We start from the raw sequence: 72,089 nt of genomic DNA, 5'->3' as shown, positions 1-72,089 counted from the left end.
AATTTAATAAAAATAACATATTAAATGAATAAAAACAACATAGATGTGGGGATGTAAGTAAACTGGAAGTTGAAGAAAGAAAAAATGTTGAGGAAAATGGACAAGCAGATTCATAAACAGAATTTTCATACACCGCTGTGACAAAAAACTAACAATAACTGATTTCAAGAAACAAAGAAAGATCTAGTAACTGATGCTGACATCAAACAACAATCATCTCTGAGGAACAAATTACAAAGAATAGCAAGTTTTCAGGATAAAACAAAATATCGATCCAGACAAACTGGACTGAAGAGAGGGGAAAGAGAAACACAGGAAGATTATGATAGAAATGTCAAATAACAAAAAACTTTCCAAAATGATTTAATTGAATCTGATGGTCCAAAGAGGCCTATTCAAATCAAAAAAAAAAAAAAAAAAATAAAAAAATACAAGATAGATCAAATATAACCAAAAAAAAAGAAGATGAATCAAACTTATTATTTGACTATTGTACTCATCAAGTTTTCCAATTGATTCAAAATAGGTATCATTAATAAATAAATCTTTTATTTTTACTGGCACATAATGACAATTTGATAATTGTATAGATCATGCATGATAGATAGATAAAGGGTAGATATGTTGCTTCATAGATAAATAAAGAAGCTCTCCAAATATTCACTTGGATAGATCAAGGGAAACTGTAGTAAAATCTTGATCAGAGCAACATAAAAACCATAATTAATTATAAAATGAAAAATAGATGTAGTTGATGTCCACATTAATTTTATGAAATATTACAGTAAATACATGAAGATAAAAATAACTGCAAAATAATTCACAATTCAGAAGATGTTATGAAAATTATTTAAGCACATATTTATACACATTGAACAGGATGAAAAAGAATTTGAGTTTTGAAACAGTTTTAAGAGTTGAGAATACTATAAATTTGTGGGGAACTTGCTCCAAGAATTATGTCTGTGATATGCAACATTCTACAAAAGCTTTTTGTGAATATTACCATCTGATTTCAACTATCCACAAAAATGATGCTCAGAGAATAGCGTTGGGAAATTGAATATTTGATTGCATAACATACCATTGTTGGCATAAATTTCATAGATATTTATGTTTTTGTATAGACAATTAAAGAAAAATAAATTTACAAAAAAATTTGTTTTAGTTCATGAACTTTATTTAATCAATAGTTATTGAATAGGATATTGTAAAAAAACTGCCTCCCAACAGTGCACATGGATAAATATCAGTGGTCAACATAAAAATTGGAACTGAAAAGGAAATAGGTGTTCTATATAGTATTTTATATGCTGAATTGGAATATGTATTCTGAAACAACCCATCACATAACGTTCTTTGGTTACAACCTCTTAAATTTATTTGTTCTATCATTTGTGGAACAAACAATACAAATAAGTTAGTACGTCTGTATGTTTGCTTATTCACATCTGATTTATATTGTGATTCATGCTGTAGACCTATATTTGATACATAACAGTCAAATGATGTCATTTAATGTTAAGCTAGACATGTATAGACAATATGATGAAATTTTCTTCAGTATGAGTTCAGCTCTTGGTGTGACTTGCTGTGTTCTTTAGTTGTGGTAATGGTTTTATCATAAAGATTTATTAAAGATTGTTTAAATAATTATTAGATTGTTTTATAAGTGATACCATAAATTTAATGAAAGACTTTTCTGACAGAACAACTTTTGGTATTATTATTATTATATTGAATATTAAGCGCGTGTAGGTGTGTTTCACGCTGTGTTTTATTGTACTCAATGGTGAAACAATTTTATGAAGTATTTTAAGTAATTAAGAATTTATAAATTAAAACTTCATAATTAAGTATTTCTGTGATATTTCAGTTTACTTTCATTCATTGAAACATTTAGAATTTTAAAATGAATAAAAATTGGTCTTGTAAAAATTCTCCAAATATTTTTTAACTTTTTTGGAGAATTCACCATGAAAAGTTGTTGAAAATCAGTATCAAATTTGCTGAAAACTGCTAACATTATTTTTCCCTTGTGAGACCAAGATAAATCCTGGGCTCCACATGTAGCTTATATCAAGTGCTATGTTAAACTAATTCAATGATTAAAAGGAAAAAAGAGCATTTGCCTTTTTGTGTACCTATGATTTGGAGAGAGCCTACTAACCATTGTGATCTGCTATTTTTGCTTAACAAATGTTACTGGTTTTGATTCAAACAATAAAAGCATTGTATACCCAAATGTTCGTTCAGCTAAACCAGTATTTCATGGTGTTAATTTACTGATTCTGATTGTTTGAACTTCTTGGAAAGAAATCTCTGATTACCCAGAAGGCTCAACCAATGAATCCTCAACTTCAATAGATATTAATTACATTCCAGAAGAATCAAATTTATTAAGTATTATGAACACTCGTGGCAAATCATTGCTGACCTGAAAGTGATAGGGCTTTTTCTTGGTCTCCAGAAAGGCTCTGCAAAATATATGTGTTTCTTGTGTTTGAGGGATAGTTGGGCTACAAATAAAAGCTAAGAGGTTAAAGACAGGCCAAAAAGAAATCGGTTTACCCCAGGAAATGAAAATGTTGTCAATATTCCCCTTCTTGAAGCAGATCGTATTATTTTACCACCTCTACACATAAAACTAAGCCTGATGATGAATTTTGTAAAAGCATCAGATAAAGATGGAAACAGCTTTAAATATTCAGCAGAGGTTTCTTCATGATTAAGTGAAGCCATATTAAAAGAAGGAATATTCATCGGGCCACATATAAGAAAATTAATCTGTGAAAATATATTTGATAGCAAACTGAATCCTAAAGAACTAGCAGCATGGAAGTCATTCAAAGATGTCATTACTGGCTTTCTTGAAAACAAAACTGAAAACCATAATAGTTTTATAAATGACCTCTTAATGAACTACAAAAATTTAGGCTGCAGAATGTCATTGAAAATTCATTTTTTACATTCTCATTTGGACTTTTTCCCTTTAAACTTGGGTGACATCAGGGATGAACAAGGAAAAAGGTTCGTAAGATATATTGCAGAGGAATAATTATATCGCAGTAGATGGGATGAATCTATAATGAGACACTTCACTTGCAGTAACATAGGACAAATTGCAGAGAGTATATGTGATTGCCCTCCACTTTACAAAAAAATGATTTGCAAGCACAGTGTGGATTGGGAATAAGATCAAAATTACTGTGTAGCCACCAGAGGTGAATAAATCAAATTAGGTAAAAAAAATACAGGGTCACCCATCCAAAGTCAAAAAATTAATGCTTCTACAATGAAGTAATTAAAGTTGAAAATAAATTAATTTTATGTTTGGTTTTTTAATGAAATAATTTCAGTTTTTAAGAATATTGTTAGAAGTGTAAATAAAGTAATTTATAAAATTCCAGTTTCTTTATTAACCCCCCCCTCCAATTAGTTCTAGTAGACCATTTCAAATCTCTGTTTATATATATATAATTAAATGTATTAGAATACATAATTTCATTGTATCATTAGATCAAATATTGGGTGTATGATTATCACAGTGCATCCATTACTTTACTATGCATTTATTTTGTCTGTTTTATGTCCAGTATTTTTATGTAGTAATTGATTATTTAATTGTCATCATTAAGACTGAATTTTCAGTTTTTATACTCATGTATTTTACTGCATAATATATTAGGAATATAAAATATTTAAAAAATGAGGAAATTATAATTAATACTGTGCAGTTTATTACAAGTATTTGTTAAAAGATTCCATAATCATATCAATGTACAATTCTGTAGCAATATGTTTCTGTTGGCAGTTTCAAAAACTCTTATGTTGTCAATAAAGACTGCCAAAATAATTTTATTTTTATTCTTACTTATTTCCAATTGTTGACGATGACTGAATTACAGTCTTGCAGCTGCGAGTCGTGATTTTCTCAAAACCCTGACTGATTCATCTTTAGGATATCTTCTTCCTGAAAAAACTGTCTTAAATTACATGTTACAGTGGTTTTTCAGTATATAGTAAGTTAGTTATTGGTTTCAGTTGATTTGCCTCTTTCGCATCTTAGAAATAGGTCATGTTTGGCACTTTAGGAGTAGGTTTAACCCATGTTAGTTGTAACGCTTCACATATTTCACTGTGTTTTAAACTGTTATTTACAATATTAAACAAGAATGAGTCAAATGGCATTATGGCTTTCATAAAGGGGGTGACTGTAATGAAGCCATTGTTCAAGTAACTGATTATATTTACAGTAAACTAGATGATTGTAAGCCGGTAAATATGACTTTCATTGACTTGCCCAGGGCTTTTGATACTGTAAATACCGTAGGATTTTGTCGGCAAAGTTATTATACATATATGGGGTGAGAGGTTTAGCTTAAATTTACTAGAAAGTTATTTAACTGGTAGATCTCAAGTTGTCAAAATTAATAAAATGAAAAAAGTGATTCTAGAAGTATGAATATTGGCAGTACAATATTTGGGCCATTGTTATTTTTAATATTTATTAATGATCTATTGATTTTCCTTGTAAAGGTGTTATTGTTTCTTATGTAGGTGATATTGTTGCTTTATGTTCTAAAAATAATCAGAATAATACAGATTTTTGTATAAAAAGGGTAAAAAAAACATTTGTGTAATGCTCTATTTTTCTGTTTAGCCTCCAGAACCACCATAAGGTATCACTTCAGAGGATGATATGTATGAATGTAAATGAAGTGTAGTCTTGTATATTCTCAGGTTGATCATTCCTGAGATATGTGGTTAATTGAAACCCAACCACCAAAGAACACCAGCATCTCTACGTTGTAGTATTCAAATCTGTGTAAAAGTAACTGCCTTTACTAGGATTTGAACCTTAGAACTCAACTTTAAAATAGCTGACTTGATAGTTGGACCACTAGACCAACTCAGTGGGTACTTGCATAAGGCTACAAAAATTTTTAATATCTTAACCAAACAACTTGAAATTATTAAATACAAGTAAAAATATACTTAAATCTAAACTGCAAAGGTGGCTATAAAGTAAGTAGAATAATACAAGACAGAATTTATTTTTTATTTGTAACAAATTTTATAAGAAGTATTTTTATTAGATTAAGTTGAAGTTATATAAACTTCTGACATAAACTGAAGTATAATTAATTTTTTTAGGGTAAGATCTTTATGTTTTCTTTTGTTATTTTTAATTCTATATCTGGGTTTGTGAACAGATTTTATAAACCTCGTACATGTTCCACTGTAGTTTATGTTTGTGTAAAAGAAGTTTTTTATAAGATGTATATTTAAATATTGTTATTATGTATATGTAATAGAAGATAGTTATAAGTGTGTATTTTTTTTTACCTCCAGGACCATCATTAGGTATTGCTTCAGAGGATGAGATGAATGATTTGTAGTGAATGATTTGTAAATACTCTACAGATTTGAATACTAAATTGTGGATACCGGTGTTCTTTGGTGGTTGGGTTTCTATTAACCCGACATCTCAGAAATGGTCGACCTGAACTCAGAAGTGGTAGACATCTCAGAAGTGGTCTAAACTTGACCACAAATGGTCAAGTGTAGTCTTGTACCTGTCGACTGTACAAGACTACACTTCACTTACTCTCATACATATCCTCTGAAATAATGTAAGTGTATATTGGAATATTGTAATAGTACTTTGTAAATAAATAAATATCTGCTCTTATTTCCTGCTTAACGATTGTAGAAAAATTAGTATCTTTCCATATATTAAATTATGTTCATCATAGTATCTCCTTTTTCCAAGATTTCATGAGGGGCCACTCTGCCAATCATTCTTCCAATCTTACTTCTTTTTAGAGTGTCAAAGGGAGGATATTTTTTTGGTGTGGAGAATCGGGGTCAGGTCGATGTAGTCTTTTTCAATGCTTCTAGAAGTTGAAGAGATGCCTCATTTGAAGAGATGCCTCATCACCTGCTTGTACATACGCTGCAGAATTTTGATTTTTGTAAAATCATCTCATAAGATGGATTTCTACTTCCCTTTGCAACAGACTTTTTTTTGTTTGCTTTTCTGGTATACTACATTTAACTGTGAGTTTCTTGCAACATCTGAAGTTTTGTAGGGTCCAATTTTGACCCCTTGCTCTTCCTTCTATTCATTAATGATATTGTTTATGTAATTTCTGTTGATTTCATCATGTATGGGGATGATTTAAAGTTAGTAGAATTAAGTTTACTTCTTTTTCAAGAAAAAGAGATTTTATATCTCTCGGGTGGGCTGATACTCTTAGGGTGGCACACTACACAGAGAGAATATGCTGTAATGGATTTGGATGTCTTGGATTCCAAGCTTTATTTATCTGATCATATTGATCGAATTGTTGGTATATAAAGATGTAACATTTTTGGTTTTGTATAAGGCTTCGGTGTGGAGCCTTTTTAGAACACCATGTGTATTTTGAACAGAGGCGAGTTTATACATCTGAAAAAATAAAAGGGTTTCAGGATAATTTACTCTCCTTACTGCAGTTTAAATTCAACCTTTTTTATGTCAGTATAACGGAAATTTGTCATCTGTTCAGTCTTCCTACATTTGAAAAGAACTTCTTTGATCTCCTTTTCTTTTATAAATATCTTTATAGACATCTTCCTTCACCTATTACCGTCTCTGTGCATGTTCCTCATTTGAATTTTCACAACACATGTCTCTGCATCTTGCGAAACCATTCAATCTCACATTATGATAGATGTGTCAAACTTGTTTGTGATTTCTTTCAGCCTTTTATAGAATTTTCTAGAAATAAAAAAGTAATCTATTTTACTTAATATCTTATGAAAGTTCTATCCAGCACTAACTTCTTTCAACTTCCTAGGGTTCTTTCAGTTCTTATAAAATCATTTTGAGTATTTGTATAATAATGTTTCTATTTGTTATTTCACGGTATATAAAGTCATTTTTGCTATTCTGTTGTGATTTCCCTTTTCCCCATTCTCTTCTGGTTTCTAGCTCTTCTGCCCATTTGGAAAGGTTAGGAGCCACAGAGGGAAGGAGGTAATGATCAATAAAAAAATTTCTTGCGCAGTTCTATGTAAGAAGATTGCCGCTCGTTATTTTATTAATATTTTTTTCTTTTATAATTATTCTGTATAATTTTTTGTGGAAGAAATGAAACATAAACAATAAAACTATATAATTTTTTATCTAATATAATTTTTTTTTAGGTAGATATAATTATTTGTTTTTTTACTATTTAAAGATACTTTTTGTTTTTAAGAAAATTAAATTATTATAACTGTAATTTGATGAAATAATTAAAAATAAGTAGATCCTATGCACAAACATCAAGTTTAAACTCATTGTGTCTCACTTAAGAAATATCAATAGAAAGTCAACATAACTTCAATTTGAGGTTAATTTTGTAGTTTTGGAGATTTTTGAGACAAATTTTATACATAAACTATAAGGAAATCACACATTAAGTAGATGGTATTTTTATACCCCTCATACATTAAAACAATAAGAAATTAAATTTCACCTCCCAATCTTATCATACGACCGAAAGTATACCCGTACTTTTCCTCGAGAAGTCAGTAAAAAATTATTATTAAAATTGACTATTAAAAACTTGGATAAGTAATGAGGAGATTATTCATATCAATCCAGTAAAAATAATGTCAGTTTTGTATTTCTATAACAACGATTAAAATACTGTATCAAAGAAAATAGGTCAGCCTTATTTTATTTAAAGAATCAGTGACTTCATACTGGTAGTTATAAGGGTTGGAAGGGGAAAGATGCATTTTTGTTGTATACGTAGAGACATATCTAAATAATTCTATTAAGATGTCAATATGTCTTTCTGATTCTTTTGTAATAGTAATTTTAATATTCCATTTTAACAATACATTTTATAACAAAAATTTTATTCTAATTAATTGCTTATAATAAAAGTAATTATTTGACTTTTTGGATTATTTGATATAGTAAAGAAAGTATTGTGATTGCAAAAAATTTCGGTTTTCAGATTTCAACGGAAATATCCATTTTGACCATCCCTGAATCTATTTTGACTAGTTTCGACGTGATGTCTGTACGTACGTATGTATGCATGTAAGTAATTTTTGCATAACTTAAAAACGATTAGCCGTAGGATATTAAAATTTTGGATTTAGGACTGCTGTAACATCTAGTTGTGCACCTCCTCTCTTCATTGCAATCGACTGAACCAAAAGTGCCCAAAATCCCATATAAATGTCGATTTTTGACTTTTTCTTAACTGCAGTAATATGTCCTCATTGAGAGAGCTTTTAAATGATATAAATAATACTTATTTTCATTGGTTCTAGATTTATATCCAAATAAAATTTTAATTAATGAAATATTTGGATCTTAGAAGGGGAAGGCACATCGGTTTGAATCCGACTTTTTTTTTAATTTGTTTTTATTTAAATATACTGATTTATTAATGATTATTAACCTCTGACTGTAAAAAAATTTACAATAAGTAATAATTCAGTAATAACAATAAAAAGAAAAAAAAATATGAAGAAATATCAAAAAAAAATATATATATATAAAAAATATTAATGAAATAAAATTTCAACTACTTTTCATTCTAAAAAAATATGTACAATAGGGGTACAAGTATTAATATAAATACTTGTTAATTGTATAGATAAGTATATTGTATAAATATTTGATGTTAATAAAAACTAATATTTCAGCAATTGTATAATTGTCCACTTTATTAAAGAATTGAATCCTTGTTTACTTCCATGTACGAAGTAAAGAAAGTATTGTGATGGCGAAAAAATTCGGTTTCCAGATTTCAACGGAAATATCAATTTTGACTAATTTCGATGTGACGTTTGTGCATACGTATGTACCTCACATAACTCAAAAAAGATTAGCCGTAGGATGTTGAAATTTTGGATTTAGGACTGCTGCAACATCTAGTTGTGTACCTCCCCTCTTCATTGCAATCGACTTTGTCCAAAAAAAGCCCAAAATCCCAAAAAGTGTGGATTTTGGACTTTTTCTTAACTGCAGTAATAAGTCCTCATTGAGAGCTTTTCAACGATATATCATAAGTGGTACTAATTTTCGTTGGTTCCATAGTTAAATAACCTTTTAATTAATGAAATATTTTTTTATTACAAGGGGAAGACACATCGGTTCGAATCCCGACTTATTTTATTTTTTTATTTAAATATATTGATTTATGAATAATTATTAACCTCTCATTGTAAAAATAATTTTACGATGAATAATAATTCAATAATAAAAAAATGAATGAAAAAATATCATAAGTTTTTAATGAAATAAAATGTTTATGTACTTTCATTTAAAAAAAAAAAAGTTAAATATAATTTAATATGCGTTCAAGGAAGTCATGAGTTGTCCACATCAGACTTTTTGTTACTAAATATTAACTAATAATTCCGTTCTTTTATCAATAGAATTAAATAAATAATAATAAGTAAATAAAAATACAATATTGTAAATTAATCTTCACGGACTGCTTCTAGGGGGAGTGAATCGACGTGCGCAGCCGTCTGGCGCACCACCTTTCGTCCGCTCTGCGCCAATAGCAGCTAAAATAAAATGCACATCCAACAAAAAAAAACATGCACCATCTTTTTTTTTTGAGAAAGATTAATTGTTTATTTGTGATTATGCTCTGATCAATGTTTTACTATATTTTTCCTTGATGGAATAGGCAAAATCTGGGCATCATTCCTTTTTTATCCTTGGAGGAGTCTATCTAGCCGTTCCTGATGCGGTCTATATAATGTACTGATCAGAATAAACGACTTATTTATTTAAGAAATTTGATAATCATGACTGAATCGGAGAAATGTTTTTTTTTTTTAATTATTAAAATAAACCTGTTAATTAGTTTGATACTATTCTCCTTTTCATTCTGTTCTACACTGATCTTTCAACGTTAACATAGGTATTAGATTTTACATTCTCAGTTATTTATTTTATATGCTTTAAAACCTTGTCTCGCTATAGATTTTCCTTTCTACACGTCCCTCTATCACCAAATTAACTAAATTTAGAAACCCTAATACAGTGCCCATCGATGTCTTTTATAAGACATCGATGGTTGTCAAGACTTCAAGTTTGTCTTTTTATAAGATTTATCTATAAACTTCTCATATCTTCTATTCTCTTAAGACTTATTTTTGCCGACCTTCGTGGCTGAGTAGTAAACGTCTCGTACAGTGGTCCTAGATTCGAATGTTGGTCAGGCATGGCAACTCTTCGTACGCTACCAAGTTCCACTGGCTAATGACCGTAGCTGTTGATGCATGCTCTTTCATAAAAAAGAACTTCATTTCAAAGTTGATACTATTTTTTGTCAAAGCCCTCCTGTAACATTATATTTCAAAGGTCTATTCTTTCCCTTTTGTTCAAGAATTTTCAAGTAGATTTTCAAGAATTTCATTATATTTTTATTAACAAACTTCACTGTTGCACGATAACTCTCCTTGTATATAAGTCGATCTGCTTTTGAAATTTCTTCATCCATCCTTGTAATTTTACTATCTAAAAAAAAAATTAATAGTTAATTTACTGCTAGAATGGATTAGTATAGATTATAGAAATGAACTATCATTCAAAAGTTCAACTGAAAAATTCTATTTCGCATTTTCAAAAATTCATTCATTCCATCATTATAGACTTTATATTTGTGGGTGATAATGATGGAATTTCATAACTTTACTTGTATTACATTATTTCTTGTCTGTATTACTGTACGGCAACCGTTCGTACTCCAATACTTCTTTGAAGTCCAAGCTAGCATTCGATTCCAGGAAATGCAATTTCTCCATGAAATTTGATCCTATAGGGGGTTATACTCAAATGTGTAATTAAATATTGTTTTGAAATCACCCTAAATAAAAAAAATAATTATTACACTGATTTTGATTAACTTAATTTAATTAAAATTTACCTTAGAAAAAATAATTTAAACTTATACTTTTGAAATTATTTTAGGCAACAGGATTAAATAAGCGGTCTTTAAATTATACATTTAGAGCGCTGAATAATTTTTTTATTGAAAGTCAGCGTATACCAAAGTCACCAAATTGAAATAATATTTAATTCTATAAAAGACAAATTCAGTCTCTTCAAACTCATCACAAAGTACGTTTAAAAAATTTTATTTTACAGAAAAAATGTTACGCCTTCAATGAATTTACAATAATACTAAATGAAAAACAAAAAGATACTTGTAACAATTTTACAATTTTAAAATCAGTTTTCAGATTATTTTAATTTACGCCTACTAAATTATGATTTATTTTATAGTTATGTTATTATTACTATCTACAGAGCGTGCCGTCAGCTAGGTCCTCCGGGCAGGTTGCCCTGGCGGGCGGCGTCTCGGAATGGGATTATTAGGTATCCAAAATTATTACCTCTTGTGTAAAAATATTTTTTTTTTGAATGATGAAAACTGATATAACGAAAGTTAAATTAGAAATTTAACTCTAGAAATTGATACTAACGAATCGGGATTTTCCGCTAGTGATCGGTACAATTCGGTGCCTACTTTTTGGTTATAGTTCATTATTTTATGAAGAAAAACAATCGCATAAATAAATAAAAAATATTAAAAAAAAATTTAAAACACTACTCTTAAATTAAACGCACTGAAATGTAAAAAATAATTCTAGTGCGTTTAATCTAAGAGTGGTTTTTAAAAAGGTTTTTTATGTATTTTTGTAATTGTTACTTTTCAGTTTTCATAAGTTTATACTTTACAGTTGCGCTAGCGCACAGGTTTGAGCGTATTTAGCGAAAAATCGTATCTGTACGTTTTACGGTGGGTGAGTGTAATCAAAACATAGGGCTAAACGATTTAATTTCTGGATAACCAAGTTCCGGTCAAGCAAGAGTATACTCGATAGGTAAACAGTTTGAGCTCGACCTACTGATACATACGCCGTTTGAATCGTGAAAATCCGACGAGCGGTTGCCGAGATATTACGGTGACCCCCATCGACCCCCTCCCCAATTTCCGAACGGCGCCCGGGGGGCACTTGAAAATATTATCATTCAACGGGTACCATTGGAAGGGGATGCATATGATCGAGGGAGGTCGAAAAATTTTTTGAGAGCATTATGACCGACCGTTTTTGAGATATTTGCGATTTTCGTCCGAAAATTCGGATCTGGTTAAAATGTACTAAATTTAACCAAAACTTCGATATATATATTTCGTATATATATATATATATATATATATATATATATATATATATATATATATATATATACATACATATATACCGTGTATATATATATACGGTATAATCGATATATAATAATATAAAAAGTTTACACATGTCCACTACGAGACATGTACTAACGAATCGGGATTTTCCGCTAGTGATCGGTCAATTCCGATGCTAAGCTAAGGTGGACGCACTCATAGACATACGTATAAATGCCGTTTAGTACAGTAGGATAACATGAAATACCTTTATAATAGAGTACAGAATAAATAATATTTTGCGATTCAGTTGTTATTTAAAAATTAATTTTTCATTACGTGTAACAGATCGAATATTAATAATACGTAGCCTATATTCTCATATAGCTAATGTTTTTAATCGAGTAACGCGAGTAGCAGGATTAAGAAATTGGTTACGTCATATAAGGAAATCGACAACGGCCACGTAGCCAGAGAAAAGAGGGGTAAGAGTTCTTATTTCTAGCTTCTCATTTATTCTAAAGCAATTCACACTGAAGGAAACGTTCAGGTTAGGATTATGGATAAAATAGTAAAGCAGATTTTTAAAGAAAGTTTTTACATTTTATATAATTTTACACTGTACATTAATTTCTTAACAATAGAAAATAATACAGCAAGAAAAATACGATATAATTATTTTCTATTACGATTTTTTAAATTAAATTTCATTACAAAAATGTCTTCTTTTTGGTTTTATGAGTTCGTTTGGTCGAACTTTTTGTTGTATGTTTGGTCGAGTGACGTGTAGTAGTTACCTCCGTAGTAGAAGGTGTGGTCGAAGGTATATAAACCGTTACGTAAGTACTGGGTGTTACAGTCGAAGTAGTCGTCTGTCTTGCTGTACAATCCACAAGAAATGACCACCTGCATTTTAAAAGAAGCGGATCGAAATTATGAAGATATGAACATTTTTTAACCGATAATATCCCTTCAACACAATGATAATAGAGATGGCAATTCGACGGAAATACGTCATCGCGCATACCTTGCGGCGGGCATACATACGTATCGATGTTCTCATCAACTTCTATCGTTAACCGTTCTTCATAGAAATTTGATCGCGGTTGTTTAACGAGGTTATCGATTTCTTTATCGTATTCTCGAATAGCTTCTGTTGTTTCAGTAGAACTAATTTCAGTAGAACTAGCAGTTGACGGTGTTGTAATTCCTGTCGCGGTTGAAGCCAGCGTACTCGATAAAATCGTGCTTTGAGAGGTAGTAGATTCACCGGTTAAACTGTATCCTGCGGTGGTAGTAGTAGTTGTTACAACTGCTGTCGATGCAGAAACAGTTGGCTCTTTTGTCGTTATCGGCACAGCTTTACAGTTAACTTTCCAGAACCATTTACATTTTAAATCAACCGGATCAAAGTTAAATATAAAAAAACATCTGTAGACATTTATTTTTCCAAAATCACATTCGTAAAATTTATTACATACTCCTGGGTACGGTCTCTTAAAATTATCATTCGGTCCGCATTCTTCTTTCCCTATATCTGATATCGATCTATCCTCGACGTATCTTTTTTCGTTTCGTAATAAAAATGAATTAATTTCTTTATTTCTATTACTATCGATAGGATTATATTTTATTTCATTACCGGTATAAGTATTCGATTTTAAATCTACTGAACAATTTACAATAAAAAAAATACGACATTTTAATTCGGTCCGGTCGAAAAGATATAAAAAGCCGCATTTTCTTACTTCCCTAATCCCGTTCTCGCAGTGGTAGTATCTTTGGCAACTGTTAGGATACGGATAATCGATTGTCTGATCCGGCGGGCAAGTAGGTGGAACTGGTGTTGTTGTAGTAACAGGAGGTAAAGTTGTCGTTTTGACGTAACACATTGCCAACCAAAATAATACACATTTAGATGTTGATGTATCGAATAAAAAGAATTTGGGACAAGTAACGAGTAACGATACATGATTTTCGCAATGGTAGAATTTATGACAATCTTTTTCATGAGGATAATTCTTTTCTTCGCTTCCAGGACAAGCGAAAGGAGAAACGGTTGTCATTTCTGTACCTTCAGCAGTAGAAGCATGCGATTCTATCGGTATCGACGATGTCGCTTTTAATGTAAAAATAAATTCTGAAACGATACAATCATGTTTTTCCGAATCGAAAATGTAACCGTTCTTGCACTGTTTAGAAATTAAAGAGCCGTTTTCACAAGTGAAATAATTTTTATTGTTCTTCGCATCTGGAAATTTAGTAATCCCATTAGGTATATCGTATTCTGAACAGCGTTGTAAACCTTGAGAATATGTTACACCAGCTAATAAAATAATTATGGCTACGCCTGAAACAAAAAAAAAAAAAATAAATAAAAAAAAATAAATAAATAAATAAAAATAAAAACTTTAACAATTATTAAATAATGCGGGTCAAATATTTCTTCATTATGGTGATTATAAATTTTCCCTTACAACCAACCGAGTGAAGCGAATTTTTCGATATTTATGAAATCTTACCGGGAAATTTTTCTATTTGGCTAAAACAACCGGTGTGGAAAAACTTTTCATAAAATATTCAGTTCTAACACGGCAGCTGCTGTCTTTCTTATTTAGGGGTAACCGACGGTAACCAAAATTCCGGTGTTAATAGACTGAACAGTAATTTTCTATCTGCTCCTGACGTCATTCATTATTCTAGTCTGCTTTTCACTATCCTTCCTTTTCCTTTTTTCCTGTTTAGCTTCCGGAAATTACAGTCAGGTATTACTTCATATGTATGAGTGTAAGTGTAGTCTTGTACAGCCTCAGTTCGACGATTTCTGAGACGTGTGGTTAATTGAAACCCAACCACCAAAGTGCACCGGTATCCACGATCTAGTATTCAAATCCGAATAAAAATGACTGCCTTTACTAGCACTTGAACGCTGGAACTCTCGACTTTCAAATCAACTGATTTGCGAAGATGCGTTCACCACTAGACCAACTCGGTGGGTTTGTTTCTCAGTATAAACGCGTGAAATATCTTACTCTTTCAGATTTTACTTCGTTTTTAAACGTAAATCTACGAGACAAGTTCTTTTATTACTCTTCTACATCGTAAATTATTTCTCAGTACATTATTATTAAAAAGTTTTAGCCGCTTTATTTAACAGAAAAATTATAACGTGTTCTACAGATATAAATAAACAGAAAAGTCGTATAAACATGGAACTGAACGCTTTATTTTCGAGTTACAGTCGGGGAAGTATTTCGCTCCAAGAATAAAATGGAACCGTACTGAAATTTTTGGAAATTAAATTAAGAGGTTAATTTGATGGTTTCGCATAAATTTTAACCTGAAAAATTGAATAAAATAGGTCCCACAACTCTGTATCTTTGGTAATTTCTCAGAAATTTACTGTAAAAAAAAAAACTTGTGCACAATTCTTTAGGTTTGACTTTAACTTCGTTAAATTGCTGGTAAATAAATAACATTTTTTAACACGAATTGTACAGAATTTAATTCTGTGAAAATCTATGTAAGTAATATCAACCAAACACGAAAAAGAGTTTAAAAAATTTGACTTCTATTAAAAACAAAATGGACCGAAAAGGCCAGAAAATTACCCGAAATTATAAATTTAAGGGTTTTATAATTTTATACGGAAAAAAAAATTTCCAAATTGGAAAATATATAGGCATAAAAATGACTATTAAAATTAAAAATTAAACAGGCGATAGTTTAATAGCATTGTGTTATGTTAAAAATATATATCATGATTTTTAAAAAATAATTTCAAATTTTTGAGGTGAAAAACGAATTTAAAATTAATTTAGTTTTTTTTTTTGCGCTGGGTTACTAAATTGAAGAAAATTACTGGCTAATAATTAAAAAAAAAAAATAAATTTTAATTTTCAAGCAAAGAATACGAGCTATAAATTCTTGTTTAAAATTCATATATGCTAGAAACACATGAAGAATATAAAAAAAATATTCCCTAATAAAAGGATTCCAAATCTGAAAATCATTCCTTCAGCATTTCAGTGTTCGGTGGAGCTCACTTCGTAATTCGGTAAGTTCAATGTAGTTGAACTTATCCGGGTTTCAGTGCTAAATTAATTTCTAATCGTACCGGTTTTTCATGCAATGAACAGTACTGCCAATACTTGAAAAAAAAAAAATACGAGGTATGTGAGAAAAGTAATGAGATAAGTAACACTGCAAGCGATCTGGCAACGCTGAGTCTACCGGTCTGTGCTAGACCGGTTTGTTCATCCCTTCCACATGCTCAGTATGAGTTTCAACTCCATTCAGCCAACACATTATTTTTGACAGCGCCCATTAGTGAAGTTGTGTTTTTGTTGTGTGTTACGAAAATGGAGCATCGGAATTTAGAACAACGTTGTGCAATCAAGTTTTGTGTTAAACTTGGGGAATCTGCGAGTATGACCTTTGAAAAATTGAAACAGGCGTATGGGGAACATTGCTTATCAAGACCACAAGTTTTCCGTTGGAACAAATCATTTCTGAAAGGCCGAGAACACGTCTGGAAGATCGACCTCGCTCAGGGAGACCTTCAACTTCAAAATCTGAGGGTTCTTGTGAGATCAGACCATCGTTTAACAATAAGGATGATGAGTGAACAGTTAAATTTAAACACTTTCATCGTACATCAAATTTTGACAGACGATTTGGACATGCGAAAGGTTTGTGCGAAATTGGTGCCGAAAATCTCACAACGGAACAGAAGGACAATCGAAGAAATGTGTTGAAATTGTTGATCTTCTTGAGAGGATTGACAATGACCAAGAATTCTTCAATCGTGTGATCACAGGTGATGAATCCTGTATATTTGTGTACGATCCTGAAACAAAGCGGCAAAGCGAAGCGTGGCACACTCCGTCATCTCCTCGACCGAAAAAATGTCGAATGAGCAAAATCAAAGATCAAAATCACGCCGATTTGCTTTTTTTACAGTAAGGGTATCGTGTATAAAGCATTTGTTCCTTCAGGTCGAACTGTCAACCAAGTGTTTTACAAAGATGTCCTTGAATGGCTCAGGAAAAGAATGATTCGTGTGAGATTAGACATTGCAGACAAGTGGATGATTCATCATGACAATGCCCCGTGTTACACGGCCATTTCCATCAGAAAATGTTTGACCTCAAAACGCATTCCTACGGCTCCTCAACCTCCCCTATTCATCTGATTTGAGTCCTTGTGAATTTTTCCTTTTCCCTAAATCGAAACATATCTTAAAAGGACGTCATTTTGGAACTCTGGAGAACATTCAAAAGACTGTGACCGACCAGTTAGTTTAAAAGCTGTACCAGTTGAAGCCTTCCAGCGCTGCTACCAGGAGTGGGAACAACGACTCCGCCGGTGTATAACTGCGCAAGGGAACTACTTTGAAGGGGATAATATTGTTGTTTGAAAAAAAGAAAACTTTGGTAAGTAAAAAGTCAGTCTCATTATTTTTCTCACACACCTCGTATATACATATTTCTTGCAGGAGATTCAAAATTTATCACCTGCGTCTTTTGTGATCTCTTTGGGAAGGACAGTATTTTTAAAAATTATTGTATAAAGTTTTATTTTAACAGTTGATTTTATTTGTAGATATTTTCCTGTACTGAAATGATCTTTATTTCGGTTATAAAATTATAATACAGTAATCTTCTACTCGTTTGGGTCTGTTTAAGAAATAATGAAATAAGGAAAGTCAAATTTCTTATATTGAAGTTCCCCCGAGCTACAGATCGACCAACTTATCTGAAGAGTTAAATGGGAGAGCCACCATCGTATTTTTTTTTTTAACAAAACTGAAAAGTCTCCAATGGAAAATACTAGTTCCTTCATTTGGCCAACTCTACAGATAAATTGGTAGATCTGTATGTCAGCGAATCGCGTTTAGTTTATCGGATTGAAATAAAAACGAGACATCGACTGCGTACTAAAATTTAATTTTAGCATAAAACAGATACTACATGGTACCCGATTTGTATTTCGACTAATATTCGACGATAATTTTGTTCGACATCGGTCTGTGATACGACAATTAAGAGACACAAGGCATAATAAGCAGCGGTAGAGGTGCTCGCGCCGTCGGCGTCGTTCATTGAGTGCGCCGTACCGGCTTTGCGACGCTCTCGCTGGCACCGGGCGTTAGGATACCTGTGCGCGGCCCATACCCTCCCCTTTCCAACGATATGCGTAATTTATATTTCTGTCTGGCTTTTGCGCGGGCTGAGGCTGACATATTGAATTTTTATACTTTTTAAACTTTTACTTCAATTTTTTACACGAAAAAATTGTCCAAAATACGTTTTTTATTACTTAAATCGATTTATTTCGACAAACTGTAAATACAAACACACCAATCACTGCGTTATCACATCTAAGTCGTGAGCTACGCTGAATGAAAATTTGGTCGATCTGCGCTGTGCTTCTCCCCGCCAATCCGGTCGCCAGTGACGCAAACTCAAAGTCGTATCGGCGAGCTAACCGTGTACGTTATAAAATGACACCGGATTTACGTCTGTGAGACTAATAGTTATTTATGCAGGATGATATAGACCTTTTCGTTACGCTACAAATTTCTGTTCTGGTATTTCGGTGTGATTTTAAAGACGTTTCACATCAAAACCGTGTAAATTTAGTGGAAGCACTTCTTTGACAGTCATCAGTAGGCGGTGTTTCTTCTTGCAGTAGTTGTTACGGTATTTCTAATCAATACGATTATTTTTGGGACTGGGCAAGTCAATTACGACCGACCGACATATCCGTTTCGTAAATAATATTATTTTTATTTAATTAATCTGCTTTAAAGCTGTAAAGCGCAATCGATAACTCGGCTCGTTTACAATGATTCGATCGATTATTATTTTTACATTTTATATAATTGACTTGTAAGTTTATTTTTTACTGTAGGTGATTTTAACGCAGATGGTAAGTTTTAACTGAGACATAGGTGAACTTCTCGGCACCGTACATCGAACGATTCTAGAGATGGGTAAAAGAAAGAAGAAGAAGAAAGGCCCTTGAAAAGCAGTGTCTCAGGAAAATGATGAAAATTAAGCAGACCGATAAAATTCAAAATGAAAAATCTTGTAAAGGTAATAACTAGGTCGACGCGGGGTAAGTAATAAGACATCCAGGTTTGGTAAATTTGACGAGTTTGTGAAAAGCTGTAGGAAAAGACAAGATCGGAAAGTACGGCAGATAATTGAAGGTTTGCTGAGGATATGGCTCTGACTGACCTTGCTAGGCTAACTGAACTACGTAAGCGGTATCATTTCTATTTGCAGGCTGAGAGTTACACATTTCACGCGTGATCGGTGATAATTTAATAAAATTATTTCCTTATTGCTATCACATTATTTTAAACATTATTATATTGAAATTTTCGTATTCACAACTTGTGAAATGAATGTTTGTTTGTTTGTCCTGTATACGTTCATATACCTTTCATCCTATTGCGATGAATTTTCGTGAGTTGCGTGCACGCCCGTGAAGGTTTCTGAATTAGTTTGGACCCGCTAGGTGGCGCGGGGGTCGAGATATTTCAAAAAATTGTATTTATGGTCCGATTTGGCTCATCTTCAGAATATGTATTAGTTACGTGAAAAGAATTATTTTTGCGGGAAAGATAAGAAGGGAAAAAGGAAAGAGGAGAAGAAGTGAAGATTGGAAGAGGGAAAGAGGGAAAAAAGGAATTTTGTGATGTTCCGTAATGTTGAGTTTTTTAATGTTTTATCAAACTTTCATTTGCGTTCATTTAATCTACACACACACACACACACACACACACACACACACACACACACGCACACACACACACACACACACACACACATATATATATATATTCAAATTTAGTAATAGCGAAACATTGCCGGGTCAAGTATTATTTTATAAAGGTAATCGGAAGCAATTATTATAATAAATAACATTTTAATTTTTTATCCAGTCAGATATTTATCGGTCCGGATAATAGGAAGAGAAATAAGAACCGCTCAAAGAAATAGACACTATCTAAAATCAAATGGAGTCTAAAAAAATAACATAAACAACTTGATCGCTATAAATCAACATTTAGGATATGTTAAATTAAATAACAAAATAAATGTTGGAATATTCCATGCTTGAAAATTTACTAGTTAAACAGTTTATTCAATAATTTACTTAAAAATACACCTTCCAATTATCATCGAAACAAATAAATCCTTTATTCTGAACAGACATACTAATACATTATATAGATCGCATCAGAAACGGAGAGATAAATGGAATCGGGCAAGCATTTATCTGATGGATTAACGGAAATCATACTCAAAGAGAATTCAACGTACTCTACTAAGTCGCAATAAAAAACAAGAAAAAGTTTAATTTTTATTTTCTTGGATAAATGTTATACTGGTGTAAAGGAAAGTAGTGTAAAAATAATAATTGAAGAATATACACATGGAAAACGCCAGGCGATACTGCAAGGTATCAGATAGATTACATCATGGTTAAGCAAAGATTTAGAAATCAACTCGTCAACTGCAAAACTTACCCAGGAGCAGATATTGGTAGCGGCCATAATTTAATGATAGTGAAATGTAGATTGCGGTTTAAAAACCTGAAGAAAAGGCGACAGTGGAATCCGTGGAATTTAGAGAACCTTGATGAAGAGGACGTAAAGAACATTTTTGAGGAGGACATCGCAAGAGTTCTGAGTAAAAAAGATAAAGTAGAAAATGTCAAAGAAGAATGGGAGAATGTTAGAAAGGAAATTCTTAAATCAGCAGAAGCGAACTTAGGCGGAACAAAAAGAAATGGTAGAAAACCTTGGTTTTCAGAGGATATATTGCAGCTGATGGATGAACGTAGAAAATATAAGAATGCTAGTGATGAAGAAAGTAAAAGGAACTATAGTCAATTAAGAAATGCTATAAACAGGAAGTGCAAACTGGCGAAAGAAGAGTGGATTAAAGAAAAGTGTTCAGAAGTGGAAAGAGAAATGAACATTGGTAAAATAGACGGAGCATACAGGAAAGTTAAGGAAAATTTTGGGGTACATAAATTAAAATCTAATAATGTGTTAAACGAAGATGTACGCCGATATATAATACGAAAGGCAAAGTCGATAGGTGGGTGGAATATATTGAGTTATACGTAGGAATGAATTAGAAAATGGTGTTATAGAGGAGGATGAGGAAGTTGAAGAGGATGAAAGAGGAGAAACAATACTGAGATCTGAATTTAAGAGAGCATTAAAAGATTTGAATGGCAGAAAGGCTCCTGGAATAGACGGAATACCTGTAGAATTACTGCGCAGTGCAGGTGAGGAAGCGATTGATAGATTATACAAACTGGTGTATAATATTTATGAAAAAGGGGAAGTTCCGTCAGACTTCAAAAAGAGTGTTAAAGTCATGATACTAAAGAAATCAGGAGCAGGTATATGTGAAGAATACAGAACAATTAGCTTAACTAGCCATGCATCAAAAATCTTAACTAGAATTCTGCACAGAGGAATTGAGAGGAGAGTGGAAGAAGTGTTTGGAAAAGACCAGTTAGGGACAAGAGAAGCAATTTTAGGCCTCAAATTAATAGTAGAAGAAAGATTAAAAAAACAAACCAACGTACATGGCATTTATAGACTTAGAAAAGGCATTCGATAACGTAGACTGGAATAAAATGTTCAGTATTTTAAAAAAATTGGGGTTCAAATACAGAGATAGAAGAACGATTGCTAACATTTACAGGAACCAAACAGCAACAGTAATAATTGAAGAACATAAGAAAGAAGCCGTATTAAGAAAGGGAGTCCGACAAGGATGTTCCCTATCCCCATTACTTTTTAATCTTTACATAGAACTAGTAGTTAACGATGTTAATGAACAATTTAGATCCGGAGTAACAGCACAAGGTGAAAAGATAAAGATGCTACGATTTGCTGATGATATAGTAATTCTAGCTGAGAGTAAAAAGGATTTAGAAGAAACAATGAACGGCACGGATGAAGTCCTACGCAAGAACTACCGCATGAAAATAAACAAGAACAAAACGAAAGTAATGATTCCTATTTTCACTGAATGTGAAAATAGGAAGAGAAAAGATTATGGAGGTAGAAGAATTTTGTTATTTGGGAAGTAGAATTACTAAAGATGGACGAAGCAGGAGCGATATAAAATGCCGAATAGCACAGGCGAAACAAGCTTTCAGTCAGAAATATAAGTTGTTTACATCAAAAATTAATTTAAATGTCAGGAAAAGATTTTTGAAAGTATATGTTTGGAGCGTCACTGTATATGGAAGTGAAACTTGGACGATCGGAGTACCTGAGAAGAAAAGATTAGAAGCTTTTGAAATGCGGTGCTGTAGGAGAATGTTAAATCAGAGGGAAAAAATCGATGAAGAAAGAAGCATTTGGAAAAATATAGTTAAAAGAAGACAGACAGACTTATAGGCCACATTTTAAGGCATCCTGGAATAGTCGCTTTAAAAAGAGACTTCAAAAAGGAAAAAGGTAAAAGGTAACGTTGGGAGTATGGAAAACAAATTGTTAGGGATGTAGGATGTAGGGGGTATACCGAAATGAAACGAATAGCACTAGATAGGGAATCTTGGACAGCTGCATCAAACCAGTGAAATGACTGAAGACAAAAAAAAGATAGGAAAGTATGCTAGTCGGGTAAAAGTTAGATGATAATTTTAGCACTGAAAAATTTCGAAAGGGTGTTTATTTTTATGTTTACCTGTTTTTTTGTTGATATCTCCGGATCGGGTTGACCGTTTTGGATGAAAATCGGCCGAAATTTCTGTATACGAGGGATTGATGTCATTTTATTTTGGTCGCAATCAGTCAAGCGGATACAGATCCTGTGAGTCTCGTATAATGAAATCTTATTCGAAGGGTAGGTAAATTCTTTGATAAAATTTAAAGCTCATTAGGTAAGATAATTTATGATAGTAATCGGTCTTATTCAAAGGGGTAGGTTTTTTTTATCGTTTTTCTTTTTTTCTTTTTTATCGTTTCGAGACTGAAAAACACATTCTTGTACTGAAATCTATTTTTTGAAATTTTGTACGATGCAACTCTGATGCCAATAATTATTTATATAATATTTATATAATTTATTTTTTACTTTTCAGTGCATTTTTATATTTGTTAATATATTATATTTTTTTTGTTTAAAATTCTCAATTTGATTTAATTCTTATTTTTTACTTTTTAGATGGTTTTTCTAATTTCTTTCCTTTTTTTATTAATTTTAATATTAATATTAGTTAAATAAAAACTTTTTAAAAAAATAATTTTTTATATGTAATCAAATATATTTTTGTATTTTTTTTTGTATTTTTTACTTTTTAGTCTGAATGAACAATAAACTTTTTACATCCAAAAAAATATTCTTAATAATATTTATATCTGAATATTATTGTTTGTTTGTTTATTAAGACTAAAAAGTAAAAATATTTATTTTTACACATCGAAGTTACAACGTGTACCAAATTTCAATCATTTTCATACGACAGTTCATGAGAAATGAAATTTTCAACGAAATGCATGAATTTAGCGTAGGTTTGGCAAGGGGTGGCGGTGGGGGTGGGTCATATCCAAATTCTAACACCGTAGTATTGTATCGTCATTGAAGTTACATACGAGTACCAAAATCATTGATTTTCATACGATAGATCAAAAGATATAGCAGTTGTAAGATTTGATTATAACTAAAACAAGTTAAATAAAAGCTTATAAAAAAAAATAGGATGAAGAAATGCTAGTCACCTTACCACTGTATTCGATATAGGCGTAAAACCCACTATAAATCCTTTGAAATTGTCAACAATACGCTTCTAATATAATATCTATCAATTAGTCACGACCAGTTTTAAAGGCTTGGAATTCCCAAAAACATGATTCAATAAAACTAAACTACGATTTTAATACCGTAATAGCAGAAACTCTTATCATATACTGCACATGTAACTCATTTCCTGTAACAGCGATAAGACCATCAATGTACTGCCTGTACAAGGCACATTGTACGATATCTGAATGTTATTTCGTATTATGATTTATTTCGAGCTGCTTTTACTGTGTTTATCAGTATCGCTAAGTTTTATTACGTCGGTTAATTTATTAGATTTTGTAATGTTTGTTTTCGTTCGTACTTGCCTAACATGTCGTCTAAACGAAAAAACGTAAAGGAAAAATTAGAAATTATTGAAAGGGTTAAGGCAGGTCGTTTGAAAGCCAGTTTATCCCGGGAATTCGGTGTGTACGAGTACGAAAATCGGAAGAAAAAGTTTTGTTACTTCTTGACAATTTCCCTGCTCATCCGCCTACTGATTTGTTGAAATCTAAAGATGGAAAAATAATAGCAATGTTTTTGCCCAAGAACGCCGCGACTTTAATCCAACCATTAGATCGAGGACTTATTCGGGCATTTAAAGCTTATTACCGACCAGAGCTACTGACGTTATCGTTAACTCAGAATTACAAGTAACAGAATTTCTTAAAACTGTGTCATTAAAAAGTGTTGTATACATCGCTGGAACAGCATGGAGTAACGTAAATTCTATTACGATTAAAAATTGTTGGTCGGTATTGTCACAGAGTAATACAGAAGACACTGAAACAGGAAATGTTTTTACTGACGAACACGAAATGGGATTGTCAAATCCAATCGAGCAAGAATTGTCTGCAAGTGATCTCAATGAGTGGGCCCAAGAAGACAATCAAACACCCGTTGCCCATTATATGATCGACGAAGAAATTGTAAACTCCGTTTTACAACCTAACGATAATCTGTCGGAGGAAAAAGGGGAAGGTGTTGCAGAGGTCGCTGCTGCGGAGAGGTCTACACCCTCAGTAAAAGACGTCCTGGAAAATATAAATAGTGTAATAACATGGATGAAGCAACAAACTGATAGCGATGATCGTCATTTATTGCACTTACAAGGTGTAAATTCATATATTATAAAAAAGAAACAAAAAAACAATAACTTCTTATTTAAAAAAAATAATTTACATTCAAAGAAAAAATATCGTATCTTCCGCACTTAATTTGTTTCTGTGTAAATACACATTATACTGTATTGGCTTTTTCTATTAAACCATTATTGATTGATTATTTAATTGATGCCCTTTGTGATTTAAAATTTACTTCTCGAAATAACGGGGTTAGCGTATAACGCGGGTGTCACGTAAGTCCCCCGATAACCACGTTATAGCGGGGTTCCACTGTAATTATCTTGTTCATTAAATTTTACTTTATTAAGTGAAATTTCTGTTTATTCAGGGCCAGTTCTAATTTTAAGTGTTATTATCTTATGTTAAATTAATAGTAAAAAATGGTGTTAGATAAGTGTTTAATAATTTTTTTTATAGTTGGGGAAAAAGTGCTTTATGCACCATCAAGGAACTGATGACGGTTTCCCGGTGTGCGGGACTCTCACTCGCTAAAAAACCCAATCTCTGTTTGCGCGTAATTAATCTTGCGGTAATATAATTAATGTAGCGGATAATTAAGTTGGTAAAACGGTAAGCGGTTTGCTTACTGCTTTACTTCGGGATGGTGGATCTCGATTTGTCATCTCATGCACCAGCTGCTTTTTCTTGCTTATTTTGTCCAGCTTCAGCTGTTCCTTTTCAATCCAGGTCCTTTTTCTTCCTTCGTAGAATCGATAATAATAATAATAATAATAATAATAATAATAAACAATAAATCTTAAAACTCAAAAACATCATGAACTACCAAAAATCGAGAGCAAATCTATACATCTTCTTTTCTATCTATACTACTTTCATCGACTTCCAAAAAGCGTACGACTTAATAGATTGAGAATCCCTCTTCTTCTTACTAATAGAACTACACGTAGACAACAAAACCATAAAACCTAATTAAACACAAACACATACTTCAAAGTTAAATTACTGGGAGAACTATCGGACACTTTCAAGACTAAAACAGTGAATAGTGAACAGTAGGGAGGAGACGGACTCTTTTCAGTGGTATTCAACTGCGCCCTAGAAAAGATGGTTAGAGAATGAGACCAAAAGATCCATAGTGGAATCCGAGTAGGAACAAATAACAAAGGAATCAAAATCAAGTGTTTAGCCTTCGCCAAAAATCAAACTCTAGAACTTATAAAACAAGCAACGAAAATAGGTCTCAAATTGTCTTTCAAAACGGATAAAATAATGTCAAATATCAAAACCCACCGAGGCACCTTAAAATTGGAAAAAGAAGATAGCAATAGTCGAAGAATTTATATATTTCGGAGAATGGATCGACTAGAATGGCTTCGAGAAAAGGGTGATGGAAACCAGAAAAAACAGACTCTAACTTGCCTTTCAATTCACCAGACACACCTACAACAAAAAATCCTTATCCTGGAATGCATCACAGACTACGACCCGATCGAAAGACCGGAGATCAGAGAAAGGAAAATCTTAAGAAAAATTCTAGGCTCCAAATTCCAAAACAACAAACTAATCCTTATCAAAAACGAAACCCTATACTAAAAACAGAAAAATTGTCATACAATGATAAAAAGAAGAACCGACTTCTACACCGAAACATCTTCAGAATGAGGGTAAACAGATTAACCAAACAAATCCTTGATTATTTCCACTACAAAAAAACCAAACCGGATTGGTTTAACTGAACAGAAAAAGATCTAACAGCACTCCAAATCACAGAAAGCATGCTCCTGGACAAAACTGCCAAAACAATCCCATGGAAAAGAAAACGAGGTTCCAAGGGGAAACTAAAACCAAACGTAAAATTCAATTTTCGGAGGAAAAAAGGAAAAATCGGAAAGAATGAAACGATATTGAGCTAAAAAAAGGCACACAATATAAAATAAATTATTGATCTAACGTATTCTCAAGTCGGGTGAAAAGAAAAAGAAGAATAAATAATATTGTGGCCTGATATTTTAAGTTTAAAACATACATAATTATTATTAACTAGATGTATCTAAAACACTTTAACAGTTTTTTGAAGACGTATTGATTTTTTTTTTAATTACAACGTGCAAGATATTAACAAAGTATGGCGGCAACCTTTAAGTAAGGTTTTAACATAGGAAAAAGAAATTTATCAAGTGCTACGATCTCAAAACAGCAATTTTTCAGCATGACTACATTAATCCCGAGCAAATTGTGATTAGAGACACTTATGGGGTATATCAAGGATTTTAAACGGAATGGGTATCGTTGTAATTGGTTGACAGTTCGACCTGAAGGAACAAATGCTTTATACACGATACCCTTACTGTAAAAAAAGCAAATCGGCGTGATTTTGATCTTTGATTTTGCTCATTCGACATTTTTTCGGTCGAGGAGATGACGGAGTGTGCCACGCCTCGCTTTGCCGCTTTGTTTCAGGATCGTACTCAAATATCAAGGATTCGTCAGTGAGATTTTCGGCACCAATTTCGCACGTTGAAATCGTCTGTCAAAATTTGATATACGGTAAAAGTGTTTAAATTTAACTGTTCAATCATCATCTTAATTGTTAAACGACGGTCTGATCTCACAAGAACCCTCACACGCTCAACGTTTTCGTCAGATTTTGAAGTTGAAGGTCTCCCTGAGCGAGATTGATCTTCAACGTGTTCTTGGCCTTCCAAAAATGATTTGTGCTCTTAATAAGCAATGTTCTCCGTAGGCCTGTTTCAACTTTTCAAAGGTCACATTCGCGGATTCCCCAAGTTTAACACAAAACTTGATTGGACAACGTTGTTCTAAATTCCGATGCTCCATTTTCGTAACACACAACAAAAACAACTTCACTGATGGCGCTATGAAAAATAACGTGTTGGCTGAACGGAGTTAAAACTCCGCTGAGCATATGGAAAAGATGAGCAAACCGGTCTAGCACAGACTGGTAGACACAGCATTGCCAGATCACTCGCAGTGTTACCAATCTCATTACTTTTCTCACACAACTCGTATTGTTGAACATCATATATTGTTTACATGGAATTTATACAGAACTTTTTTCTTAGAATAAATACATTTCATTTTCTTCTTTCTAACTCATACAGAATGTTAACAAACTACGGGAACCCTTAAATAAACTTTTAATAATTAAAAGAAAATATTTGATGTGGACACTACATGACTTCCTCGTACGCCTATTAAATTACATATATTAAAAAAAAAAAAAATGTTGAAAAATAAATGAAATGAAATCGGATTCTCGCCGATCCACCCTTGTAAGATCGAAATTAATCAAAATTTTATTGGGCCATAACTCTGGAAATATCGACGAAAAGCTCTCAATGAGGGCTTATTACTGCAGTTAAGAAAAAGTCCAAAATCAAAATCTTTTTGATTTTGGACTTTTTTTGGACACTTGGTTCAGTCGATTGCAATGAAAAGGGGAGGTGTACAACTAGATGTTACAACAGTCCTATATTCAAAATTTCTACATCCTACGGGTAATCGTTTTTGAGTTATGCGAAATATATACGTAGGTACGTACAGACGCCCGCCGAAATTAATAAAAATTGATTCAGGGATGGTCAAAATGGATATTTCCGTTGATATCTAAAAACCGAAATTTTTCGCGATCACAATACTTTCTTACTTCGTAAAAGGAAGTAAAAAAAATGTAATAATAAATATTTTTTGACCGATAAACTGGAGGTTAATAATGTTATAAATTGGAATCCTAATACAGTATGCAACTCATTAAATAAAAGGTTATCATGCATTTACATAGTCATAACGAGGATTTATTTTAAGTATTTTAAGTCGAATCGTTTTTGAGTGTCACGAAGACTTTGCTGTAATTTTTCCTCGATCAAACGTATCTAATAAGTCAACTATTTTGCGTGTAGTGGTTCGTTTTAGAGAAAACTTTCATGTAGATCAACGAAAACAGTTCGGTCGGCCGACAATTTTAAATGGTTTACGAGTTTTTTCCCGGCAATATTCGGATCTTAGAAAACGAGAGATTTAGTGACGAGTTACGGTTTCATCTATGCGTCTAAGTAAATATCAAGAACAACGTATATCAGAGGCTGAGAACCGTTACGTTTACCACGAGATTACATTATATTCAGAAAAGATCGCAAATTGGCGGTTAAATTCTCGAAAGAGAATAGCGGGTCCGATATTTTTTACAATATTTTCCTTTTTCTGTTTGCTGAGATAGCAAACAGAGAAAGTAAAATCCGAGATAGGAAAAACTAAAAGATCTGGAAATAGAAGAAAATAATTAATTTATCATCATTATCACATCGATTGTTGACAAAGATTGTTGTTCACAAAGATTGTTATCAGATAATGTTGTCCACTTACCCGAGCAGAAACACTCGTGAAAGAGGGCGTGAACTGTCAACAGATCTCGCTAAAGACACTGTCGATTCACTATCAAAGGAAACGGAAAAGGTGGTAAGAACGATACTAAATTGTATGCTGGTAAGTATTCCCGTTGAGCTGCACATACTCGGTTATAAGTATTACCGGACTGGTAAGCAAATACAAGACAGATTAAGAAGAATCAATCTAGGAATAAATCGAGCGAGGAACGATTCCCGCTTCTCGCTCTAAAGCCGAAGGGTAACTTATTTCATGAAAAATACTTTAAAAAGGCTAGACTACAGTGACAAAACTTAATTAATTGGAATCCAACAACATATGAGGTCTTACCTAATAAAATTGTAGTATTTTTCACTTAAACTACCCCAGGTGGGCCACTTAATTAATTAAATTATCCAAGTAACGATTACATAAATAGACAAATCGGGAACTCCTTTTCACAAATGTCGAATTTTTCCGAAGACATTCCCGGTGACTTTAATCAATTAAACCTCCGATCCGGTCCGCTTTCGGGAGCGAAATCAATGCCTTCATCGTTCCGCATTGTAGCTACATCTCAAGAGTTCCTTAACACCGATTTAATTACTTTACCTCCGGTCCGATCTGTTCTCGAAAGCGAGGCCTTCACCCTTTCACACACAATTCCATGACAGAGGAAAAAAATAGTTAATTCTAACATTTAAACTAACCGGGGCTCGATACCAAAACGTCTACCTCGGCGAAGTAAGCGCCAAAGCGCGTCCCTTGCTATCCGGGCTGGTAGTTTAACTACTAGAACATCAAACCCCTTCAGCGACTTTCTACAGAGCCAGAAACCTAATTAATTATTTGTTTCAATAATTAGAGATAAATTACCGTAGAAAAATATTGTTTATTTAATGTCGATAAAACAATGATACCTTTGAACATAATCCTCGCCTACATTTAGGCTCTTGTCTCATTTTTCTGTGAGCTTTCTTGTTCCAGTAGTAAATAATAGTTCACTTCCACGTCTGAGTTGTTCTTTATCCGCTCGATTTTGTCTAACTCGGTACCACCAAAAACGATTGATTGGACTAAAAAAAAAAACTAAAAAAAAAAACTGATGGTATGAGATCAGGATTGTAAGGTGGAAATGGCAACTCCTCAGTGCTTTCCGATTTGTCTTTTGAGAGGTATGGGGGAGGGGATTGTCATCGAGAGAGAACCGGGAATTTCCACCTTATTACAGGATACATCTTGGATACAGACAGGATACATCTCTAGCACGGTCACAATAGTACTCACTATCGACTGTATGTTATTCTTCTAAATAATCACTATAAACTGAGTCTTTAGTATCCTAAAACACCATTAGGATCTCTTTACGGGCTAACGTCTAGGTTTTGAACTTTACCCCGGAGAGCGAATTCGGACGTTTCCATTCCGTACTCTGATGTTTGGATTCCGATTCAGAATGATGAATCCAAGTTTCATAGCAAATTATTATGCGATTTACGAGTAAAAACAGTTACCTTTCGATAAAAACCGTTGTTTACGTTCCGTACAAATGTGAATTCCGACGTGTTGATTAATTAACGGATAATTTCACGAGCAATACCGATATTCGCTCTACAAATTTAAGCCATTTCCCTACTTTGTACTGGTTTGTCCTTGCAAATAAAATCATTGCAAAGAGTCAGTCGAAACTACCACCGATTTAAACTATTTATTCCAGTTATAAAACTACGCACGGTTAATATACTTTTAACTAAACTATTTTATCACCTACCGATGAATTTCGGCCAGTTTTACATCTTCAGAGAATAAGAATCTTATTTCAGCACAGTGTTCTTCCACGGTACACGTATTACGCGAGGCCTGCATTTTTATCCGAAAAAAAGAGATTATAATAATAGAAATTCTTTAAAAAAGCCGATAATTTTCCACGTCAGGGGTGCCAATTTGAACGTCAGGCAGTTTTTGGTTATTCTATTAAATATTTTTTCCGTCGTTGCTACTATTTCGTTATCTGACTACCCGCGTATGAATATTTATTATACGAGTACGTCGGTGGATCCTTATTAATAACATTTTTATATTCCTTATTCTTCGTTCTTTTTCGTATTATCGAGCGAGCGATAATATATTTTAGAATTTTTACCTTTAAAATAAAAAAATATTAAGGTTTTTCAAAAACATTTTTTAATTTCTTTGAAATATCTTTAAGGAGTTTTTTTTAAGTTTCAAGTATAGTAAGAACTTATAAATAAAACCTACTGAAATTTAACGAGAAAGAATTAATAAAAATTATATCGATAATGAATGATATAATGCTAATAAAAAAAAAAAACAAAACTTAAGTTCATTTTTAAAATCGACGTAAACTATTAAAATTACTCATAATTTTGTTCCGTATCTATAGCGGTAGAGTAATTATCATTAATCATCTTTTTTACAATCATTTTATTATTATTTCTATTGATGATTAATATAACTCAAGTATTATGACGAAGGCGCACGGTGATAACAGAAGCAGAATTTTATGACACTTTACTCCTTAACATTAATTAAATAGATAAATTTGTTTATTGTGTAATTAATGTGTTATTCAAACTACTTAAAACGGAATAAATTACTCTAAAAAAAAAGAATAAAAGAAAAGACCATAAGTGTATATAAAACAACGTTTTTAATATATTAAATCGGCAAAGACTTAGTTAACTGTATCGGCTAAGTAGGAAGGGTTTCATCCTTGACAGACTACTACTTAGGAAAGAAAATTAAGTGAAATATTAAAGTACGTATGGTGTGCAAGCAAATAATTATGTATAAAAAATCGGATGGGGCTATTTCAGGACGCACAGCCGTTGGTTTAATGTGTTACAGACCTTGAATGACCCACTTGGTTGGTTTGATGGTGAATGCGTCTTCGCAAATCAGCTGATTTCGAAGTCGAGAGTTCCAACGTTAAAATCCTAGTAAAAGCAGTTACTTTTATACGGATTTGAATACTAGATCGTGGATACCGGTCTTCTTTCGTTGTTGGGTTTCAATTAACCGCACATTTCAGAAGTGGTGGACCTGAGACTGTACAAGACTACACTTCATTTACACTCGTACATATCAACCTCATTCATTCTTTGAACCACCGCCAACCTGCCGGTGGTTCCGGAGGCTAAAAAGAAAAAGAAAAAGAAAAAAAGACATTGGGTGAAGTTCCTCCAAGCTACAGACTGTCGAACTTATCTGTATTTTTTTGAACAAAACTGAAAGTATCCAATGGAAAATTTTAGTTTCTTCATTGGGCCAACTCTTCAGATAAACTGGCCGGTCTGTATGTCAGCGAGTCGCTTTTAATGTACGAGATTGAAATAAAAACGAGACATCGACTGCGTACTAAATTTTAACATAAAACACGAATATTCGACAAAAATTTTGTTCAATATCGGTCTGTGATATGAGAAGTAAGAGACATAAGGCATAATAAGCAGCGGTAGAGGTGCTCGCGCCGTCAAAAAAAGCAACTCTTACATTAATATTTTATATGATACGCCCGATAAATCTCGAATATTCTCTTTTTAAAACCCAAAGTCAGTTTTTGGCATATTTTTAACGGGATGGAGTTCCACTTCTGTAATGTAAGGGCCTTCAACTCGTTTATATTTTTGGGCGTGTAATTGGCTAATTTTTGTTTTATAATAGCTCATAATGTCTCAATGCGATTTAAATCAGGAGGTTGTGGGGCCAGGAGGTACATCAATGTTTCTTTTTGCAAAATAACTCTTGGCAAGTCTCGATGTATGGTTTGGGTCGTTATCTTGTTGTAAAGTATAATTTTCCAATCCCATAAGCTTAGCAGAAGATGATTTGAAAGAATATTGACATACAGAGCAGCATCCACTGTATCGTCAATAAAGGAAGTTTCCTCACATCATAACCGACCCCACCATACTTTATTGTAGGAGAAAGATTTTTAATTTTCAAACCTGTTGAAGGCTTTCTCCAGACCGAGACCTTCCCATCCGAGTAGAAAACATTAAATTTGCTTTCATTAGAGAAGATGATATTCTTGTAATCTTCATCTGGAATAGATAACATCTTCCCTGTTTTTTCAACTCAGCACGAAAATTTTTTTTTGGAAAGCAAAGGCTTTTTTATAGGAGAAAACGCATAAATACCATTTTGATTAAGCACATTCTTAGTTGTAGTATAACTTAATTTCTTTTTTGTTTTTTCGGCAAGGTTCGTGGTCACTTTTCTTAGGGAGAGTTTTGAATTTTGTTTATTGATTTCTATAACAGCTTTGAATCGGTCGAATCAAGAACGTTATGGCGACCGTTTTCCTTTAGATGATGTACATAAGTGGTCCCCAACCTTTTCTGTTTCGCAACCCACTTTACAGACAAAAAAGTTTTCACGGCCTCCCCATATACAGAATGTTAAGAAAAAAAAGATCACATTTAGAAACTATTCTTTTGAACGGCGCAATTCCTCTAAAATTCTTATTAAAGCCAAAAATGGAGATATAATCCTTATAAATATATTTTTAACCAAGTATAATTCAATACAAATGCTTCTTGCGAAAATATAGTAAGTTTTGATCAATTAATTCGAAATAATCAACCGTCACGGGTGAAGATTCAACTTTACACTGGCACCAGTAAACATATATTTAAATCGATTGGACATTCAACGCTTCGGAAAATAGATTGGGTTCGTTTCTTAGGCGATGTGATGTATATTTATCGGCTTCGTTCACAGAACGAGCCGTGCCGGCTTTGCGACGCTTCCGAAACAGTCTCGCTCACTCGGCACTGGACATCGGGGTTCCTGTGCGCGGCCCATAACTTCCCCTTTCCAACGATATGGGTAATTTATATTTCTGGCTTGTTTTTGTGCGGGTTGAGGCTGAAACATTGAATTTTTATATTTTTAAACGTTTACTTAAATTTTTTACACGAAAATATTGTCCAAAATACGCTTATTGTTACTTAAATCGATTTATCTCGACAAAATCTAAATACAAACACACGAATCACTGCGTTATCACATCTAAGTCGTGAGCTACACTGAATGGAAATAAGCGAATGCGCCAGTTTGGCCGATTTACGCTGTGCTTCTACCCGCCAATCCACTGACCAGTGACGCTATATCAAAGTCCTATCGGTGAGCTGACCAAGTAACTTATAAAATGACACCGCATTTATGTTTCTGAAACTAATAGTAAGGGACTTATTAAGGCAGGACGATATAGACCTTTTAGTTATACTAAAAATTTCTGTTCTGGACCCGTTCGTCTCGATGTGATTTTAAATACGTTTCATGTCGATAATTATTCTACTCTTTGAGTAAATTTCTCAGTTACGGGATACATGGAGACTTGAATCTGAGACCCTCGATTCTTAGACTGAGACGCTCAATAACTAGACAACCGAACGGCTGCTACCGGTTCCGTGATTCTACGACTTTTTAATGTAAATGTGTAAATAAATAAAATTGTAAATAAATTTAATGTAAATTTAATTGTAAATGTATAAATAAGTTACCTGAAAATCTTTAAATGGAGTTTACTCCAAAACGGAGCAAGTTTAAAACTGTCGATTCGGGTTTGAAGCAGGGAACTTCCTCCTACTGTCCTGCAAGTGGGCATCAATAAACTTTTTGAAACCGACCGCCTGCTTTTGTAAGGTGAAGCACCTTATTCGCTTTTTCCTTTAATGTATAGAATTTATATTCTCTTAAAATATAGGTGAAAATTGGGAATTACATTAATTCATTTATCTTTTAAGAGGAAAAAATTTCATTATCTTATCTGGTTGTGCTATTACTTGTAAAGTGCGTGCGAAAACACGCGTACTAAAAAATTACATCAAATAGTGAAATTTTTCAATTAAATAAATAAAGTGCGTCGTTACAATTTAGAGAGATCAGCAACGTTTAAAAATTATGAAATTTTTAAATTTAGGTTATCAAAGAACATTGTTTACCTCTTATGTAAAGAGGCTACAATAGACTTTCGACACGATAGTTAATAATGATAGAAATAATAATTTATTTTTGCCTGATTCTTTTTAACATGATAAATTTTAATCTAATAAGAATAAAAAAACGCGTCGTATCACATTTCTGTAAATCTGAAGTAAAAAGCATCATCATCCGCTGTTCTGCTTGTCGGTGGTTTCCTTAGCCCAACCGGGTTGGTGTAGTGGTGAACTCGTCATCGCAAGTCGAGAGTTCTAAGGTTCAAATCCTTGTAAAGGCACTTTTATACGGATTTGAATACTAGATCGTGGGATACCGTTGTTGTTCTCTGGTGTTTTCTTTTTTTTTAATTCCACTGCTTCCCGGAGATGGATACACATTAAATCATCACACAGCTTCGGGAATGCCTTCCCCTCTAATCACGAGGGTGGGCAGCCAGGGCCAGCTATGCCGTTCCCAGCCACCAACTCACCTCCGCAACCGGGTCTTGGTCATTTGTACCTACTTCTAACAGGGGTAACCTTGAGGGGAACCCCTGCTGGATCTCGATCTTAATAACTCAGGGGCTCGAGAGTCCCCGTCCTTCATCGCCTCCGCTCATCGGTGTAACACGTTCTTACGGACAGTCGATGACTCCAGCTGAGGCTGTCACTCATCCCTTTGGCGCTGCACCTCCCACCTTGGGCACTGGAAAACTACGTGCTCAGGTATGTCAAGATCCCCACAATAAAGGCAGTTGGGATCCTCCGTCCTCCTCCGGCCGCACAGGTAGCTCCTAATGACCCCGTGCCCTGCCAAGAATTGTACAAGCCAGAAGTTGGTCTCACCAAACCTCCATCTGACCCGCACCTCGATCCGGGGTATCAGCCGATGTGTCCACCTGCCCTTGGTGGACACATCACATCTACGTTGCCAATCGCTCATTAAAACAGCCTATGCTTCCTCTCTTGATTCGCCGTTATATCTTCGAGCACATTGTTTGGTTAGTTGCTGCAGAGGCGGAATTCCCGCCACAACTATTACCGCCTCAGTTCAGATGGTCTTGAGAGCAATACACCTCTGCACACTGTCGAGTATTCGTCGGTTGCGCTCCACTTCTAAGGCTCTGCCTCACACTGGAACCCCGCACAATAACAGTGAGCATTACATGGACATATAATCTTCTTTTGGATTCCCGGGATCCTCCAACGTTAGCGAGTAGTCTAGTAAGCTTCCTCATCAACAGTCCAGCCTTATCTCCCGTCTCACGAACATGAGGCGTGAATTTCCTACTGCGGTCCAACCATACACCCAAGTACTTGGTCGTGTCCCGTGGTTGGACCGCCTCATTTTAGTTCGTTGGTGTTTGGGTACATTTAACCACATATCTCAGGAACGGTCGACCTGAGACTATACAAGACGAAATTCATTTACGTTCATACATATCATACCCTGAAGTAATACCTTACGGTGGTCTGGAGACTAAACAGAAAAGAAAAAAAAGGTTCCTTACACCACTGCTGTCAGCATTCGTTTCTGTCCGAAGCCTTCTCCTTTGTGTCCTTGTGATTTTCCAATCTTCACCTCTTCTTCTAACTCCGTACTTCTTCTTCCTCACTTCCTTTCTCCTTCTACTGTAGTTCGTCGATATTCCACTTCCTTTAACCGATTTCCTTTTCTTTTGTATAAGCGCCCTTTCTTTCTTTAATCCTGTTCGTTACGTCCTCATCCCTCGCTTTATCTGTCTACAATTACTTTCCCTATATCTAAATCTCAATTCGGTTCCTTTCTCTTTTCCTCATAGTCAACGGTTCAATTCTATACAACAAGACACTCCATAAGTTCAGTGCGTTTGACTAACCTCTTCCTTAACTATTAAGTTCGGAATTTTACAGCCTACAATAGGATTTCTACGATCGGAACAGATAAATGAAGTTTTCTTTTTAATACAAACTTCAAAGTATATTTTTGTTTAGAATTTTTTTTTAAAAACAGAATGTCTAACGAAGAAACTGTAAGAATTTCAGAATGTTTAATAAATGAAAAAAAATCATGTAAACGCTTTTTTTTCGAAAAAAATGTTTCCCTGATTACTCTTCCAGGGGTAAAATGAAGCCGTACTGAAATTCGTAGAACTTAAATTAAAGGGGTAAATTTAACAGTTTCATTTACTTGTTGATCTAAAAAAACTGAAAAAATTACAAGTCCCGTACAAGTACAACCGTACAAGTAATCTTTCAGAAAATTATTGTAAAAACAAAAAGGGATTGTATCGTAACTTTTTAAGTTTAACGTACAATAACTTCGTTAAATCGCCGGTAAATAAATAGAATTATGAGACTAATTTATAGGGAATTTAATCCTGAGAAAGTCTACGGAAGTAAGGTCAACTGAACGCGAAGAACAGTTTAAGAAATTTGATTTTTATTTAAAACAAAACAGACCGATATTCGTGAAACACCGATGGTCGTGACCGCTTCAATACGCTCCCCATTTTTCCCATCGGCGATGTTAATCATACGACTGTATTCACACCTATCAATTTTAACCTACTCAGACTTGGTTAGTCGCAAAACACACCGAACGTTCCTTTGGGTTGTAATCGCGCTGACTAACGAGCTTCATGTATCGTGTATTTTATAAGGGTATCGACCCTTGTAACACAGAACGCATGGGCAGTTGCTGCAACTTGTTTACATACCAAAAACTAGGATGGCTTTTATTCATTTTGACAAATACTTTACATTTCTTTTCGAAAATTATTTGAAATTTCATCACTATTTTACGGACACATTGTATATTGTTTGTCTTATGAAGCGCCAAAGCGCATGAAAAAATCGCAATATGATAATTTTATCAATGATGATAAAATTATTGTATTGAGTTGCGTTTAACTTGACCATCCGGTAGAATTAAATTTGAATAAATGTTTTTTTTTGTTATTTAGAAATGATATTTAAGTTTGCGGTAAAGGATTCTTAGAAAGGTCTTGAAAGTATTGGTGTAGCATTTTTTTTTTAATAATTTACTCTTAGTAAATTTTCATAACACTCTTTTTACTTCCTTGTACAAAGAAAATGAAGTATTGTGATCCCGAAAATTTTGGTTTTGACCAAAATATCCATTTTGAGAATTCCTGAATCCATTTTAACTAGTTTCGGCGTGACGTCTGTTCGTACGTACGTATGTATCTCGCGTAACTAAAAAACGATTAGCCGTAGGATTTTGAAATTAGGACTTTTGTAATATATAGTTTTGAACCTTCCCTTTTGATTGCAATCGACTGAACCAAAAGTGTCCAAAAAAGCCCAAAATTCAAACAAAATTGAATTTTGAACTTTTTCTTAACTGCACTAATAAGCCCTCATTGAGAGCTTTTCAGCGATCTATCATAAGTGGTTTTATTGGTTCCAGAGTTATAGCCAAATAAAATTTTAATAAATGAAATATTTAGATCTTACAAGGGAAGGCACATCGGTTCAAATCCGACTTTATCTTTTTTTTGTAACGTTTTTGTTTTTTAATTTAAATATATTGATTTATTAATAAGTATTAACCTCTGATTGCATAAAAACGTTTTTGCAATAAAACATAAATATGAAAAAATATCAGAAGTTATTAATGAAATAAAATTTTATTTAGTTTTCCTTTTTTTTTAAATTTGTATATGTAATTTAATAAGCGTACAAGGTAGTCATGTGGTGTCCACAACAGATTTTTATTTTATTGAAAATAATTTCAGTTTAACCCCGAAAAATTATTGTTTAGCTGTAATTTTTATCATAGATACTTATTACTTTTACCGGGTTTTATTTAATATAAATGAAGACTGGATTAATTCCTTATCTGCAAATTCAATAACAAAAAAAACATAAAAAAGTAAAAAGATTAGTTAATATGTTATTGTGTATTTTACACTATTAAAATAGGCTTCAATTGATAAGCCAAATTAAATCTAAATTAACTGTCGCAGTTTATTTCATAACTAGTTATTTTATCAGGAAAACGATATATATATATATATATATATATATATATGTATGCTCATATATATGAGCTATATATATATAAATATATATATGTATACCAGATGTTTTAAGAAGTTAATTTATAGGCTTGTTTCGTCATCAAAATAATGAAAAAATTTACATAATTTCATGTTACTGCAAGCAAACGATTCGTCTACATTTCTGCTCTAAAACTTAAATACTGTTATACTAAAACTCTACGGAATAAATTATTGATCAAAATTAGTAGTTTTATTCCAATTTTATATGAAAATCGAAAGAAAATAAATAGACAGGTTCCAGAACTACAATTCCAGTAATTTTCCAAAAAAATTGTTGTAAAACCGAAAATATGGAATTGAATATAGCTTTTATAAATTTGGCTTAAAATCGATTTACTTATTAAATTGCTAGTAACCAAATAAAACTTTAAAAACAAAATTTCCGGAGAATTTAATAAATTATGAGAAAATTTCTGTAATTAAAGTCGAAAAAATCGAATAAAATTGTATTAGTTTAATTTTGTTATACATCTGTAAAAAAGGATTATTAAAAACTGATGAAACTCGGAAAAAATTATTCTTTTATGTAATTTCTAACTTTTATTAAATTTTGGCCCGATCCGATAACGAGGTACGGGAGCTGGTTTGTCTGGCATTTCTCCTACCACCACCCCATTCGGTCGCCCTAAAGCATAAGACCGAATGTCCGTACCACAAGCGGCTACTGTTCCTCAAAACAGTTTAGCGACCAATATCCTAATTAGCTCCTAGACCTTACCTAACTGCGTGAGCGGAATAAGCGTGGTGCCCTACACCACTCGCCTGCGTGATCCCCCCACTCACTTGTCATATATTTTAGTATGTAGGCGTACCCCGTCTACATACTAAAATGTATGACTTTGTCAATAAATTAAAATTTATTCTGTCAAAGACAGCAATTTGATGCCACGCCTAGGTCGCTGAATGCCAGCAAGTACCTGTCCACTATATTATAGCGCTTGGAGCTATATTGGAGCTATTTGACTGATGGCCAGCCATTTCTCGAGGTAGCTTCCTACGGCAAGCGGTAAGAATCTTATATCCCTTAAACTACTGATACCGGTTAAACAAAGCAACGGCATCAAGGAACTCCCACACGGTGCAACAATGCGGCTCTCATCACATTGACTCGCCGCTTATGAGTGGCCAATTTTCCCCTTGACCTCTAAGTTCCAGGGTGGCCTGAGTTCTACCCCCCCCCCCCCCCCCCAGAGCTGGTGGACAGTCGAAGATCATGTGTTCGTTCGACTGGACCTCTCCGCAGAAGCACAGCTCATCATTTTTTTGCGGAACCGAAACAAATATTGGTTCAAATTCACGTGGTTGGAGATTACTTGGGTTCCCGTCGCCCTTAAAAACGAACTAGAGGCGTACTATCCCCCACGTTCTGTATAAATCTATTCAAGGATCTGTCGCGCTATCTTTATATCCATAAAGATATACTAGCAAATCTGTTTTTCAAAAACATATTGTTTACCAAAATAATTTTGTTTGAGATTTTACTTCATATTTCTAAAGCGTCCTAACGTTAGAGGCCAGTGATTCCCAAACTGTGCGCCGCGGCCTCTTCACAGGGGCGCCGCGAAATATTGTAAAAGCTTCATATAATTAAAATTATTAATTTAATGTTAATAAAGTAAAAAAAAAAATTAATGAAGATACACGAGTTTTATTTATTTTTATCTTTTATTTACGAGTAGTCATACTTTTACTTAGGGTAAGGCGCCATGGAAAAATTTTAATCGAAAAAGGGCGCCACGACTCGGAAAGTTTGGGAATCACTGCGTTAGACCAAAGTATTTCTGTGCGTAAAATCTTGATTGCGTTAAGTTTAAGACACTATAGACAACAGGGTAAAGCAGAACCCGTTTTTAAATTTTATTAATTTTCTTCTGATATCATTTAACAGATTCTTAATGTTAGAATCGTATTACACGAGGTAGACACTGCTTGTAAAATTTCGCCAGAACCTTCAGAAAAACGACCTGAAGAAATCGATTTCTACAGTCGTGTTTTTCCTTTCGTATATTATTTGATCGATCGATTTTACGTAATAGTAACGAAGCCATACACCTGGTAATTTATCTGAATAAAAATCTGTCGAGGATGAAGTCGGGAAAATAATGCTATCTTTTGCCGGCTTTTTTACTTTATCAAATAAGAATTTAAAAATGTAGGATAACTTACGATTAATAAGCAAAATTTAGGAAACGAAAGTTAAAACACTATTCCCAGTCGTTAAAAAATGTCCTAATAGTTTGAAACGAGTAGAGGTGGAAAAATGTGAAAACTATTCCACGGTCAGTTTAATGTGTCGTGCATTATTTAAAACGCCAACCGCGGTAGTTTACAGACGGATAGAGTGTGTCGTAGATAAAGACCGGTTCGGTTTCTGAAAGAGCATAAGTGTAAGAGAGGAAATTCTGGTCGTCAGATTAATTTTAGAATATAAGCTTAAAGTCATCTATCGAGTTCTGGATGATGGTCACGTAGAATAAACTAAAATAAATAATAAACAAAGTAAAATGTTAAAAATCTGAAGAGGATTAAGATTTAAATATAAGAAAAAAAGACATATATTTCTGTACGAGGGAAACAAGCAGCAGGTCTAAAAGTAGAAGATAAAGGAACATAAGCTGTAATACAGAAACTGGTAACAAACGAAGTATTGCTTGTCACCATTGCTTTTCAATTTTTTTGGTGTAGTAGAACCAAAACGATTGGAATAGAAGAACAATTTGAGTGTTGGTAAACACCGAAGGAAAAAAAATAAAATGTTAACTTCAACCGATAATATTTTTATTTCGGTAGAAATTAAAACGAGTTAATGCGAATTATGAAGCGGTACGGATTTATAATTACATTTAAATTCTTCTCGTAAAGAATTTCAGGACGCGATCTAAGAGTGAAAATAAGGAAAAGATTCATATAAACTTTGGTTCATAAGTGTTTCCTTTCTAATTACGAAATGATAAAAATTTCTCCTTCATTTCTGTTCCGAGGATAAAATAAAGCAATCAGAGCTTAAATTAACGGCTAAATCTGACGATTGAATATGATTTTTCACCTAAAAAATTGATCGGGTACACTCTTGATAGACCGGATCTTGGTTATCCGGAAATTAAATCATTTAGCCCTACGTTTTGATTGCACTCACCTACCGTAAAACGTACCGATCCGATCTTTCGCTAAATACGCTCAAACCTGTGCGCCAGCGAAGCTGTAAAGAATAAACTTATTAAGACTAAAAAATAGAAAATAAACAAAACTTTTTAAAAAGACCACTCTTAAATTAAAAGCACTAAAAAGTAAAAAATAATTTTAGGACGATATATCAGAATGAATTTGAAAACAAGTTTCATATTTAAGATTATGTGAAAGTCATAGCTTCAAATTAAAAATCTTATGCATTTAAAATTACATATCATCATCAAAACTTATCAAATCCATTGTGAGATACCGACCTAAAATTATTTTTTTACTTTTTAGTGCGTTTAATTTAGGAGTGGTGTTTTAAAATAAAATTTTACATGTTTTTTATGCGATTCTTTTCTTCCTAAAATAATGAGCTGTAACCAAAAAGTAGGCACCGGGATCGGAATATACCGATAACTAGCGAAGAATCCCGATTCGTTAGTATCAATTTTTGAAGTTAAATTTCTAATGTAATTTTTGTTATATAATTTTCATCATTCAAAAAAATTTTTACGTAACAGGTAATCAATTTTTGACCTAATAATCCCATTCCGAAACGCTACCCGCCAGGGAAACCCACCCGTATGTGTGCCTTAGGCACGTGCTATAGTTGTTTTATTATAAAATAAAACAAGCTGCATAAACACAATTTTTTTACATTTTTCTAAAACAGATAAAATTCTACAAAAACCTTTTTAAAGAATTCAAATTTGAAAAAAACGATGTAGATAATGTCATAAACACATTTGAATTTTAATAAAACAAATTCGGAAAACGAAACAGAAAAGTACTGTATTACAATTTTAAACCGAAACGATTAATTTTTTACTGAAACATTCTTATGAAACAAGGATAATGAAATCTAAAACTGACAGAAAGAAGGATAAAACATATTAAATATTATGGTGGAGAACATAACTTAACGGAAGTTACAGAATTTATCTATTTTGAGTGTAAAATTGCAAAAAGGATTCGAACGTAAAGCAGAAATCAAAAGCTGATGAGCACAAGCAAGAAAAGTTTCCGTGAAAAAATTTCAGCTTGAATTAAAATACAAGTTAGAATTTTGAAAATATTTATAATATTTTTGAAAATATTTTTTTTTGTTTTGGTCACTCTTTTGGTCATTCCTTGCCTTAAGAGTTGGTTATATAAAAAATTGTTACAGATAAAAGTGTTAGGTAATATTTAGAGGACTAAAGACCACTTTAAACCGATTAGATGTTGTGCCTATTAAGGAAGGTATGATTTTTTTTTGTCTTCGAAATCCTATTTTTCAACCCCCTGGGCCAATGGTTGGTGATATCAAAAAACTTTACTTAGATAAGTTTTAGGCCCTTATTCAAAGAATAGTAAGAATAGTAAGAATAGTAACGAATTCAATATTCTACTTAATAAAAAAGTTATAGCAATATTTTGTTTTTTCGAAAAAGTCACCCCATTTCCATCCCCATGTCCAAAAATTTGACCGTTAACTAACTCGACCGAGATTTTGGGTCGAGTTATTTATAGGGAAAAATTTGAAACTGATTGGCCCAAAATTACGGCAAAATTATCGATCGTGTCCACAAAAAAGTGAAATATATTGAAATAAATAAATATATATATATATATATATATATATATATATGTCTGGGGAATGTGAAACGCTAAGATATGTCGACATTTTCCGGAAGTCAAATCATGGTATACATTAAAATAGGTAGCTTTCTTATGAAATCTACCTAATAAAACAGAGAACTTTGCAAAATGATGCTACAAGAGGATGTTGAAAATTATGCGGAGAGGTCTAAGACGAATAAGACAGACGAGGAGTTTGTAGATGAATCTTATAAAAAAAATAAAAAGAAGCTGACAGTTGTAGGACTTTCCCGTCACGCGGTTAAAGCAGCACACAAAGTAATTAAAAATATTTATCATTTTATTTAAATATAGTTATTTTTTCTTTTATTTAATTCAATGAGCCTAACTAAAGCGCGCGCGCGCGCGTGAATACCGAATTTAATTTTCGCGGGTGTGGCGAGTAGCGATGACGGTCGGTACTAACTAAACTAATGCAATTTTATAACTTACGTGGAACAAATTTCACTTGTACTGTAGGCAGCTGCTGTAGCCTCAAAGCTTAACGCACCAGGTACCAAGTGAACCGGGCGATCGAGTTCGAGACCCGGCCAGACCGAGGAGCCTGTTTTACATCTTAGGCAAAATCTCGAGGTACTTAGGGTGACCTTGTTCTACAGCTTCACCCACCCCCACGATCTTTTAAGTTGAAAATTTAGTGGTACCAGTATCCCATGTGTAGAATTAATCTGACCAAGTTTGGTCAAAATTGGTCTAGTTATTTCGGAGATATAAGGTGATTTAGTGGCCGACACCGAATACACACACGTACATACGAACATTAATATTCGGAAAATTTCCATCCGGTTTTTTGGGTTTCTTAGCTGACAAAAGGTCAAGATCCGTTGAAAACCGCATATGCCCAAATCGGACCGATTACAATACTTTTAATTCCCTTATAAAACTATAGTTCTACTGTAGCGCTATCTAGACGGGAAAGTAAAAGACTAACTCGATCGGTGAGCATTGTATTAAGGCTTCAAAGTTTAGTTAATTTAATGATAGAGAAACGTATAGAAAGGAAAAACTGTTTCGGAAGACAAAGATTGACTTTCGCTAATAATTTAGGATAAGCTTATGATTATAACTGTGTAATCTTTATTTAAAGAAATAAGACCCTTATTCTTAAAAAAAAACACTTCCATCAAACCAGACAACAGAACCGTTTTTTTTTAACAATACTTCGGCTTACGAGGTAGGACCTTACTGTTGTTCTGTTGATATTTTTATAAATTAACGAACTATTTTGAAAAAAATCTTCCTACCAATTTATTTAAAATAAAACTAAAAGATTTTGTTTAATTGAAAAAATAATGGATTTTTAAATAATACAAATTCGTATATCCCGTTCAACGTGAACATAAATATGTAATAAAATACGTATTATAAACGATTTTGTAATGGTTATTTTTTATAATTGTTATCCCCATCTGTTTACATTATAATTATGTCAGGTGTTAATAAGATTAGAAAATTAATACGGATTAAATCATACCTATTTTTTATTTCATAATTTTTTTGTGATGCTACTCTGATCGAGGTTTTACAACAGTTTTCCTTGAAACACCCAGGTAAATTTTGGGGCAGTTCCTTTTTATAATCCGTGAAGTAGCAAATCCACTTACTTGTGATGTGATCTATATAATGTATTTTATGCTAATATTATATATATATATATTCTGGATTTCCCTATTATTATATTATTTAAGGAATTATTATTTAAGGATTCTTATTTAATTCTGGATTTTACAATTTAGCATGAGTGAGCTTTCACTTAATTTACTTCATCAAAGTAATCCTTTAATCAGGCGTCTTGCTTAAGTATGAAAATCCATTATTTTTTTCCTTTTTTTTAATATCATTTTTATATATATATATATATGGGAGGGAAGGGATATATATATGAATATTAACTTTAATCTATTTAAGTTTAAATAAAATAAGACATATTACTTAAAAATATTATCTTTATTAATCTCTTGGTTAACCAATCAACTACACAAACTTATAAAGACAGTACATTTCACTTAGAACTATCTAAGCTTCCTCAGATGACAATACACATTGATACACAAATCACACAAAATTCTCTTATATTTAAGCAATTAACTAGTTTATCCATCCTAGATAACAATATTTTATCCCCACTCTTGTTGTAATAGATCCTCCTACTCACACCTGACTCATCTTATCTTTAGATAATTATCTCTTTATATAACCTGACTGTATTTCCTGTGTATTGAAACCTTTACAATGCACCTATCTTCAAAAATTAAACACTTACCATTATTTTCCTTAAAACTAAATTTACAATATAAATATGATTTTAAATTATATTAACATATATGTTTCTTAACCCGGCTATGTCCGTTCTATTATTGACAGCGTTTGTATTTTTCTTGATGTATATCACTTCTAGAGTGGTCCTTTATAAGTATTTTGTTCTTTGTCTAATATTTTGGTGCTGTTGAAATCGAACTACTGTTCATGTTCTATTGTATGTTTTGTGAGCGCTGTCACCTCCTTTTTTTCTATATTTATGAGATTTTATTCTTTTTTTAAGGTATTGAGATGTTTGGTCAATGTACATCGCGTTACAATCTTTACACAGAATGCTGTGCACTACGTTGGCTTGTTTATTTTTTTTCTATCGGCGATTTTAATTTAGAAAACACTATTCAGATTGTTGTAATTTTGATAAGCTACTGTGAAATCCTTTTGTAGCAATTTTTTTTATCTTTTCTGACAGATCTGCGATATATGGTAATGCGACATAATTCTCACTCTTATTATTTTTATTTTGATGGTTGGCCGATATATTTATTATAGTGTTTATGAATTGCATTTTTAAAAATTTTGTTTAAGGTATTTTCCGGGTAATTATTTTTTATTAATAGATCTTTTGATTTTTTTAATATATTTTGGTTTATCTTGGGGGTTTGTAAATTTTATTATTACTACTACAATAAGGGTGGGGATAAAATATTGTTATCTAGGATGGGTAGACAGTTAATTTCTTAGTATTTAAGAGAATTTTGTATGAATGTGTACTGAATTCCATGTGAAACTTTGTGTATTTAATTTCTAAGTTTATATAGTTGATTGGTTAACCCAAGAAATTATTAAAAATAATATTTTTAAGTAAAATATGTATTTTTATTATATATATATATTATATATAATAGGTTCTGGCTAGACTGGCCGGCCAGCCCCGCGGGGCTCAGGTCAGTCCAGGCGAATCCCGGGGCCAACTCAGGGGCTCCTTGGAACATCTCGTGGCCAAAGGGCCTGCCCCATAGCCGCAGAGATCGCTAATCCCAATTTGCTAGGGGGACTGGGGACCTGGGGACCTGGACACCCGTAGAGCTGCTTCGGTTGCCATTCCCATCTATCTAGAAGGCTCCACCCCATGAAGTCTCACACTGTAAGTATCCTCACGTTGTGAGAACAATACTGATAAATAACATTTATAGTATTCAGGCTTTATGAAAACATAAAAAAGAAACTAACTTACAAAAGATAGAATAATAGTAACTACGGTAACTAAAGTACACATACTTCTGACGACGAAAAATTCATAACTTATTTCTTTGCCATGGTGGCAGAAATATAATTACAAAATAAAAGGATTAATCTATTCTGTCCTTAATGAATATTTTTAATTCACAACTTCACCCTTCTTCGGGGCGAAGAAATAATGAATATTTTTAATATCTTAACCTGGAAGGTAGCTAGGGCCTCGAGGGAAGGCTTAAAACCTTCCCTGGGATAACCTGGTATTATCCTGAAAATTTTGAAGTAATCGGTTGGTTGGTTCTCGCATGATGCGATAAAAACAAAACACACATTTTATATATATATATATAATATACATTTCTGAATAACCGTGATCTGTTAGATCGAAAGTGTGCCTGATGCGTACAAAAGTTAGACTTCAATCTACTAACAAATACCCCGTTTGAATTAAAAAAATCAGACGATTTTTGGCAGATATATTATAAGAGCACCCCATTGCACCTTTCAAAACAGTGCCCCAGGGGCATCCGTTTGTTACCAGTTGATGGTGATATATGCATCTAACATAGTCTAGTTTCATCTGGATGCAATTAGATCTTAAGATAAATAACCTTATCTTAAGATAAAGATTGGTAATAAATATATGATATAGTTCGATGGCTTATAAAATTAGATGATTACAGCCCATGCTTGAAAAATTTCTGGAACTGCTGAGATACATTTCAAGTCCTTTTAAATACATATTTTCATATACAGATACATTTGTGTCATCCGTGAAGAGGTTAACAATGAACGGACCAAGATTTTGAAGTTGATCATTAATTATTAGTAAGAAAAGCAAAGGACCCTTCCCAGGACACTTCCCTGTGGCACTCCGCGTTTTACATCTTGAAGTGAGAACCCTAAAATTTACATGCATACTTTTATTAAAAGTTGGAATTTGAACTACCTGTCGGTAAATAACCAATTTTAAGCAGCTCCTCTGATATCGTAAGTTTTTATATTAGTAAAAAATGTGAAATTAAATCGAAAGTTTTACTGAGCCCACAGAAAGTAGTTTTTTTTTTCATTCAATCAAGTTAAAATATATTATAAATTTTGGGAAATGGGTATGTGTCTCGATAAGGAATTTTCTATTAAAACCAAATTACATTTGTAAGAGGGACGATAATAGCCACAACAATTTTTTTTAAAACACTGGAAGGAATTTCATCATTACCAGTTGTGTATTTACCGTTTATATTATAGATACGTGTTTTAATTTCCTGGTTACTGATGGAAAATAAAAAAAAACTTTCAAAGTGAATGACTGTTTACAAGAGATCAATGTTATTGTCATTTGAAATCCCGGAGATTAAATTTCTCTGATACAAGAATAGGGGATGAGATAGCGGGTAAAGCCTTTTTTATTTTTGGTGAAGTTATTTGCACTGTTTTAATCTGAATCCCATTACATTATCATCTCATTATAATCTCTTAGCACTGCGAGTAACTTTAGAGTACCTTACTTTGTAATGTTTCGAATAATTTTTTAATCTATCACGCAAATTACTTTAGACGTTTTATGGAGATAACTTTGGGTGTAGATTTTAAAAATTATTTATTAATCCGTGTGTTTTAAAAGGGCACTAAAACTTTCTAAAGGGCAAGCTAGAAAGAAGGCCTTATGAAAAAAAAGGAAACTGTTAAAACTTACGTCAGAGCTATTTTAATTATTTTGTAACGATGCGTTTCTGAAATTTTTGATTAATTCTTCATCGATCTCTCTTTTAAAAGAATAATACGAGTATAACTTTTGTCTCGTCACTTGTTTTCAATAATAATAAACGATGCTACGGCAATTTGACAATTCTAGTCTGAAATACCGTAATCTGTACGAATATTATTTTTAGGTGGATTTATAAAAAATACTGTCTATACAGGGGGCCGAGATACTTGCAATTCTAGAAGGCGTGTTAGTAGTTCGCATTGCAAAACTAAAATTATCTTTCTAGATAACATTAAAATTGCCACACACTATGACATTGAATTTTTAAGAAATATCAGAAGTAGTTTTCGATGGTTTATGCAGAAAGGTTTAAAAATTACCATAGGAAGATCTATAAATTACCATCGATATCGATTTTTCATTGAATCGTCCAACTTTCAAAATTTAATGTGTTTTTGTTTTTAATCTAATATTTTATTTTCTAATTTAAGTTAAGTATTTTTGTAAATTTAATACTTTTAATTCAAGTTGAATTTTAATAATAGTTTAGTTAAGATTTGTGAATTTATTCAAGCGATTTACAAAAACACCTTACAGAAAATGAAATTATGCAAAGATGTTAATAAATTTTTTTAAAATTTAAACGGCATATAAAAAAATATTTAAAACGTGAAATTTATAAACAGCTGTATTACTCGATCGACAAAAGTGGTGTAATATTAAAAGAGCAAATGTTGAGGGATTTCCTAATCGCTTAATAAAGAGTACCATATGCAACTACACCTACTTGATGTGAACAGCACATGACTTCCTTGTACGCCTGTTAAATTACATTTACACATCCTTTTAAAATGAAAAGTACTTAAAATTTTATTTCATTAAAAACTTTTGATTTTTTTTTGTTATTGAATTATTATTCATCGAAAAAAATTTTTTACAATGACAGGTTAATAATTATTAATAAATCAATATATTTAAATTAAAAAAAAAGTTAAAAAAAAGGAGATGAAGTTTGATTTGAACCGATGTGCTTTCCCTTGTAAGATACAAATATTTCATTAATTAAGATTTTATTTGGCTATAACTCTGGAACCGATGAAAATAAGTACCACTTATGATATATCGTTGAAAAGCTCTCAATTAAGGCTTATTACTGCAGGTAAGAAAAAGTCCAAAACCTAAATTGTTTTGATTTTGGACGTTTTTGGTTTAGTCGATTAAACCAATTAGATGTGCACAATTAGAACGATCTTAAAAAAATTTTCAACATCCTACGGCTAATCGTTTTTGAGTTATGCGAGAAACATACTAACGTACAGACGTCACACCGAAACTAATCAAAATGGATATTTCCGTTGAAATCTGGAAACCTAAATTTTTCGCTATCGCAATACTTCCTTTAATTCGTACAAGGAAGTAAAAAATACTTCCTAGTAGTAGCTTTTAAAAGGTAAGATCGGGAAATACATCTTTATGTATTCAGTTATAGACTTGTGTGATGTAATTATTTATTTTTTCAAAACTTGCATGATACCTGATTTCGGTAATAAAATATAGTAGTAAAATAATTGCAAGATCTAACAATGGTTTTATTTACTATTATTTCACTTTTCTATCTTCCGATTTTATTAAAGAAAAAAAAAAAACAAAAACAAATAACAAAGAAATCTAAAACATCTTTTCATTGTAAATTAGAGCTAAAAAAAATCTTATTTTAAATATTTTTACAATATTTAGTAGAGTTATTTTTTGTACACTATTCTTTTTATAAAATTAGATAAGAAAAACTCACTGGAAAGAGAAATGCCATTGAAAACTAAAAAATACAATTAAACTAAATTATTTTTAAATAAATATATTATTAATATTTACCTCTAAGCATTGTGCACCTTAAACACGCATGAAAAATGATCCGATTAACTATCTTAACCAAGCCCTCTGATCGACTGAGCTTGATAAAAACCCTAAATTGATAAGACAAAGTGTAATTGATTCAAGAACCACTTCACTTTAACCTTCATGCGCATTACACCTATATTATTACGTGAAATATCAGTAATTATAAACAGACTATTTAAATGAAATACTGGTTTTTGTATAACCATATGGAGTGCCTTATAATTACACTTTTTGTTGTCGATAGGTGGGGCTCGTATGATCAATCATTCTTTAAACTGTGCTTGTAGTAGGTTAGATACCGGACGGGTTTCCTGAGCTAGACAGATCTACAATTAGCAGCAGTGGCAGCTCGTATATAGGCACTGTGGAACTGCAGCACCCCCTACTTCCATTTGATATTATCGATAAAATTTAATACAACGAGTCCTTTTATTTTTTAATTCTTTCTTTTTACTTGTACAATATATAATCCTTAAGCTTAATGTCAGTAACCATCCCCCAGTTTATGAAAAATATACAGAAATATTTGTATGGAACTGTGCGCTTCACAGTTCCAGCGTTGTGGTGTTTAGCTATTGTGCGCAGGCGCACATACGAAGCTGCACGCAAGGCTGGGAGGGAGAGAGAGCACTGTCACTCCCGCAGTGCCGACCCTGGCGTGCTGGTGGAAGGTAGTTTTTTTTTTACTCCGCATGTGTACGGAACGTTCCATTTTCTAGTTTAGTCGACAGAAGGAATATGCAAGCGATTTAGTTGTTTTTTCAGCAGTGATCAGAAGATGGCGGAAAGAAAGAGCTCTTTGATCGCTAAATCTGTCCAAAAACACGCTGGAAGAGCGAAAGAGAAGGTAATTAGTAAAAAATAATTATGCATTTGATTCTGTGTACGTAGAAATATAAATTAATCACCGTTGGACAACAATGTTTTTAAGTGGACATTTTATTAAGTTATTTTCTAATAATACTAAAAAATATCTGTATTGACATTTTATTACTTATTCGGTTAAACCGAATACGATTTTTAAGCACATTGTGCTTAAAAACCGTGTACCATATTCTTGAATGTGATAAAGTGTAGAATTACATTACTATCCTGCTTCCAGCTATTCTATTTGATTAATTTTCTTTTGGTTCTTTTATTTTACAGGAAACTTTAATCATGGCTTTGAAAAAGTCCAGAAAAAAAATTTCTGGAGCAGCACCAGCAATAATTTTAGCTACAAGCCGCCACTGGTTAGAAGCGAGACGTATTTTACTGAAGCATCTGGTTATTGTAGCAACAGTAAGCATCTGCTTTTTGTAAAAGGAATAGGAACAGACTGCAATTAGTGTCTTACTTCGCATGCTAGGAACAGAGTGGTTGATGTATAAGAAGAAGACAGTGGAATACTGCCATCCGATTATTCTCTATGTTTTATTAACTGTGTGCTGTTCAATGTTCTGAAGTTAAAGATTCTGATTCAGATATCCAAGAGAAGTGACCCGAATAGAGCATCATTACATAATAATGATATAATACTATATAAAATAAATAAAATACACGTAATGAATTTATCTGACGAAAATTGCAAACATGCCAACTGTTACACCTGATCAGCACCTTCCACCCCTAGATGTGGATTTCCTGAAGAAAATTTCCATGGCGGCCACGAGATTTACTTACTTCAATAGAGAAAAGTTTACTATATCCTGAAATTCAACCAATTACAATGCAAATGAAGAAAGATATGATGTCGCTATTGCAGTACATACCATATGTACACCTTGGGTATTACAAAAATTTGATTACAGGTCGTACAGCTTGTGAAATCAACCCTGATGACAATTCTGTATATTTTGCTGATACGGTATAAAACAATTTGTAAATGAAGAAAACTGTAAGGAAAAAAAAAGTTCTTGCAAACATCTATTTCATAAATGCATTCTTAATAAAAATGTTAATAATTTAATACTGTATTATGAAAATAATAAAGTTGGGAAGAGAAACATTTTATAGTCACTTTGCCTTTTCATTGAATCATAACATTCTTCAGTTGACAAAGTGATTACTCCAACAAATTAGCAGAATTTGACTGTAGGTTTGGCAAAATGCTGATGATAATTGCTAATAATAATAATAATAATTCCGAGTAAATTCCTCGGATATGCTTTTCTTTTGACCTGTTTCCACCTTCAGGTCCCCTCATGGATTGGAGTTTTCGGCTACCTGCAGGATATGAACAATTTATTGATTAGGATGTGGACATATACCAAACTTAGAGCTGGCGATGTGGCGGCCACGGTCAAAGTTATTTGCAGGTGTAACGGAGACCTTTCGTCGTCCACATGCCCCCCGCGATGGCAAGCATGTAGCTAAGGTGCCCATGTTCGGAGCATGGGAGCCCTGAAAGCTTCGGTGTGTAGGGGCCTGGAGTCAGTGCAGAGACTGCGCATCCGCTCTCTGCCAGGACATATGCCGGTTCCACCGGAGTACCGGAACGGACCTCCAGGGTTGGTAGTCCTGGAATGGGGGTGTACCCCGGCGGCTAGCCTTACTACAGAAGGGATTATTTGTTCATGGAAACTGAACAACTAAACGTGGCAGAGGGTTCACGCAAACACCCTCGTTTAGAACCGGCCGTTTCGCCTGAAGCAAAACGGAGAAAAAGTGCGGAAACTAAAAGGATTGAGATTGAGGCTAGAAAAAGCTTACAAAAAACTTTTTTTTAAAAGTAGTAATGTACCAAAACCCAAATATTTGGTCATTACAAAGGAGGATGGAAATTTCTCGAGGGTGAGTCCTTTTCTCATCGCTCGGGAGATAACCAAATGCGCTGGTGGCCCTGTAAAAGAAATAAGGAAGACCTTCATGGGACTTCATGTTGAGACTGTAAATGATGTCCAGTCTCAAAAGATTTTGGGGCTTAAAAAGATTGGAGAACTGGCTGTACATGTCGATCCCCACAGTACGCTCAATACCTCAAGAGGTGTGGTCGTCTGTCGGGATCTTCTAAATTGCACGGAGCAAGAAATTGTTGAGGGGTTGTCATCACAGGGAGTAATTGAGTGTCGCCGATTGAACATGAGGAGGAATGGCGAAGTCCTACCTTCAGCCTCTCATGTTCTCACATTTAACCGGCCTACCTTGCCGGAGAAGATTAGAGCGGGGATACATCGATTGGATGTGCGGGCATTTATCCCGCAACCTATGCGATGCTTCAAGTGCCAACGTTTTGGCCACACCGCTATCAAATGTGAGAGAACGCAAATATGCGTGTGCGGCGAAGAGGTGCATGAGGGAGAGCTGTGTAAAGAGCCCCCTACATGCATCAATTGCAAGGGACAGCATTCATGTAGATCCAGGAATTGTCCTGTCTACAAAGAAGAAGTAGCTGTGCAGGAAGTTAAAACCCTGCAGAAAGTCAGCTACATCGAAGCCAAAAAGATTGTTAACGCCCGCAAACCTACAGCAACAACATCTTATGCTCAGGCTGCGGCTACTGTTCCTGCTCCTGCTCCGATTGCTGTAGATGAGGCTCAAATTATAAATAAACTTGCGCCTACTTTGGCTAACATGATTGAGAGGATCATCGAAAACAAGATGAAACCTTTTGGCAATAAAGAATTTGTTAAGCCAAAGATAGTGGTACAGCCTGCTGAAGATAAATCGATAAAAGTGAAAGTTGCTCCTCCAGAAAAGAAAACGGACCCCAAACAAGAATGTCAAGTCCGTCTCAGCGAGATTCTTGATGACAAGGAAAAAGTGATACCTACAGAAACTATTATGGGGGCTCCCAAGCCTCCTGTAACTGAAGTGGCCTCTAAACCTCAGAGGCCACAAAAAATCACACAGGGGGGGCGAGTGTCCCCCCTTCCACAGGCGGTGACCGGTGCGACCCCCGTGTTGGGGAGCGGCCAGGTTGCCGCCTCTCAATCGGCGCCTGGACTGAAGCCGCCGTCGTCGTCGGCGGCTTCGGTGGTCTCCGATACGGAGACCGGAAGCCTTACAGGCGACGACCTTCTCCGCGAAAGGAAAACCCAGACAATAATTTAATTAAAAATTAGCGAGTCGATTGTACAATGGAACATCAACGGATGTTTTTCATACATCCATGAGCTCCAACGCTTGGTACATGACGTAGACCCGATTTGTATATGTCTGCAAGAAACGCATTTCCGCCAAAATGAAAATTTTTAATTAAAAGGATTCGATATATTTCGGCGAGATCAACCGCCAAATGTAGAGTTAGAGGTGGAGTAGCTATATTAACATCGACTAGAGCTACCACCGAAGCGGTTGTTCTAAACACAAACCTACAAGCGGTCGACGTTAGAATGAAGCGTCCACTCCAGGTCACTGTCTGCAGCATATACTTGCCGTATTTTGATTGGAATAAGGATGACATAGCAAGACTAATTTCCGAGCTTCCCCCACCTGTTTTACTGGTGGGTGACTTTAATGCTCATAATTCTCTTTGGGGATCAGATCGAGTAGATCCCCGTGGAAGAGAACTGGAAGGGTTCCTGATGAATTCAGAACTTATTATTTTAAACGACGAATCAGGAACCTTTTTCAATGCCAGAGATGGATCGACGTCCTGTATAGATCTTGCACTTATAAGCGGATCGATAGGACCGAGGTACAGCTTCCATGTCATAGACGATCTGCATGGAAGCGATCATTTCCCGGTGCAAATTGTAACTGATGTTACAAGAACAATATATCCCATCCCTAAAAGATGGTTATTTGAAAAGGCAGACTGGACGAGCTTCACAGCTAGAACGATACTCCCGGAAACAACTGGAGTTACCGGAAACGATGTCGACGCCATAAAAAATGCAATAATTGAGTCGGCATCGAGATATACTCCCAAAACATCTGGGAAACTTACGAAAAAACCCGTTCCATGGTGGAACGATGAAATAAGTGAACGTAAAAAAATAAAGAAAAGGGCGTATAACGCCTTTAAGAAGCGTCCTAGCATAGAAAATCTTGTTGCCTTTAAGAAATACAGGGCGTATGCAAAACGTCTTATGATAGACTCGAAAAAACGATCCTGGCAGCAATACGTGTCATCCATCGACAAAACTACTACTGCATCAGATGTTTGGAGGAAGGTGAAGGCGATTTGTGGGCGTAATAATTTTGCTCCCATAACTAGCCTTCAAGATGAAGATGAAATAAAAGACACTCCATATGAAATTGCAGAGCTGTTATCCAATCACTTCGAAAAGGCCAGCAGAACGGCCAACTACGAGGAAGGTTTTCGAACCAAAAAAGAAGAACTCGAAGGTCTACTAAATTTTAGAACTAAGTATAATTACTCATATAATGTACCATTTAAAATGGAAGAATTGGCGAAAGCGTTGGAAAAAGCAGGTAACACAGCTGCTGGTCCGGATGAAATCCTTTATAATATGATCAGGCAGCTGAATACCACTGCAAAAAGTAGATTATTAGAACTTTATAATAAATTATGGCGGGATGGAACGTACCCGCAGCAGTGGAAAAAGCTCATGTTGTTCCAGTACCAAAGAAAAATAAAAATTTAACAGACCCCAATAGTTATCGTCCTATTTCTTTGACGTGTGCTATGGGAAAAATACTGGAAATAATGATTAATAATGACCGTACCTTCCAAGTACGCGTCAACAATGAATATTCATGTGAAAGAATCTTGGAAAATGGCATACCGCAGGGTTCGCCGTTGAGCGGTACCTTGTTTACCATTGCCATTAATAAATTGATACTAGCCATTCCAGTAGAAATCGGCATAAGCGTCTATGTTGATGATTTGGCAATTGTGTATGATAGCAAAAGACTGCTATGGTGAGGTACAAATTGCAACGAGCGATCAATGCTCTAAATGAAGTTGCAAGGAATAACGGATTCCAATTCTCACCAGAGAAAACGTGCTGTGTACACTTCTGTAGGAAGAGAATTCCTCATCAAAGTCCTGCGTTGACAATTGACGATAATCCAATACAATATAAAGATAGCGTAAGATATTTAGGACTAGTATTGTATAAATCCCTTACATGGGGATTACATATACAGCACTTGAGTGATAGATGCAAAAGAGCCCTAAACATTATAAAATGTTTATCGAATTTAAATTGGGGCTCAGACAAAGAGACATTATTGAGATTGTATAAAGTATTGGTTCAATCTAAACTAGACTACAGATGTATCGTATATTCATCCGCTAGAAAGTCGCATTTAAGAAAGTTAGACGTAGTTCATAATAGCGGAATAAGATATCCAACAGGCGCTTTCCGCACAAGTCCGGCGAATAGCCTAATGTCCGAAGCCGGAATAATGCCACTACATTATAGAAGAGAGATCCTTTTGTTAAGATATGGAGCAAACGTATGGGCTTTTCCTGCCCATATAAATAATAAACGTTTCATGAATCATCCAATGGCTGCAGTATATGAACGTCGTGGTACCTATTCCAGACTAGCCGGAATTAGGTACCACGAATTAAGAAGAAAATATGAAATTGCTATTCCAGATACAATAACAATTTCCACAAGAGAAATACCGCCATGGCTTTTGCCAGCGGTAAATACAAGGTTGGATCTCTCTCAGGGAGATATAAAAAAGAAGCCAGCAGTGATCGTCCAACAGGAATTTTTAGCAACCGTCAGTAGTTACGAAGAACATATTAGAATTTATACTGACGGTTCTAAAACCAAACATGGTGTTGGATGCTCCATATATGTAAATGGAGAAGCCCATTGTTGGAAACTGCCAGATATGGCCAGTGTTTATACTGCAGAACTTACTGCCATTCAGCAAGCTCTTCGCTTCACAGAACATTATTGCGAAGAGAGAGTGCTAATTTGTTCCGATTCTCTAAGTGCACTTGTTGCAATTCGGAACAAAACATTAAGGATGTCCTAATTTCAAACATCCTGTCTATTTTATACGTTTTTAATCAACGAGGACAGCGATGCGTATTTGTATGAACTCTAGGGCATGCTGGTATTACAGGTAATGAGAGCGCAGACGAAGCTGCCAGAAAGGCAACAGTCTGCGATAATTTGGATGCATTTCCTGTAAGAGTGGCAGATGTTAAAAACTGTCTAACTAACGTAGTTAAAAACAAGTGGATTACTGAATGGAGGAGTTAAAATACAAAATTAAACTTCTCCATATAAATGGAAAAGCGACGTGAAGTTGACTCGCCGAGAACAAGTAGCTGAACAACACGCGATTAACAAATTCATATTTGTTAACCGGTGAAGAGAGACCAATGTGCGGTGTTTTTAATAAAACACTGACAGTCAAGCATCTAATAGAAGAGTGTACCATATATGAGGACCTCAGAAAGAGGTTCCGTCTTAGAAATGATATTACTGCTGATCTGGATAATGGAAATGAAGAAAAGATAGTTGCATTTTTACACGCCAGTGGACTTCTTAGAAGAGTAAAAGTGAAAAATTTAAAGCTGTGATAAAGAGTCTCTAAGAGGTAGTTTCATTTATTTATATATTGGAGTCTCGAAGCGTGGCACGTATAGTGACTGGAGGTAGCCCTCTTGTCTAGGCCACCCTGGCTCGTCTGCATTCAAGAGCAGTGAGTCGAGGTGTGTCCGATGATGGCATGGGGGACCCTCAAGGGTGGACTGAGGGCGCGAGGCTATGGGTAAGCGCAATGGATGCCTGTAGCCTGTTTATAAGGAGTCAACTGCCACGGCATCCTGGCGATTCCATCCTTGGCTCTTGTAGTGAAAGGTTGTGTCTTATTGTGCTCTGTGATTGTGAGTTGTAACCAGTCCTGCCAGGTGTTCAACAGTTCTTCTATCTGCGTCGCCAGACAATGTGAGAAGGGTCTGCTAGGACATCAGCCGGGCGGCCAGCTACTTGGATTACAGGCCAGTTACATTAAGAAAAGGATAATCCTTTTCTTAATTTTATTTCTATTCTATTCAAATTTCTATAATAATGTAAAGTGAACTCTTGTAGTCATTACGAACACATTAAGTTAATAGCCTATTATTATAGGACTATTGTGCTGATTTTAAAATAATTTTATTTTAAATTGTTTGATATAATCTGTACCTATTTAGGTCTACAGGTTATATCTTGTTTTGATTTTTCTTGTCAGTGATTTTATTTTGCAGCAAGTGTACATTAAGAAGTGTTTAATTAAGTTTAATTTTAATTTTTAAATTTTATTCTTTATTTTTCCTCAATGGAAGGAAAAGTAAGGCCTGCCCCACCCCGTTCTCCCACCGCGGAACTGTCCGTCGGTGGAGAGGAAAGCGGGTCTGGCGCTAGGAAGCGCCAGAAACGCCGGGACTCCGCGCCTCCTATGGAGACGGAGCCCGTAGCGGGCTGCAGCAGCCGCCAACCCGCAGGCTGATGATGGGGCCCCATCACAGCCTGCTACCGTCAGGCGGGAGAAAATCCCGCCAATAATGCTGGACTGCCCGAAGGAGTGGCCAGCATTAGCGCGCGACATTAAGTCGCGGATCGGGGGGCGCCTGGTGGCTAAAAGCACCGGGCTCTCGATAAGGCTGCAGCTGGGCAGCGAGGCGGATTACCGCGCGGTGCAGAGTTTTCTGCACTCGAAGGGAATCGCCTTTCACTCCTTTCAGCTCCCGAAGGACAGGGAGCTGAAGGTGGTTATACGGGGGATCCCCTATGGGGCTGCCCCGGAGGCAGTAAGGGAGGAACTGACCTCCCTTGGCTATGAGGTGGTTTCGGTTAAGAAGCTCCTCACAAGGGACGGTCGGGAAACCCCGACCTGCCTAGTGGCCCTTAAGAGGACCCCTTCGGCCCGGACCATTTATGACCTTGGCAGTATTTTTTACTGCAAGGTCGCAGTGACTGCGTTTGTGTCACGAGGGGGGCCACCCCAGTGCCACAGATGCCAGAAATTTGGACACTCGTCCAATTACTGCCAGAGGGCCCAGCAATGTGTCAAGTGTGGTGGGGACCACGACACTGCCACATGCGTTAAGCCGCGTGAGGAACCAGCCTCATGCGTTAACTGCAAGGGGCCTCATCCGGCTAATTACCGGGGTTGCCCCTATTATAAGGAGCAAGTCAATAAGGTCAAGGGCATTAAAAAGCCCGCGACTGTTGACGGCCGCAGCTGGGCCCGTGTTGCCGGTGGGGGAAAATCAGCCCCCAAACCGGAGGTGCCGGCACCTGTGGCTAAGGCGGTAGTGAAAAAAGGGGAGGTACCCTCCCCAACACCCGCCAAGCCAAAACCGGCGGCGACCACCAAGAAGGTGGTGAAACAAAAGGCGGCGACAAAGCCGGCCCCGGCGAAGAAGGCCAAGCCTTCCTCGACGGGAAAGGCAAAGCCTGCTCCGGCTGGGAAGGCCAAGCAGGCTGTTAAAAACACCGCGGCCCCTGTGGCCCCGCGCCCCACCAAAAGGGCGGCCGCGCCAAAAGGCACCTCCAGCGGCAATCCGAAACCGGCTACCCCGTTGGAGACCACTGGCATGGAGTTCCTGTCGCAGATGACAGTGAAGGATATCCTGCCACATATCATGATGGTTTTGCCACGCCTGCTCCAGGCAAAATCTCTCAAGGACTGTATTCAGTCCTTAATAGAGTGCCTCATGGCTGTACTGTCCAGGTATGGTTAGGCCCACCCTCAGACTCTTGCAGTGGAACGCCAACTCAGTAGTAGGCCGGACGGAGGAACTATGCCGTCTGGCCGAGGATCTACTGATAGACGTGATACTGTTGTCTGAGACGTGCTTGAACCCAAACAAGCAATTGACCCTTCGGAACTATTTTACATATAGGACGGATAGGCCAGTTCGACCCGGATCTCGCACCTCTGGTGGAACTGCGGTTTTAGTCCACAGACGCCACATGCATACGCGCGTTGTTCTTCATACAAACGTGATGGAACAAACGTGTGTGCATGTGGAGCATCTGGGCACGGTGTATCGGCTGGTTTCGGCTTATAGCAAGCCGAACGACGCGGTAACCGGCGCAGATCTGGATGCCGTGCTGGAAAATTGGGATGGGCCCATGATACTCATGGGCGACCTCAATGCCAAACACGTGTCATGGAACAGCATTCTGACAAATCCGAATGGCAGATTGCTGTACGAAAGGGCGAGAGCCCGCCGCTTGGTCGTCGTAGGCCCTGAGGTGCCCACGTTCGTGCATCGCTCAGGCAGATCTAGGCCTGACGTGCTGGATATCGCAGTCATGAAGGGGGGTACCCTCCCATTCATGATTGAAACGATAGAAGACCTCAGCTCGGACCATTCCCCTGTCCTGTTGGAACTAGGTCAGGCAGGGGGTGGCCGAGATCCCCCGCCTATACCCCGAAGGTCAGTCAACTGGAAAAGGTTCTACGAGACCCTCCAGCGGGAGTACAGGCCGGTAAATCCTGAGCTCCTGAACACCCCGGAGGAAATCGACGACACTGTCGGGCGCGTCACGTCGTCAATGACCGAGGCCCTGGCAGGCAGCTCATCGGCCAAAACTCGAGCAGTTGTTCGAAACGACCTCCCTCCTCATATCTCCGAAGCCATAACGGAGAAACGACGACTGAGGAGGAGATATCGAATCACCCTGTCCCCCGCTGATAAGCGGGCCTTTTATAATCAAACGGACAGGGTAAAACAACTGCTGACAAGCCATCGAGAGGATTCGTGGAACGAATACCTCGCCTCGGTCTCTGACGACATCTCCTCGGTGTTCAGGTTGAACAGGAGACTGCGAGAAGGGAAGAAGCCTCGCCATCCGGTTGTGGGGCAGCGAGGTTTTCTTGCATACTCGGAGGCGGAGAGGGCCGAGGTATTCGCCGATACCTTGGAGGAGCAGTTCACTCCAAACCCCCCTCCCTCCCCGAACGACGAGCAAACAACCGAGGTGGAATCCTTTCTTGTAGATTATTTCTCACAGGTGGAGGACGCCCCTCTAGAGATTGACCAAGTCACTGAAGCGGAAGTTTCCGCAGCCATTAAGGCCACAAGCCCCGACAAGGCCCCGGGTGTCGACGGGATCAGCGCCCGTGCATTCCGGAACATACCGGCCTCCGTGATTACAGCAATTTCGGTGATATTCACGTCCATTTTGTACGTTGGATATTTCCCGAATTGTTGGAAAACGGCCAAAGTCGTATGTTTACCCAAACCGGGGAAAAGTTTACTTTTCCCACGGAATTATAGGCCAATCTCCCTGTTACCGGTATTGTCTAAGTTGTTCGAGAGGATTTTTCTCGAAAAACTGAGGCGATACATGGAGGGAGAAGTGCGGCCCGAGCAATTTGGGTTCAGGGAGGGTCACTCAACCACCCTCCAACTGGTAAAAATAATAGACGACCTTGTCGGAGGCCTGAACAGGAAACGGGTGACTGCAGCCGTTTTTCTGGATGTGGCCAAGGCCTTTGACAAAGTTTGGCATAGCGGGCTGCTTTATAAGCTAGCGCGATCGGCGATCCCCTACCGCTATGTCAGACTGATGCGGTCATATCTGCTAGACCGACATTTTGTCGTGCGCGTAGGGGAAACGATTTCCTCCACCAGAGAAATAGCCGCTGGAGTTCCCCAAGGAGCAGTACTTTCCCCGTTCTTGTACACTTTGTACGTGAACGATATGCCGCTGTCGGAAGGGGTCAAAACGGCCCTTTACGCAGACGACACGGCATATTTCTACGAATCCGCAATTGTGGATTACGCGGTCCGGAGGCTCCAAAGGCAGCTGGACTTAGTGGAACCGTGGCTCGACATGTGGAGAATCAGGGTCAACGGTGAAAAATCGGTGGCCGTGATGTTCACATGCAAGACACGAAAACCGACCAGAGAGCTGGAAATCTCAGGGGAGAAAATCCCTTTTGAGAAAACAGTTAAGTACCTGGGGGTGGTGTTGGACAGGCGGCTTACCTTCGGCGAACATGTAAATTATGCGACCCGGAGGGCTAAGGCCGCCAGAGCCTCACTATACCCAGTGCTGAACAGTGCCAGCCCATACCCACTGGCAACTAAGCTTCTCATTTTTCGGCTGTACGTACTGCCGATTCTAACATATGCTTACCCGGCATGGGGGGCAATGTTGAGCTCCTCGCTTCAAAAGAAGATCGAGGCCGTCCAAAACATCGCGTTGCGGACGATCTTTGGAGCTCCGTGGTTCGTCAGGAACGCCACTCTCCGATCTGATGCGAGATTTCAATCCGTGTCCGAGGTGGGGGTGGCGCAGGCGCGCAGACTGTTCGGGAGAGCGGCTGTGTCCGAACACAGTCATCTTCGGGACATCTGCAGAGAGGACCCAACTCCGACAGTTGTAAGGAAGCGGCCTCACGCCGTACTGGACGAACCACCGTGATGGTGCGGTGCGGTAGCCGAAAATCGACAAACCCGGCTTAGGGGCCTCCATATCGCATGAGCCATAAACGGTATAGTGCGTCAGACGCGTTTCCGGGGTCGCGAGTGAATAGTTTTTTTTTTTTTTTTCGCGAGTTATATAGTTTGAAGACTTCAAATACGGTAAGTCGCGCACAAAACAAAAACGCGGTCTAAAAAAAATTTTTTTTTTTTTTTTTCTCGCGTGTGTTTTGTTCTGTTTCTCTTGTTTCAGAAACGGGAGAAACGTGGATGTGGAACGACGCGTCGTGCCGTCTCATCCTGCCAGTCGAAAGGAAAGTAAAAATTAATTTTTTTTTTTTTTTTTTTTTTTTTTTTCTCTTGTGTGTGTGTTCTGCTTCTTTTGTTGCAGATGCCAACAGCCACCACAAAAACAAATGGTTTCTTCACTGCGGCCACGCGGTCCCCCCAACCCCTTCTCAGACACACGCGTGTCTGAAGGTTAATAATTACGTGGAGAGAATAATTACTGTTTACTTCTTTCCAGAAAATCGCCGCCCCAAAACCGCGATCGCGAATAGGTATCACCATCTGTAAGTTAAACTTACAGTAAGATAAAATAACCCAGCAATTGCGACTCCTCCGGAAAAGGGGACACATTGCTCCCTCCTTATAGCTAGTGCCCCGTTGTGGCGTATTCCTGCTAGCCTATTAAAGAGTTAGCACCGAAAGGACTGTGGACGGTCTGAAGGGGAATTACGTCGGGAGGACAGGCTTTATAAGCCTAGCCTTCCGCGGTCGGCCCATGAAATGGGTTCGATAACGCTGGTTTAACAACGGATTGGAATGCAATTAAATCCGTCTTAAATTCACTAAAATAATAATAGACAAAACTTGAAAAATTAGATCCGAGATTAAAAAATAACCCTTTTAAAAACAAGCCCGATTAGAAAGATCCAGCAGCAAGGGACTCTGTCCAGGTTCTGCGATAAAGTAGGGAGTAATAGACTCCTGCCAACTTTGCATTCCATTCCATTCCGGCATTCTGGCGCGACTAATATACTGCTTCACGGCGGTTCTTGTCGCCCCGAGGGTGCTAAAATTAACAACTAAACGAGACGGGTATAAGAAAATAAATGGAATGGTATGGTATTGTTTTTATAGTTTTACTTTTATCTTCTTTGAGGATTTTATCTCAAATTTTAAATTTTGGGGTCCTTTACACCCCATAAGTGTTATTTGTTTTTGTTTTTGTGGTGTTTTAATGTGTCTGTGTAGTTTGTCTTTTTAAATAAAATGTAAGGGCCCTTTACACCCTTACATATGACGATCCTGATGGTGATACTAATTTCCTTTAAGAATGTGACGAGGGCTAATGACCTTAGCAGTCGATGCCCGTAAAAATTCAAGGAAAAAAAAAAAATAATGCCCTGAGGTAGATAATCCCCACGTCCGGAACACAACATCTACGTTCACGTCCAGGGCGGTAACAGCTGTACTTATGTACAATAGATATAGCTTGATAACGGGGCTCCGAGTAAATTCCTCGGGTATGCTTTTCTTTTGACCTGATTCCACCTTCAGGTCCACACATGGTTTGGATTTTTCGGCTACATGCAGGATATGAACAATTAATTGATTAGGAAGTGGACACATATCAAACTTAGAGCTGGCGATGTGGCAGCCAGGGTCAATGTTATTGCAGGTGTGACGGAGACCCTTCCGTTGTCCACATGCCCCCTGCGATGGCAAGCATGTAGCAATAGTACCCATGTATGTCGATGCATGGGAGCTCTGAAAGCTTCGGTGAGTAGGAGCCTGGAGTCAGTGCAGAGATTGCGCATCCGCTCTCTGTCAGGACATATGCCGGTTCCACCGGAGTACCGGATCGGACCTCCAAGGTTAGTAGCCCTGGAGTGGGGGTGTCCCCGGCGGCTTGCCTTGATACAGAAGGGATAAACGTTCATGAATATTGAACAAACAAACGTGGCAGAGGGTGCACGTAAACACCCTCGTTTAGAAATCTCCGATTCGCCACAAGCGAAGAGGAAAAAGAGTAAGGAGTCAGACAAAATTAAGAGAGATGCTGACAAAATCAGCAAGGTATTGAGAAAGTCTTTGTTTGGAAACATTGCTCCCAAACCAAGATTTTTAATTATTACCAAGGAGAATGGCAACTTTCAAAAAGTTAGTCCATTCTTGATCGCAAGAGAGATAACTAATTGTGCTGGTGGTCCTGTTAAGGAAATTCGTAAAACCTTTAACGGATTACACGTTGAAACTATCAACGATATTCAAAGTCAAAAAGTCCAGGCATTGAAGAAGATCGATGAATTTGCAGTATCTGTGCAACCGCATAGCACCCTTAATACATCCAGAGGAGTTGTTGTTTGCCATAATCTTCTAAACTGTACAGTAGAGGAAATAGTACAGGAAATGTCGACTCAAGGAGTGATTCAGTGTCGCAGACTAACAATGAGAAGAAATGGCGAAGTTCTTCCTTCGGCCTCTCATGTATTAACATTTAACAGGCCTACCCTTCCTGAAAAGGTGCATGCTGGTATACATCGGCTTGATACACGTGCGTTTATTCCGCAGCCTATGTGATGTTTCAAGTGTCAACGTTTCGGGCACACTGAAGCTAGATGTGAAGCGCAGGAAATCTGCATATGTGGAATGAAGATACATGAGGGTGAACCATGCAAAGAGCCTCCAATCTGTATTAATTGTAAAGGGCACCATAACTGCTGATCCAGGAATTGCCCAGTTTATAAATCTGAAACGGCCATTCAGGAAGTTAAAACGCTTCAGAAGGTTAGTTATCCTGAAGCAAAGAAAATTGTTAGTCAACGAACACCTCGACAATCGACCACTTATGCTGAAGCAGCTGCTGCCCCTTCTTCATCCAAAATTAATGTGGAGGAGTTGCTTAATACAATGGCACCAAGCCTTGCAACAATGATAGAAAAAATCATTGACGCTAAGATAGAGTCGACTCACCGCACAGAACCATCTAAACATGAGAAGGCTCAATCCCGCATTGACATCGTTGATAAAAGAAATGTACCAGCGCAGCATAAAAAACTAGCTAAACCTGCGATCATAACACCATCACTTGAAGTAGTAAATAAAAATCTTGATTTGTCTAGAAAAGAGGAAAAGATCACTCCGTCGTGTAGTTACAAACCTAAGGAAATAGTGACAAGAAAATCCGAGTCTACCGAAATCGAGGTGCAAGTCGTTATTGAGAAAGCACCAGACGTAGACGATATACAAACTGTAACAATGGGGCCTCCAAAAGCTCAAAGAACAGCTTCAGCGAGAGCATCTATTTCAGCTGGACCCAGCACTGCTGTAGAGATAGAATCCAGCTCATCAGCCGCGGAAAGTGCATCGCTTGCTAGTCTAGATTCAATTGCAACGATGTTAACAGCACCAATGAAGCTTTCATCACCTGATGTAAGCCGGCGAACGTCATTGGCATCAGAAAGAGAAGACGATGCCATGTCCGAGGCCTCAGACACACTGTCATCGGAAGTTGAGGCCGTTCGCAGAATGGAAAAACGGTGCAAGAAAGGATGGCCGAAAGGAAAGCCTAGGAAGTAATTTGTTGGATCAGAAGTTATAGGAAAATTTAAATTTTGAACATTTTTTGATACGTGAAAATGAATTATTGAACCATTTTTTTAATTTTTTTTTTTGAAGTGGGATGGGGCTAATGACCAATGTAGTCGATGCCCCTAAAAACCTCAAAGAAAAAAAAAAAAACTATATATGATTAATATATTATATATATATAATGATAATAATTGTTTAAAATTAAGGTAAATAGCTTTTAATTTTTGTAGTACATCTGTTAATTAACTTATTACATTTATAAAAGCATTCTGTAATTATGTATAGTTGGTTAACTTTAGTTCATGTTTTCTCAGTTCTGGATGAGCTGGAGTTAATTATTTTGGCTCTGACTGCCTCATTTGTTGCTGCTTGTGTTAAAACTTCAAAACTAAAATTTAAGGAAGAAACAATGACCAAGAAATACCCAACAATTTACAGTCTGGGTGGTGATAGAGTAAGGGGGTAAATGTTCTGTAAAACCCTAAACATAACTTTGAAGATGGCTTTGAAAATATTTAATAGCCATTCATTATGTTTAGATCAAAGACAGATAAAAAAGAGGATCAAATAGAATCCCAGATGAAAAAATTATATTTGTTATTGATCAAATAAATAGAATTACAAAGTATTTTCACATTATCGTAACAAAATGAAACTACTTTAAAATATTTGGCTAGAGGGAATACCGGGAGAGGAGCCCAAGAAATTAGTTTCTGTATCATGAAACATGTGGTTTCACATCTTCCTTCAAAAGTAAGATATTTAATTCTGTGGTGATATTTAATAATCCATCCTTGTTAAGGTTAAGTGTGACATTAAAATTTTTATAATTTGGAAAAAACCTTATGCAAAATCATTCTCTTTTTGGCGACATTGAAATGACAATAAAGCATCATGAGTGATTAAACCATTGGTATGTTTCATATGTAAATGATAATAAAAAGAGACCACTTACAGTAAATGAAATGAAATCAGATGACTTGAAAAGCATTGAACATATAAAGGACCAGGAAGAGAATGTTGATGGTGCAACATTGTTTCTCTCATATATGCTAAATTAAATTGTGAAAGGTAAAAAATTTAAACTAATTTTAAAGTTATATGAATTTGAATGTGAAGATATGGTGGTGAATATTACGAAAATAACAAAAGGAAAGGCAGGTAAAACTGGGTGATTTATATTCATTTAAACACCTTATTCTAGTTGATGTATTTTTTTTTAATGAAAATCTAACAATCTGAGAGAATTTAGAAGATGAAATTGATGGATTTAATGTTACAACTGATAGATTTAATGTTCATTTCATGTTACAGGGAATTTTTAGTTTAGTCAATTAATTAATAATTGTCATTTAACTGTAGAATCATGATGAGTGGTCTGTAAGACTACACATGTATAAAATATGCGTTTTTTTTTAGTAGGGGTGAAGTTATTGTAATTGGTCTCTGTATTTTCCTACTCTCGCTTATCCTCGGTGCTGACCTATAGATTTATCGGGTAACTACTGCAAATTTTTTTATTTTTAACCTTCATAGTCTCAGAGACCAAATATTGTGAATAGTGTGAGTTTTTACTGTTAGTTTACTGCGAATAGTGTGAGAATTATCAAGACTGATACATGGAAGAATAATAATATATCATATGGTAATTGGTTTAATTCCATCTTGTTAGCCACTACTAGTCAGCTTGATTCATTTAAACTAATTACTATCAAAATATTAAAACAAAATAAAGCTGAAATTCCACATGTAATGAAAATACATAAGAAAATGGAATCCTGAATGTTCTAATATAATTGTACAAAACAATGGTTTCATATCATACAAATCAACAAAATATGATATTTTGTTTATTGACTACACATGAAAAAGGTCTATCAGGAGTAAACCAAACATTACTGAATCACCCATTGCAAAACCATGTTGAGCAACAAAAATGAAATTTTGCAGGAGAAGGAAAATGATTACACATGTCAATAAAATTAAGTAATTTGAGACTTGTTTGTAATCTGATTACTGATTTTTATGTTATTTTATACGCTGATTTCAAATATGTCCACTGTTTTTTTCTGTAATGTAAGAATTTTTCGTAATATTAAACAAAAAAATGGAGAAAAGGTATACTGTATATGTATTCCTCATGGAAAATATTTATTTATAAAAATGTAATAGGACTTAAAGAAAGGATTTTTGTACATTTTTTTTACCTTTATGAAGACTTGTACTGCCATTTTCTTTTCCTTTCAACACTTCTCTGGCCACACTTTCTGTTGTAGCCTGTGGATTGTCTCTATGGATGCACCAACAGTAGTCTGCAATCATGTTCACATTCCACCTTTGCTGTTATCTGCATTCCATTTCATTTATATCTTTGTGAAATCTTTCACTCTGTTCTTCACTTACAAGAAGCATAGAAATTACTTTTAGGTCACCACATACTATACATTCATGATAGCAATATTTCAGTTTAGATGGGACAATTCTAAATTCTCGTACCATTCTTTCAGATACATGGAGTATTCTACTGGCATTGAAGCATATTTGTTGCCATTATGAAGAACAGCATTGAGAGTTCTTTTAGATGAGTCAATAAACAGCCTCCATTCATTCACGTTGCACTTTATGTTCAACTGCTCTATAACACCAGGAACATTGCTACAATAAATTAATCTTACACCTTCAGAAAAGTACAGAGTAAAAAGACTTTTCTCTGTTTTTGTACCATGAGAAAGAAAGTGACAGGGGCCAGTAAGTTTTTTTTTTAATCTAGATCCTAAAAGTTCTGCTGAATTTTTAGGAAGACTTAAATCGTTGAGTCATTCAGTTCATACTATGAAAAAAGTTGTGGTTTGAAACTAACAGAAATAAATCATCCTGCGACTCTGTTTCACAGTTGTTCAGTATATTTTCTAGTTTTTCTGGAACTGAAGGTGCAGGTACACCAGGGCTGTGACGTACAGGGCATATTGCCAAATAACAATTTGGATACACAATTTATTCCTTATTTTTTAGATAGAACTCTAGTACATTACAAGAACAAAAATAGCAATCATCACTGCGATTTTGTGGTTCTTTCCAGATCATTGATACTCCAAACCGAAAAGTCTTTTTCTTACCTTTTGTCTATTTGCATAGCTCTTCCACACAAGTCGAAAAAACTGTATGAGGGGCTCATATTTTATCTTGGTCATCAAGTTTTACTCCAAAATAGCCATAATACACTTTTGTAACAAAGTCTGTAATAGAAGTTATTAAGTGAATTAACACAAGCCCTTGAACCCATTTCAAAATATAAAAACACAAGGACAGCACAAATAAAATAATGTCAAAAAAATGAAAGAATACTAAAACACTATAAAAGGTTAACAGAACTATTTAATACTTGCAAAACCTTTCAACACAATATTCTAATTGCAACTGATTTAATTTTATTTCAGTAGAGTGAAGGGAAGTAGGAAGGAGTAAGTCATCAATTTCGCTAATAGCTTGACAAAAATGAGTTGTGAAATCAATCTAGTTAATCATATTATATGTATAATCTTATTAGTCTCTCATCTTACTGTATCAAACCAAAATTATGAACACTACTTGTATTCATTCCATATAAACAAATTAATAATTAAGTATCCAAAAAATTAACACAGGCCTAATTTTGTATTCAATGTTTTATAAATAAAATATAGCAATTTAAAATTATCAGTTTTGAGAATATTAAAAAATTGATTTAGTGAAAAAATGGCATTAATGGAATTTATTTGACTATTTTTGTTGAAACTAGCAAAAATCTATAAGAATTGGTAATTAGTTTTCAAACAATTTTTCCATTGTTGACCTGTTATTACAAAACTAAAAGAAATGTCCTATAAGGATTTGAATAGTCTGCAAACCTAATATTATTACTTAAATTTAAATAGAATCAATAACTTAAAAGATATAGTAATTCAAATTTTTACGAATGACATGTTTTTGAACAGTTTAAAATTTATTTCAAATAATACAGTATATATCTATATTGATTAGTTTTATCAAAATTCTAATTTCTTCATTTTTGTCATATTTGAATGCATTTGAATTTATTTTTAGCTATTACTTGTGGAAATACACTAATGGGTTTTTAGTTTTTCATTTTATTTTATTTATTTAATTTTATGTATAACAGACAAAGTGATAATTAATTTGTTTTGTCCAGTTTAGATCCTTCAATAAAGAGTTGGTCTCTGACTTTCAAGCTTAAGGCAATGCTATTCATGAATGTAGTTGCAAATTATCTGCAAATATAAATAAAAACAATTTTATCAAATAATAATATAACTATATCAAATAATATACTATTTAGCTGTCATTATAGGGTAAATTTATGGGTTATTTCAACTGATGTAAGTATAAAAAAATTTCAGTTTTCTATCCTGAAACTGTCTGTTACTGAACATTGAAATCATCTTCATCAACATAATATAGGATAGGATCTTAAACATAATTCATAACATATAAATGTAGGAGAATGTAGGTCTATTAATCATTTATAAGATGTGACATAAAAATAAGTAGGTCTTAACGCCACTAAGTTTTATATGATAATTAAATAATGTTGTTTTACCTTTTGTTTCAATGCTATGTTATCTTCTTTTTCCTCTTGATTTCTCTTACACTGCTTGATATCAACATGCTCATCAGTGATTGCAAGTAGATATCTTGACAATTTTTGTCATCAAATGTTTTAAAAAATATTACTAAATTATCTATTTTTGTGAAATTAATCATTACTTAAGTCTTAACGATAA

At 35.1% G+C, this 72,089-nt stretch overlaps 1 protein-coding gene across 1 annotated transcript; it reads right to left on the bottom strand.

Moving 5' to 3' along the window:
- Window positions 1-12,784: 12,784 nt before the first annotated feature.
- LOC142323014 (uncharacterized) lies at window positions 12,785-51,557 on the bottom strand. The gene is made up of 2 exons (XM_075362117.1): window positions 51,402-51,557; window positions 12,785-14,553 (listed from the first exon to the last, which is right to left on the bottom strand). The coding sequence occupies exons 1-2, from the start codon at window positions 51,409-51,411 to the stop codon at window positions 12,914-12,916; spliced, it is 1,650 nt and encodes a 549-aa protein (XP_075218232.1). The 5' UTR covers window positions 51,412-51,557; the 3' UTR covers window positions 12,785-12,913.
- Between the last annotated feature and the right edge of the window lie 20,532 nt (window positions 51,558-72,089).

This window comes from Lycorma delicatula, chromosome 1 (assembly GCF_047948215.1).
Source record: "Lycorma delicatula isolate Av1 chromosome 1, ASM4794821v1, whole genome shotgun sequence".
In the NCBI taxonomy this organism is placed as follows: Eukaryota; Metazoa; Arthropoda; class Insecta; order Hemiptera; family Fulgoridae; genus Lycorma; species Lycorma delicatula.
Note: the sequence above shows the minus strand (reverse complement) of the source record. Positions and strands in the feature narration are given on the sequence as shown.